The sequence below is a fragment of the Lolium rigidum genome, chromosome 3 (genome assembly GCF_022539505.1).
Source record: "Lolium rigidum isolate FL_2022 chromosome 3, APGP_CSIRO_Lrig_0.1, whole genome shotgun sequence".
Taxonomy (NCBI): Eukaryota; Viridiplantae; Streptophyta; class Magnoliopsida; order Poales; family Poaceae; genus Lolium; species Lolium rigidum.
In genome coordinates this window covers 406,264,339-406,335,841 of record NC_061510.1, presented here as the reverse complement: position 1 = coordinate 406,335,841, position 71,503 = coordinate 406,264,339, and the positions used below count along the sequence as shown (strand labels likewise).

Below are 71,503 nucleotides of genomic sequence, written 5' to 3'. Positions count from 1 at the left end.
ATGACGCTAGCAAGGTTACCCTTCCGGCATGGCCTGGGCAGGATTATCGATGCCACTGGTTATCTTCAGGACTGGCGTGTGTACTGGCGTGCGCTCAGAGTCCGCTTGACTGGTTGTGCTTCTCACCCGCCAATGGGCGGCTTGGAAAGACATCCAGTTTTAGATGATGAGCGTTGGTGTATTGTCATGGTAATGACCCTGTTCATGGTCAACCCCTTCATTGCTCTTGTAGGCATAGCGAGTTGTCGCTGGAAATGTGGCTTCGAGTTGATCTTTGTATCTCCCTGACTTTGCGAATAATTTAATAAATAAAAGATGTGTGCATCCAAGGCTAGGGCAATGCTCCTATTTCAAAAAAAAAAAGTAGAATTTAAGATTTTACGATTCTAAAAGTTAAGATCCTACGGTCCACGATCTTACTATACAGGTTTTGATCTGAACCAGAATCACGATTCTAACAACATCAGCGGACGTGCGTCCTCTACTTCGGCTTCCATGAGACCAACCCTGACATCATGTTGCTCTTGAGCTCTCGTCTCCACTCGATGGTAATGCGCCGCCCAAGGTCGAGTGGCGTGTGGCGAGGCTTCTGCCCGACGCACCGGAACGAGTGGTCGCTGATGGGAAGCAGCCTGCTGTACCTGGGGAACTACAGGTTCTGCATCGCCAGATGGTATGGCATCTACGACGGGTGTCACGGGTCTCCCTCTGAAGAGGATAGATAGCCTTCTTGACATGGTAGCTGTCCTCGTTGGTGTGGAGATTATGAACGGACAGGCAAATAAAAGCAAGATGCAGATGGTCAAGCACTCAAGCACAAGACGAGAACCTTATTCGTCGAAGGCTGTAACCTCCAGTCTGTGTTCTAAGTTCTAACCATCGTCTGTTGAGTTTCGACACTGACTCAAGTTCAGTTCAGAGCAACATTCTCCTCCGGCCACTATATGTATATCACTTCATTTGTTGCTCTGATAGATAAGAGGAAGTTCCAACTCTTTGACCTCCTATTTATTCATGAGTAGGAATAGCCTTTCTAACTTGATAAAATGTACTAATATGGCGCTTTCTCCTTTTCGTTATTTGCAAGTTTGTTCTGTGTAGATAGTCGTCAATCTAGTTTATGGTCGCTGGTCGGTAGTACTGAACTTTTCGTTGAACTGAGAAATTCTGCAAAGAGTCTACTGATATAATCATACATGTATCGGTTTGGTATGCAGAAATAAGCTGAGGTATATATAGCCAAGCGCTTCTCCATCACAAGGATTCAGTTTGCAAGCATCTCAATCTTATGTTGTAGTACAATTCACTCAGCGATACTTGTATCGGTTTTTTGTTCTTTATCATTCAATTCTTTATTAAGGCCCAGATTAAGAGTGAGGAAGCTGTTCTTTGTATGGTTTTAGCTGCTGTCCTTGGGTATGTGGTGTTTTTCTGCAGTAGGACTGTAGAAGAGCTTGGTTCCTTGTCCTGCGATTGCCGCTGCTGGTTTTTTTTCCAAAACCCCCTTTTTAAAGGCAACTACACCTACAAAAGTGACATTAGCAGTGACATCATCCATATGCTAACCAATCTTTACACAAAATTATAAAATAAATCTGAAATATAACTGAAACACGAATATTTTTGTGAAAGAAACCCCAGTGATGCAAGCAACGACGTCATCAGTTTCACTTTTTATCAGAATGTTTTACAATATTTTTTTATGTATCACTTTAGTTTCACAAAAATTTCACTTGTGTTTCAATTATTATTTTTATGTTATACAAATGTCAAAAACCGCACTAATCTCGAAGCAGAGAGTGGATGGTAGATATGACGTACCGCTGCTTTTAAATTTGTTGCGTTCGGTTTTTCGCAGTTGACTGTGTTGTATGAGTTTCGGAGGAATCATCAGGTCTCATCTGTTTGAGTCCCCAAAATAAGGAAAAACCTGACACGTCTAAAACAAGGATGGCTATGATGCCCTCTTGTAAGGGAATTTCCCACCTCCATTTCTTCCACGATAAAGAGTGAACAAAACGTAATTGCTTCTGAAACCTTCCATGGCTTCGAGCAGCTTCCGAGCATTTCTGCTATGTTCGCTTCATCATCTCTGAATCTGACCCTCTGTGAGATATTATGATTGTCTGCAGTTTGCACCCTTGTCAACATCGTGTTATTGCTTGCCTCGTGTCGAGGCAAGGCCATGCTGCTCCGGCGCCCCACCAGCCGTAGCTTTCACCGACCAATATCTCGAGCGAGATAACCTCGCTGGTCCTGAGTAGTACAAGTTGTCTGTTGATCGCGACCAGACATTTTTTGTGCGATGCAAATAGCCGACCTGTCCTTGAGAATAGATGGCGTCGATCGAGCAGACTCCAAATGGTTTCTTGTATGATTCCGAGATGATTAGTCGGCACTGCCATGTGCCCTTGGGAACGTATGCTTGCCATCGTGCATGACATGTGGGCATGTGAAGAGTGATCCATGGCTGATGGCTCCAACCCCGTGGGCGGCGGCGTCCATGTTCTGCCTGGCTGCATGCTGCAGATGGTATTTAGCAAATCAAACCTCCTAGATTGCCATTATTAGATCGTTGAGACATAAGAAAAGAACACAACCGCGACTCGGGACAAGAACTGTACAGAACTGCTGGCCCCATTCCATAAGGCTCCGTTTGGATGTTTGTATTGGCAGCCTTGGCATTGCATTCTGTGGAATATCAATATCCTGTGATATTTGCATTGAGATTCAATGTCAATATTTATGTTTGGATGTTTAGATATTTGGTACCTAGAATTGATATCCTAGTTGAATGCCAAATCCTGTTTGGATGGTCAACTTGATGTATTGCATTTGTATCCGAGTATGGTCATGATACATTGATACATGTTCAAAAACAATTTCTTCTGTATAATTTTCTATATAACAGGTGAATATTAAATATTTATGTACCACATAACAATAAAATGTACACTGAAATATTCAACTATAAAATTACCACAACAGCTTATAACTTTTGAAAATATGGTTAAATTAAATGATCACTGGGGTTAATGTTCAGCTCACATACAAACTTCCTTCGGTTCACATGCAAACTTCCTTTTTCCTAAAAGTTTGACTAGACCAGAACCTTGAATATGTATTGGGCGAGGCACGTCCTTAGACTGAACTGAACTGTTTCGGTTAGAGGCCAATCTTTTGGACTGGGCGGTCAAACTGTCACCGCGCCTGGGCTACCTGCAGCAATGAACCTGCTACGCCAGAGCTCGGGACACCGGTGAGACGGACGCCGGAGCTTGGTCGAGACGGCCCTGTTCAGAAGAGAGAGATGAGGGGTAAGAGAGAGGACCGTTGCGGGAGATTTTTGCAGGGAGGTAGAACGTCGGGGCGGGAGGCGGTCGGCGCAGTGCCCAGCCAGAGGATCAGGGGGCAAAGTACTCGCGCCGCCGCCGCAATTTAGGTCTGGCACAGGGGAGAAGAGAGTCTATCGAGTGGGAGAGACGACAAGCTGTTGGGTGGAACGAAGCGGTACGCACGCTGCCCCGAATACATCGCGATGTCTAGGCCTGGAGCTGGACTTTCGGGAGGGGGGTTGCAACACATGAATCGGGTCGGCTGAATATTCAGCCCGAATGCCTAGCTCGAATGTCTGGTACATCCAAACACCTCAAATTGAGGTATTCGGGCTGTGAATGCCCCAATATCCAATACCAAGCCTCAATACAAACATCCAAACACTGCCTAAGCAATAATGCCACTTCTAAGGAAAATTTCTTACGGGATAATGTGGAAAATGCAGATTTGCTCGGGGTGATTTTGTTGAAATTGTCACACCTTTTCTCTTTAATTGCACGAGCCCACGTCTCATCCGTGTAAGGTTAGTCCGTAGGATAATTTCGTAGGTGTAGCATTGTTGTTCCATAAGACAAGGCATATGAAGATGGGCGGAGCGTAGTGCAGGTGAACTGGGCCACAACCTCCTCAAAATGCACATTTCTGATTACTAGGTATACTCACCATCGATCGCCCAGCCCATGAGCAGATCCTAGTTTCCCAAATTGACCAGAGAAGCGATCAAACGAACGAAGCCGATCTCACCACATGCCTTCTCGACTCCTTGCCCAGTCTGCCTCTATGACAACATGATCGCTAATAGCTATTTTTGCGTGATTGTTTCGTCGTGTTTCATCGCTGGCCTCTCTACCCTCCCCTTCTTCTCGGTGTCACTATCCACAATCTTGCGTGATGTTTGCTCTGACCTTGCACCGCTACATGCTACTGGCCAACGCCCTAGTCCCCTAGGCTGCAGCCCTTGGCCCTACCCATGTTAGGTTCTGATTATTTTCATAAGGATTAGGATGTACAGTTGATGCCCCTGTCCAGGTAAGGTAATTTAGAATTTAGATGTATTGATGCTATTTTTAACGAAGAAGAGGGCAATAGCCAAATAAACCCGTTATATTTAACTGATTCCAAAATTAGGTATGAAGATATAATCGCTCGTTTCAAATCTAAGAAGGACCTAAGACCATTTCTCTATCTAGTTATTGGTCATATTCGGTTTTTTTTGGTCATTATAGGAATGTTCTTTTTTTTGTAGCACCAAAGATATACATCTCTTCTTTTTGTGTGAGCAGAAAATTTGTCTCATTGTGATACTAGCTGTGTTTTCATGCATATTTTGTGTTTCTATGGAATTGGCGTCCTCTTGTGTTGCTATTCACGCTCCGCCGCTGGCGGTGGGTATATATGTCGCCAATGCGAGGATTGGCAAATGATGTTCTTTGCTGGCTTGGCCACTATGGTAAGCGCACCCGAGATACCGGCATCACCGAGATACATTCATACATCCATTGTTTCTTTCTCTTCTTTGATTCTTTACATTACATGAACCTACATACATAAAACTATGTGATTTTTCTTTAACAACTACTAGAGGCGTAGCTATATACATGCTAGGGGCACTGCCCGCCCCCCCCCCCCCCACAACCACCACCATCACCACACACACACTAGGTAAATTGTGAAGATTTTTGTTACACCGTTTAAAGTAGGATTTTTTAGCCTTTTTCCCCCAAACCATGAATTTTTGTGGTTTCTCCCTGGATAACCTTGGCAAGTTCGTCACTGCATATAAATTCACTCAAAGGTCAATATTCTATTTTAAAAAACAGGTTGAGCCCCCATTCTTGATCCATCGAGCACTCAGGTGGCAAATATGAGGCATGACGAGCCATGTTTGGTCCACTCATTTATGAGACACAAAAATATGAATATCTATGTTACGAAATCTATATCAACAGATCCATCATACCATGTACTCGCAACGTTTTTATATATAACGCCACAAACTCACATTATAGATATCAAGAACACACAAACAAGTAATAGATGTTTGCAATTATTTATTTATGTGGAAATGCTCTTTTATATTGGGCTTATTAAGCACATTGCATGTGGTGCCTCTTTCTCTATGGCTGCATGCAACTTTTGCATTAATTAGCACCGCCTTACAAGGTAGAAATGTAATCAATTTTACTCGATTAGTGTTAGTGGTCTTACTATAAAAAATGTATCTTTGACCTTAGATAAAAAAATAGAGGGAATACTTTTTTAGTATATTTATCAACTAGGTGTATTAGAAACGCTATTTGACCTCCAAAGTATAAAAAAGTTATTTTGCATCCAACATTTTTTACGTTGTTACATTCATAAATTTAGGTACGGTTCATAATGACTCACAACAAAGTTGACATAAAAAAACATAGTGTATGAGTTATTACAGTGTAAAATATATAAAAAATACATATTTTGCGTCATATTTTGTACTTCACGTAAATAAAAAAATATAGCATGTCAATATTTTTATTATGTTCTACTCAACTACCGCAGTACTAAGACAAAATTAACATGACGTAACATTATGTACGGTTGCAAAAATAGAGGGTGAACATAGAATAACTATTTTGCACCTAGGGTCAAATAGCGCTTCACCTAGAAGTATTATATATTGTTGTTTTTATGTATATTTTTGTTCAAACTTAATATCCTCTGACTTTTGGCCAAACAAATACGCCAAAGTAGAGATCTTGATGTGTAATAAACCCAAAAGGTGAGGTCTTCCATGCTATAGCACCATCAGCACCGCGGAATCCGGCGGGGACACGTGGAATTTTCTTTGTTAAGTCAACATGGGTAGCCAGCCAGCAGTCCCAGCGCACACCGCACTCTTCCTCGCCCACTCTGCTCGACGCACCGGCACCACCCGGCGAGCCGGAGGAGCAGCTCCAACCCAGAGACTGACGAGACGAGACCATGTCGGCCTCCGCCGCTGCCGCTCCTTCATCCTCCTCCGCGCCGCGGTACGTCCCCGTCTCCCCCGCTCTTTCCCCTCCTCCCCGCAACGATCCTGTCGCACATTCCGATGATCCATCCGCTGCGGCGATCGATCTCGATGCGGCTAGGAACGGGGAAGCTTCCGCACCCTTCCTCACTAGCTCCTAGCGAGACTCCAAGGATCCGCCTAGCTGCTGTAGTTGGAGAGTAGCTCACTCCAGGGGAAAGCAGGGTCCATCGATGTTTCTATTATGAAGCTTTACTAGGATAGTGAGCATGCTTTATTTCTTGTTGGAGTAGGAAAAATCAAAGCTTTCAGTTTCGTGACGGATCCTTAGTTTACATTCAATTTTGTAGGGAGGGGGATGACTGCAGTGTTTACAATCATTGAGCACTAATGAACAATAATCTCGGGTTATCTGACAACCACACTGTTAAAATCGAGATGCACAACAAACGAAGAACGAAAAATAAAACACTGCAGGGGACACAAGATTTTAACGTGGAAAACCCTTGCAACACACAAGGGAAAAACCACGGGCGCCAGCCAGCAAAACTTCACTATTTCGGTGGTGTTTACAAACGCCGTGGGTGTACAATGATGCGACAAACCCTAGCGGCGGCTTACAGGGAAAATATATAGACGGTGGCAACGATACCGGCGACGGGCCTCGCTCCGCTCGTCAGAAGTTAGCCTCTTCTTGGAATTTGGATCACAATATAACACACACCCTGCCTAGATTCTTTTTCAATGCTAGCTTAGCCAGCTATTTTATGTAGCAACTCCCTTGTAACATGATGCACCTGAGCCTCTGGGAAGAGCGAAACAGTTGACTTTGCTTGTTGGATCGTTGGGCTCCAAGCCTCCAACGCAACTTGTCTAACATCGTGTACTTTGACGCGTTGGACATGATGGGACAAGTATCACTGTAGTTGGGTACCTGTATGACTGTATCAGCACAAGGGGCTCACAACCAGCTGCTCACGACAGAGTGCTTTTATTAGCTTCATCTTCACTTGATAACAGTTCCTTGGTTGATTTCTTATATTGCGCAACAGTAGCAATTTACTACCAGATCAAATGATGGTATGCTGAATGTGCTATGATTTTAACTGAATGTTGAGCTGAGCGCGTTTAGCTTCATGTTCGCTTGATGACAAGTACTTGGCTGGCTTCTTATTTTGAGCAACAATGACAATCTACAATGAAGTCAAATGTTGGTTTGCTGAATGTGCAATGAATCTGATCGTTTTCCTTTTCTGAATCAAAAGGTTGGAAGGCAAGGTAGCACTTGTCACCGGTGGCGCTTCCGGTATCGGCGAAGCCATCGTCCGGCTCTTCAGGCAGCATGGTGCGAAGGTTTGCATAGCAGATGTCAACGACGAAGCCGGCCAGCAGGTCTGCGACTCCCTCGGAGGCGACCCCAGCGTCCTGTTTGTCCACTGCGACGTCACGATTGAGGAGGACATAAGCCGGGCCGTGGATGCGGCGGCCGAGAAGTTTGGCACCCTCGACATCATGGTGAACAATGCCGGCATTACGGGCGACAAGGTCACGGACATTAGGAACCTCGACTTTGCCGAGGTGAAGAAGGTGTTCGACATCAACGTGCACGGCATGCTGCTCGGGATGAAGCACGCGGCGCGCGTCATGATCCCGAACAGCAAGGGGTCCATCGTGTCTCTGGCCAGCGTTGCCAGCGTCCTCGGAGGGTTGGGGCCGCACGCGTACACCGCTTCGAAGCACGCGGTGGTGGGTCTCACCAAGAGTGTTGCCCTGGAGCTGGGGAGGCACGGGATACGGGTGAACTGCGTGTCTCCCTACGCTGTTCCCACGGCGCTCTCCATGCCGCATTTGCCCCAGGGAGAGCAGAAGGGCGACGCAGTGAGAGATTTTCTTGCATTTGTTGGAAGTGAGGCGAACCTGAAAGGCGTCGATCTGCTACCCAAGGATGTTGCTGAGGCGGTGCTCTACTTGGCGAGCGACGAAGCAAGGTACATCAGCGCGCTCAACCTTGTGGTTGATGGTGGCTTTACTTCTGTAAACCGCAATCTGAAAGCATTTGAGGACTAGTTGAAGTTTTTAGCTGCATTTGTCACATGATATTTGCAGATGTGCTATATCATTCTGACTTGCCTGCATTATGTCAATAAGGAGGGTAGTCATGTGTAAAATTGGATATTCATCATATACTAGTGCAGAAGGACTGCTTTGATTATTATCAGTACTATTCTGTTAAACTTATGAGATGGCATAGGAGTGTGTATAACGTCCATTCGAGTTTTATCAGAACTTCTGTGCCAGTGTATCTGCAAAGTAGAAAATCAGGGACTCCAATCATTTGAGCTAAAATTCTTCTAGTGTTGGTAATATGTAATTGTTCAGAGAGCATTTTGTGTACGTATGATAAAGAAAACGTGTACAGTGATGGATATCCAGAGTGTTACAGGTTCAACAGAATCTTGACCTGGTAAAATCTAGGGTACAAACAAACACTAACTTCATTGCAGAAGTAGATGCCAAAAGAGGCATGTATCAGGTTTAACAGAATCTTGACCAGGTAGAATCTGGGGTATTACAAACAGACACTAATTTCATTGCAGATATTAGATTCCAGCAAATGCATGTATCATCAGTATCACTATATATTCCTCAAAAAAATAAAATCAGTATCAATATATGATATCACACAGCACAAATGCTGCCACTACCGGTGCTCTCTTAGTGGATGCACTACAATTTCCCTATACAGCATCGCTGCAATAAATCACTAGGAATTATTCAGAATCTATCCTCTTTGTTATCATCAACTGATGACTGGAGCGAAGTTACATAATCTGTATTAATTAGAAACCAATGGATTGTTTGAGTCAGCAACATCTTTGTTATCTTCAGAACTGTCACTGTCAGAAGCTGAGACAGCATCGCCAGATTCCAAATGCATTCTGTCCACATAAGCTTCGGGTAAGGAGCTTTCGGCCACATCAGCATCCCTGTTACGCTGAGCAAACATATCTTCTCTTCTGACAAAATTAAGTAAAATTCCGCTGGTAGTCCTCTCAGGTTGCAGCATATCTCCTTCAGGCACATCGATGCCTGTGTTGCATGACTCTGTTTCAGAAACTTCTGTGCGTCTATCTGGTGTAGTAACTCTAGAACTATTGGTTGGATGTGGATCTCTAGGAAATGTAGATCCTGATAAAATACCTGTAGTGTCATCCTCTACAGGAAGAACCCTATCAAACTCAGAATCGATTTCAAGGTTTTGGATAAAATTGATGAATTTGTCAGCTGATGCAGTCCTCATCAGAGGCCCACCGTTCCTGGTCCAGGAATTTAAGTCGATGGTTTCTGATTCGCTCTCACTTCCATCATATGAACTCTGGCGAACATGGTGAGACGTGTTTGGTGCACCATCAACTCGAATTGTACTTTGGTGATTGGATGAAAGAGCAGCCCCAAAGTGATCTTCTGAGAGAGATCCTGACGAATCTTCTCGACTGATGCAACTCCATGATGGTACCCTCCTTGGTGTCTTGAGACGAACATTGTCGCTATATCCCTGTGAAGAAGCTGCTGCCCTTTCAGTGCTTCTTCTTAGCCTTCGTTTGTGGTTGATAACTGCTATGGATTCATCCAATGCAAGTTCGATAGCACAATTTGCTCTGATCGCAGAGAGCTTCTCCCATGTGCACCTCCGACCCTGGTTGGCAGCCATTTGGAGTTCCGCATACGTTGGGTTCTGTATAATCTTCAAGTACTGCAAATTCCAATGGTGTAATAAGGCAAACATTTTGAACCCAAAGAACTAGCATTACGCTCTGAAGATTTTATCAAGCAAAGTACCTGAGCTACTGTTGCTGGCATAACCATGGTGACATCACCCTCCCAATCCTGAGCAAACAACTTTGCAAGTCCTCCCAGTGGGAGGCCAATTTCTAGAACTTGGTTACATCGATACTTCACCTCCATTTCAGCAAGACGAGCGAGCTATAGAAATTAGAACAGAATTAGACCTGGTAAAGCAACAGATAGGAATTGAAATATGGCAGGGATTGCAATGTCTAATGTTCAGTGAACACAAGGAATCAGCAATAACGAAGTTCTTATATAAAATAGGTGCAGATGTATTTTCATCAGATTCCTGTTTGATCAGCCCTACCATAAGCCCATTCACTGATATTGCCTATATCTAGTAGTAGACAATTTTCATTGTATAACAAAACCTGGGTAAATGGTCGTGTGGGAAAATCATGAACTACATTCAAGAGTTTCTAAATTACTTGCAAAAAGAGTTACAGGTCTGGATGCTAAGATATAGCACATCACACAAACTATGAACCTAACATAATTAAAGGTAAGAAACAAACCTTTCCTGCAAAGCGACCTCCATAGGCTCTGACAATCTCCTTCATTCGGAGGAGTGGAGAGATGTGAGGATTGGTTTGGCTCACAATGAAATGATTTACATTGAACAACTCCTTCAGTTGCATCATTGGTAAATCCATCTCCAAACTTCCATCCCTCCACCGGCGCTTTGATGCTCCAGGACCTTGTTCTGGATCTGTGGCAAAGGGCGCGTGGAAGGGAACTATGTGGCCAAATCTATCCTTTGCCATCAATTCCTGAGCTTCAAAGAGGCCAGGGAATGCACAGGAGGCAGTTACAGCACTCCAAATAACAACATGTGGTGATGTGAGGTAGTTGAGGCAGCGCGGTGGCTCGTTTTTTCTAGGAGAGCAAACAGTGACCCCAAGAACACGGCCAGTCATGTCATAAGCCTCTTGAAATGTTAAGTTACTCGTGAGATCCCTCAAAAGCCTTTGCATCTGGCTAATGTCATGAAGTGCACCATGAGTCATAACCCTTTTGGTCACAGCAAAAATACCACCTATCCGACCAAAGAAGTCTAAGAGCTGCAATGAGTCTATGAAGAAGCTCTCAATCTCAGGCCATGTTCGGGTAGCGACAATTGAGCATATAATGGAACCAACACTAGATCCTGCTACTATTCGAGGCAGAAGCTTATGCTCAACTAAAGTTTTCACCACACCTACATGGAAAGAACCCAGTGAAGCACCCCCACTTAAGAGTAGCGCAGTCCTTCCAAAGGCATGTCTGGTTTCCTGAACAAAGGCAAGCTTCTCTTCCAAAAGTAAATCGTCCGTATCCGATTCACACACCATTTTCAACTGAGTCGAAACCTCATCAATGAAATCCTTTATAAGCCTAGGGACCTGCATTACAATAGATCAACTCTGTAGCCAGAATGGAAGAGAGGGTAGTTAATTCAGTATCTGAAAAAACATTTGAGAATACATAACTCCCAGTTCAAAGCACCTTTTGCTGCATAGAAAAATTTAGCAAAATTTCTATATAGGAATGAGCTGTGGTTTCTTTTAAGAATAAATGAGCTATATCAATTCTAGCATCTGATCAAATAAGAGGGACAACCAACTTCTGGAAGATCATAACGGCTTACTGTCATGACCCAACATATGCATATTTACTAGATAATGGAGAATCAAATGGTTGGGATTACCGATTCATAGAATTTCTAATTTTAGCCATTGAACACGTCCTCAATGAAAAAAAAATCTAATTAAGAGGGACAAACAACTTCCGTATGGTAATGCGCTGGCTTAGTATGACCTAACATATGCATATAGTTAGAAAATGGACAGTCAAAAGGTTGAGATCATTGATTCATAGAATCGCTATATTTAGCCATTTACTATTACCTGATGTAAATATTCTTGAAACAGCACAAACAAACAAGAACGATATAGAAGTGGTATGGTGTCAAATACCTGGAGCCTGCCCTTATGCAACTCAGGATTGCACATGTTCCCCAGGTTCCTGACGAGATCGCCGCGCATGCAGAACACGACGTCCCGGAGCGAGCCCTCCTCCCTCCGCCTCCGGAGCTCCTGGAGCCTGCTCCTGATGAGCTCCTCGTCGTACAAGTCGGCCTCGTTGACCTGGCCGGACAATCTGTCGAGCACCTTGGCGGCGCGCACCCACTCCTCGTAGGTCCCGGCGTACCGCATCGCGCTCTTGCACAGGCCGCGCCGGCGCGCCAGCGCCAGCCGCGAGCGCGCGGCGGAGAGCTTCCTGAGGAGCAGCGCGAGGAGCACGGCCAGGAGGAGGGCGCCGTGGGTGTTCCTGAGGTGGAGCCAGGAGGACGCCACCGGCATGCGGGCGCGCGAGAGCGCGGCGCGCGCCCGCGCGCGCAGGCGCCGGAGGGAGCTGAGCAGGAGCACGCGCAGCGCGGCGCCGCGGCCCAGGAGCGTCGAGGGGCCGATCCTGAAGGGCCCGATGCTGGCCTCCCCGGAGTCCTCCATTGGCGATCGAATGGTCGTGGTCGGGAACTGAAAACCTTCAGCTGGATTTCAGCCCCGAATTTGAGCTCAAAAAAGAGAGAGCTTCGATTACGAGCCGCAAATAAAGAACCTTTAGTACGGTAAAAATCCCCAATTCGTGTTGACCAGCGCACTGCGCACGCAATCCCGGCAGGACAGGAAAGCCAAAACTGATCTTTACGCGAAGAAGAAGAAGACTAGCCAATGAACGGAGGCTGCCTCGCGGGCCGCGGCCACGCGAAACCGAACTAAAAGGATCGGGTTTCAACTTTCAAGCAGAGCCGGCTGCCGGATCGGCGAAGCTAAGTAAGCGCGAGCAGGGTCGCGCAATCAATTCCGATCATCAAGGAGAAGGAAACGTGGGGGAAAGAAGAAGAAGTATTTGGTGATAAAATCCAACTGAAAATCCAATTGAAAATGGAAAGAATATCCAGGGCCGTCGGCGGCGAGATCACGCGGGATACTATAAAAAATCGTATCGCGTGGGAGCGCAGTGAAGGGGACTGGGCGAGGAGTGGAGCACGCGTGGACGCAAGAACTAGGGAGGGGAAAGCAACTGGCTAGAGCTTACGGGAGGCGAGGGTGGGCAGGAGAGGAATTTTAATGGCGCGAGCAAGATGACGGACGGATCGCTTGCCCGGGAGGAATTCGCTGGTTCGTTCGTTGCTTCTGAGGGAAGCAGTGAAGTGGGGAAGACGTCGGTCGGGAGCCGCAACGAGAAGAAAATCTCCAAAGTGGCAAAATGCATATCCTTTGAGTGTCTTTTCTCATATTCTTTATCAATACACTAAACCATAAGGAATATTTTCAATTAACTTTGGGAGTTCAGATCAAGTGAAGGATCTATCCATTGTTAGTGATGCGGCGAGTTCACTTTACACGAAGTAACTTCTAGAAAAAAATAAAGCATCATCTCTATCATCTACAACAAAATTAAATATGACCGCCAATTATGTAGAATAATAACAATGAATGTTACACACCAAAACATCCACAGTTATCTGATCCAACAGTGCCCTTAGCAAATAATATAAATGAAGTGAAAAATCTCTTGGGGCAGCTCGGAAATAATAACTTCATTTTTTGTTCATAGCTACTGTGTGCTACAAACCGCTCCAAGTGCGTCCACTAGGAGCAGAAAATTAACCACAGTTACGACAACAACTGACATTGTCTTCATGTCTGGAAGTGACATCCAAAATATGAATGAAGGAAATTTTGGTTCTATAAACACACATGAGAGCTAAATAATTTTTTAAGAAAAGACAGGAAAGAAGAGAAATAAATTAAGGTAGATGCAACCTTTCAAATATTTCGATGATCTTTTGTAGCCACACAAGAAGTATTGTATGTGTTACATCAAAGAGGTCGTATATGTTTGTACAATATATGTACATATTCATTTTTTTCTTTCTTTTCATGCATATATTGCCATACTATTTCAACAAATATCATATGTAAGAGTTATACCGTTTGGTTATTAGTTACGTCTAATTGGAGAGACTGTTTTTGAGTTATTTTAGGATATTTACTTGCAAATAATGTTTAGTTGAACTTTGTGATACAGCTGGCATGTATGATATTTAGTTTTAAAATGTCTATTCACCATCCTTAGGAGTTAGGAGACATATTTGGTGCCACAATTACACAATCAAAATTATAATATTATGTATCGCAATATAACAACGGTTTAGAAAAACCGTCTTAGATACGATCTAAGAATATTCTGTTATATGTAGTTTTTGCGGCGTCTACCAGGATAGTTGATTTCCAGAACAATCTATATGAATGCATCAAACTTCATTTCAAGTGCCAGCAAGTGATCATTGTTTCATTGTTTGGGTGCACATTTATGTTGATCGCATATCAACCCTACCCAAATTGGATGGACAATACTTGATATGGCGCCCTATATATCTGAATTAACTGTCACGTTGGTAGTCCCATTTACAGATAAAATGAATGTTAAGGAGTTCGAGAAGATCACAACAAAATCAGATTTCATAGTTTGGTCTGAGCCGGTCAAAGAGAAATACAAGGATAAAAACAATTATGTTGAAGATGAAATATACTGCTACTTTGGACTGCCACGTCCGCCGGAGGAAATTGAGTCATTGGCCAGGAGGTTGAACACAGCGATTTTACCGGCAACGATACCTACCGGTACTACATCTACCGTTAACTCTCGGTTTTGATATTGATGAGCCTTTTAACATTTGTCTAATATAAAATTAATAATCGAAACATAAGTGAAACTTTTATGAAACTAAAGTGATACATAAAAAACATTGTGAAAAAAGTGAAACTGATGACGTCACTGCTGACATCATCGCTCCGATTTGTTTCACAAAAATATTCGTATTTCAGATATGTTTCAGATTTGTTTCATAATTTTGTGAAAAATTTAATCACCACATGGATGATATCATTGCTAATGTCACTTCTGTAGGTGAAGTTCTCTTTAAAAAGGGGTTTCCGCTAGGAGGTTCTCACCGATGGAGTGTTAATCCATGCACGCATGTGGCTGGGGCCCACCTATGGCATACACGTCAAGAATACACACCAAACAGAAATACCTAAGTCCTACACGTTGAATAGGAGTAGTAGACCCTTTTGTTTTCCTTTGATTAAAATAAGTCGGTTGTTTTATTTCCTTTTGAGAATAGATTGGTACAAGGTGCGACCATCGTTTTGGTCAAACCAGTTAGAAGTCGGCTATATGTAAAGCCATGAGGCGTCAATGTAAAATTAAGTTGAATTTTATATGAGTTTAAAACACATGTGTGTTTTGGCTGCCGTGCCGTGGGTGGAAATCACTATGTGTATCTGCCGAGACCGACCGAGGTTGTTTCAGTGCGTTGGATTGGAGGTTTGTGCTTCTAATTGCTACGTGGTTCGTCTAGAACCTGTTGGAGATATGCCCAAGAGGCAATAATAAAAGTGGTTATTATATATCTTTATGTTTGTGATAAATGTTTATATACCATGCTATAATTGTATTAACCGAAACATTGATACATGTGTGATATGTAAACAACAAAGAGTCCCTAGTAAGCCTCTTAACTAGCTTGTTGATTAATAGATGATTAGTTTCATAATCATGAACATTGGATGTTATTAATAACAAGGTTATATCATTATATGAATGATGTAATGGACACACCCAATTAAGCGTAGCATAAGATCACGTCATTAAGTTTTTTGCTATAAGCTTTCGATACATAGTTACCTAGTCCTTATGACCATGAGATCATGTAAATCACTTATACTCGGAAAGGTACTTTGATTACATCAAACGCCACCGCGTAAATAGGTGGTTATAAAGGTGGGATTAAGTATCCGGAAAGTATGAGTTGAGACATATGGATCAAAAGTGGGATTTGTCCATCCCGATGACGGATAGATATACTCTGGGCCCTCTCGGTGGAATGTCGTCTAAATGTCTTGCAAGCATATGAATAAGTTCATAAGAGACCACATACCACGGTACGAGTAAAGAGTACTTGTCGGAGACGAGGTTGAACAAGGTATAGAGTGATACCGATGATCAAACCTCGGACAAGTAAAATATCGCGTGACAAAGGGAATTGGTATCGTATGTGAATGGTTCATTCGATCACTAAGTCATCGTTGAATATGTGGGAGCCATTATGGATCTCCGGATCCCGCTATTGGTTATTGGTCGGAGAGAGGTCTCAACCATGTCTACATAGTTCACGAACCGTAGGGTGACACACTTAAGGTTTGATGTCGTTTAAGTAGATATGGAATAAGGAATGGAGTTCGAAGTTTTGTTCGGAGTCTCGGATGGGATCCAGGACATCACGAGGAGGTCCGGAATGGTCCGGAGAATAAGATTCATATATAGGAAGTCATATTCCAAATTTGGAAATGATCCGGTGCATTTATGGCAGGTTCTAGAAGGTTCTAGAAAAGTCCGGAAGAAATCACCATGGAAAGTGGAGTCCCGGAGGGACTCCACCTAGCATGGCCTCGCCAAACCCTAAGGGGAGGAGTCCCGAGTGGGCTCCTCATGGTTGGCCGGCCAACCCCCAAGGAAGGGGTGGGAATCCCACCTTGAATGGGATTCCCCCCTTGGGAAGGTTTCCCACCTTAGGCAAGTATTGGGTTGGGGTCTTATTCGAAGACTTGTAGCCTAACTCTTGGGGGTTCCACCTATAAAAAGAGGGACAAGGGGAGGGGGCCGGCCACTTCAAGCCACAACCTTGGCCGCCCCCTTTGTGGCCGGCCAAGCCCCCCTCTCCCCAAACCCTAGCACCTCTCCTCCACATACAACTCCCGCATACGCTTAGGCGAAGCCCTGCCGGAGTTCTCCACCACCACCGCCACCACGCCGTCGTGCTGTCGGGATTCCGAGGAGGATCTACTACTTCCGCTGCCCGCTGGAACGGGGAGGAGGACGTCGTCTTCATCAACACCGTACGTGTGACCGAGTACGGAGGTGCTGCCCGATTGTGGCACCGTGATCAAGATCTTCTACGCTCTTTTGCAAGCGGCAAGAGATCGTCTACCGCAGCAATAAGAGCCTACTCTTATAGGCTTTGGAAATCTTCAAGGGTGAGTCTCGATCATCCCCTCGTTGCTCCCGTCTTCTAGATTGCATCTTGGCTTGGATTGCGTTCTCGCGGTAGGAAAATTTTTGTTTTCTATGCTACGTTATCCTACAGTGGTATCAGAGCCGTGTCTATGCATAGATGGTTGCACGAGTAGAACACAATGGTTTTGTGGGCGTTGATGCTTATGTTGTCTTTAGTTTGAGTACTTTGCATCTTTGTGGCATAGTGGGATGAAGCGGCTCGGGCTAACTTTACATGACCGCGTTCATGAGATTTGCTCCACGCTCGACATGCAACTTGTATTGCATAAGTGGCTTTGCGGGTGTCTGTCTCTCCTACTATAGTGAAGATTCAATTTACTGTTCTATTGACAACACTAGTATCACCGTTGTGGTTCATGTTCGTAGGTAGATTAGATCTTACTCGAAAACCCTAAACCACGTAAAATATGCAAACCAAATTAGAGACGTCTAACTTGTTTTTGCAGGGTTTGGTGATGTGATATGGCCATAATGTGATGAGGAATATGTATGAGATAATCATTATTGTATTGTGGCAACCGGCAGGAGCCTTATGGTTGTCTTTAAATTTCATGTTGAGTAGTACTTCAAAGTAGTTGTAATAGTTGCTACATGAAGTGAACAACCATGAAGACGGCGCCATGGACCTTGACGCTACGCCGATGATGATGGAGATCATGCCCGTTGATGATGGAGATCATGTCCGTGCTTTGGAGATGAAGATCGAAGGCGCAAAGACAAAAGGGCCATATCATATCACATATGAACTGCATGTGATGTTAATCCTTTATGCATCTTATTTTGCTTAGATCGCGATGGTAGCATTATAAGATGATCCCTCACATTAATATCAAGATAATAAAGTGTTCTCCCCTCGTATGCACCGTTGTACAGTTCGTCGTTTCAAAGCATCTCGTGATGATCGGATGTGATAGATTCAACGTTCACATACAACGGGTGTAAGCCATGTTGCACACGCGGAATACTTGGGTTTGCTTGACGAGCCTAGCATGTACGGACATGGCCTCGGGACAACGGAAACCGAAAGGTTGAACACGAGTCATATGGATGATATGATCAACATGTTGATGTTCACCATTGAAGCTACATCATCTCACGTGATGATCGGTTTTGGTGTAGTGGATTTGGATCGTGTACCACTTAACAATTATGAGGGATGTTGTATTAAGTGGGAGTTCATTAGTAATTAGATTAAAACATGAACTAATTATCATAAACATAGTCTAAGTAGTATTTTGAATTAATTTTGTAGTATTGGCATCCGTTTTTCTACCAAACGCTAGTCTTGTTTATTGAGATAGATATACTGTTAAGTCTGACAAGAAACTTTGCGGACTGGTACCGTATTGTTAAAGAATCAAGAAATGATTAAGTCCTATTGAAATTTTTTAGTAAACCTCACATTGTTGATTCAAAGAGCTATGGTTTCAATTAGTACCCAAAGTCATCTTGTCTCCGTGAAACTTGAAGTTCAAATCTGTTTGAAAAGTAAGGAGCTGAAAATTTTAGTTTTCAGAAATAATCAAAGGTATGAGATATATGTGATATCTAAGACCTTATTGCAAGATGATTGAATATAATTTAGTGAGACTACATAAACTCATAAGTTTTATGGGAATGTACAAAGGTTGAAGACGCAAGGCGTCCCAATCTTCCAACTATTGGGGCACTAACGATATTCGCATATTCATGAAGTAATCATCCTTAGTATGCACCGTTGCTAAAGACTCGTCGTTTCGAATACTAAGGTATAGATTCTACGTGTGCATACAACGGGCGCAAACCAGATTTGCACATGCGAATACTGAGGTTAAACTTTACAAGCCTAGCATGTACAGACATGGTCTTGGAAAGTCATCATGAATTGATGGATAAAATTATGAGTGAAATTGTTCATCATATTACATAGTTACTAATAGTGAAATCTGCAACACTTGTCATATGATGATCAACTTCAGAACCTCAAGGTTATTGGTATTTGACCAACAAACCTAGAAGTTATTGATGTTGAAGTGTTTTTATGAATAATGAGGAAAGCTAAAAGAGAAACTACAAAGGATATTTTGGCAGAAAGAAAAGAAAAGATTAGAAAGTCTAGCTCAGGTGTATATAAATGATATACATGTTATGGTTGTATTCCTAGTTAAGTCACATAATGAAATTCTTGGGTATTAGTACCATATTGGTTGGTATGAAGTGTCATACAAAACAACGCAATACAAGAATACAATGGCCTAAGTGATCGACAAGGAATATGATAGGAATGCACGTCTGGAACAAAAATAAAGAGTTATTATGTTCATCGTTGGCATTCTATCTAGCCCTTAGAATTTATAATAAAGAACTTAATAATTGTTATTTTGCTCTGGTCAAATGAAAACAATGAGTTGTTCAAATTATGACATTACTCCATGTATGATGGATAAGTTATTATAAATCTTAATGGTGAAACACACATACATAACACTGACACTAAAATGCCATAAGGAAAATGATTTGAATTCCACTTATTTGTGGAACCGCCATTTAGGTCATGTTAGAAAGGAACGCATGAAGGAACTCCATGCAAATGGATTTTTGGAGTCACTTGATTTTTGAATCATTTGACGCTTGCAAATATTTTCTAAAGAGAATGATTAAAATACCGTTCATAGGCCAAAAGTTGAACGGGCAACTAACTTAGTGGAAAAATACATGATGATGTATGTGGTTCACTGGGCATAGTTGTGTGCGGGAGATTCTTCTACTTCATGAAAACTTTCAACAATGAATTGAGTATATATATGTGGATATATTCAATAAGGAAGAAGTTTGAAACATTTGAATGGATTCAAATAAATTTCAGCATGAAGTGGAAATCATCGTAATAGAAAAGTCAAATATCTATGATTGGATCATGGTAGAAATATTTGAATTACGAGTTTTAGCGAACATCTAAGAGAGTTATGAAATTGTTCTACAACTCACATTTCTTGGAGTATCATAATGATGATATAGTATCCGAGATATGTATCCAAATCTTGTTGGATTAATGATGAGATAAAATATTATGACGCCATTATATTTTTGTGGATTATGCTTTAGTGACTACCGCTTTTACACCGAATAGAGCATCATCATGATCCGTTGAAATGACACCATACGAGTTGTGGTATGGGTATAAACCCTAATAGTCTTTCTTTAAATTTTGGTCTAAGAGTTTACAACCAAAATCGGATGAATGTCTTTGTTGGTTATCCCAGAGATTTAATTGGGAATTCTTCCCACGAGACAAAGACAAAAATGTTTGTCAATGTTTCTTATTTCCGAGAAATTGTTTCTAGTGAAGTATTTAAGTGGGAGGACAATATAATTTGATAAGGTTTATGAACCTGAGCATAATGATCAGAGTAGCGCAACATCGGAATTTGTTTCGAAAGCGGCCACGACGATCATGGCTCCCATGACTACAAAGTGTTTTAAGCCATGAAGATCGAAGTACATATTGAACCTTGTAGGTATGGTTTACTTTGTGATCAAATAAATGATTTGTGAACAAAGAATTGATTTTGAACAATGATAAACCAACTACAAACAAAGAAGTTATGATGGGCCCTGACTCCGTTAAAATGGCTATGCGCCATAAAATCCAAGATAGGTGAATACTTTTTGAAAGTAAATGAATCTATGAATTTGATGGACTTGGATGAAATATCCTTAAATAAACATGACTTGTCGAAAAGTTGTTTACGACAAAGTTCAAAGAGTTGACTACGATAAGATTAGATCTTCCGTAGCAATGCTTATGGTCTATGTGGATTATTCTAGTAATCGCTACATATTTCTTTATGAGATATATTAGTAGGATGGCAAAATATATTACTTAATAGAAGTGTGTATTAAAGGTGTATACAAGATACAACCTATAGTTTTGCTAGTCCGTAGAATACTAGATAGGAATACGAACTTCAATTGGATGAAGTGAGTATTGCGGAGTTGGAATCTTCACCGGATGAAATAGTCAAAGAGTTTTGATTTCATCAGAAACGATGAAGGTGCTTGCATTTGCAAGAAATTAAGTGGGAGCGCTGAGACATATTTGTAATACTTTATGTAGCTGACATATCGTTGATTATAAATAGTGTAATTATATAATTGATTAAAAAGGTTTCATTGAGAATTAACTTCAATGAAATAATATGGACTGAAACATATTTAGTGTCAAGATCTATGAAGATATATTGAAACACATAATAAGTTTAAGTCAAAGTACATAGAAAGGATATTGAAGTAGTTCAATATTAAGAAAATGTTCTTGTCATGTGAAGTTTTAACAAGACTTGAGTGTATCTGACACTCAATGAGTAAAAACACATGAGTGATTTTAAATCACAATTAATATGTACACAATCAGATGTCCTGAGCTCTAAAAGTTAGGAGCATATACCAGAATGATTCATGTGATGATCATTGAAAAACAGTAAGAATATCCATGTGTGCTTTAGAAGGACCAAGGATATATATATAGTTTTATATGGGTAATGACAAACAAAATCGTTGTAAAGTGTTGCACCGATATTAGTTTGGTCATATATAAAAATAAAATTCAATCTCAATTAGGCTAAGTGTTATTTAAAAGGTAGCACAATGCTAGATTTAGAAGAGTTCTAAAATGTTGTGACAGATTCTACAAAAGAAGGCAGAATATGTCATTGTTTTGACAATGACTGAGGATATTAAGTCAAGAGGTTCTTTGAGAACTTGGTGTAGTTCCGGTAGTGTCAGAACTTTGAAGCTATATTGTGTATGACAATATTAGTGACATATTTCAGACCGCGGAATTAAGGTTTCACCAGAAGACCAAACATATTTAATGCCGACTCATTTGGAAAATGAGTGATGCGTAAAGACGCAAATGAATTGCAAAATACATACGTTTCTGAGTGTGTCAGAACCGTTGACTAAAACCTCTCCCGTGAACAAAACATGATAAAGCACCAGAAGGCCAAGGTGTTATATCTTTATAAATGTAAACTAGATTATTGACTCTAGTGCAAGTGGGAGACTGTTGGAGATATGCCCAAGAGGCAATAATAAAAGTGGTTATTATATATCTTTATGTTTGTGATAAATGTTTATATACCATGCTATAATTGTATTAACCGAAACATTGATACATGTGTGATATGTAAACAACAAAGAGTCCCTAGTAAGCCTCTTAACTAGCTTGTTGATTAATAGATGATTAGTTTCATAATCATGAACATTGGATGTTATTAATAACAAGGTTATATCATTATATGAATGATGTAATGGACACACCCAATTAAGCGTAGCATAAGATCACGTCATTAAGTTTTTTGCTATAAGCTTTCGATACATAGTTACCTAGTCCTTATGACCATGAGATCATGTAAATCACTTATACTGGAAAGGTACTTTGATTACATCAAACGCCACCGCGTAAATGGGTGGTTATAAAGGTGGGATTAAGTATCCGGAAAGTATGAGTTGAGGCATATGGATCAACAATGGGATTTGTCCATCCCGATGACTGGATAGATATACTCGGGCCCTCTCGGTGGAATGTCGTCTAAATGTCTTGCAAGCATATGAATAAGTTCATAAGAGACCACATACCACGGTACGAGTAAAGAGTACTTGTCGGAGACGAGGTTGAACAAGGTATAGAGTGATACCGATGATCAAACCTCGGACAAGTAAAATATCGCGTGACAAAGGGAATTGGTATCGTATGTGAATGGTTCATTCGATCACTAAGTCATCGTTGAATATGTGGGAGCCATTATGGATCTCCAGATCCCGCTATTGGTTATTGGTCGGAGAGAGGTCTCAACCATGTCTACATAGTTCACGAACCGTAGGGTGACACACTTAAGGTTTGATGTCGTTTAAGTAGATATGGAATAAGGAATGGAGTTCGAAGTTTTGTTCGGAGTCTCGGATGGGATCCAGGACATCACGAGGAGGTCCGGAATGGTCCGGAGAATAAGATTCATATATAGGAAGTCATATTCCAAATTTGGAAATGATCCGGTGCATTTATGGCAGGTTCTAGAAGGTTCTAGAAAAGTCCGGAAGAAATCACCATGGAAAGTGGAGTCCCGGAGGGACTCCACCTAGCATGGCCTGCCAAACCCTAAAGGGGAGGAGTCCCAGGTGGGCTCCTCATGGTTGGCCGGCCAACCCCCCAAGGAAGGGGTGGGAATCCCACCTTGAGTGGGATTCCCCCCTTGGGAAGGTTTCCCACCTTAGGCAAGTATTGGGTTGGGGTCTTATTCGAAGACTTGTAGCCTAACTCTTGGGGGTTCCACCTATAAAAAGAGGGACAAGGGGAGGGGCCGGCCACTTCAAGCCACAACCTTGGCCGCCCCCTTTGTGGCCGACCAAGCCCCCCTCTCCCCAAACCCTAGCACCTCTCCTCCACATACAACTCCCGCATACGCTTAGGCGAAGCCCTGCCGGAGTTCTCCACCACCACCGCCACCACGCCGTCGTGCTGTCGGGATTCCGAGGAGGATCTACTACTTCCGCTGCCCGCTGGAACGGGGAGGAGGACGTCGTCTTCATCAACACCGTACGTGTGACCGAGTACGGAGGTGCTGCCCGATTGTGGCACCGTGATCAAGATCTTCTACGCGCTTTTGCAAGCGTCAAGAGATCGTCCACCGCAGCAATAAGAGCCTACTCTTATAGGCTTTGGAAATCTTCAAGGGTGAGTCTCGATCATCCCCTCGTTGCTCCCGTTTTCTAGATTGCATCTTGGCTTGGATTGCGTTCTCGCGGTAGGAAATTTTTTGTTTTCTATGCTACGTTATCCTACAGAACCGTCCAAGTAATTCATCTTGTCGAGAAAGGTTTGCTTATTGTTCGTACGAGTTTGCATCGTCTAGATTGTAAATCGTGTTACTTATCGCTGTTACTAGTGATCGCCGTGAAAGATTGGACCTAAAATCCTTTGAATCATGTTGATCCTTATCAATACTCCTAGAATGTCTTCTAAATTATCTTCTATTTTTTGCAAAAAATTCAATTCAATGCAAAGTACATATCATTTGTTCGCTCCTAGCCAAAAGCTGCAAAAAGACGTGCCATTAAAGAAGATGTATATTAATTGTGGCAAAAACATGCATATTAACCAAGCACGGAAAAAACAAAAATACAACCAAATACGAATAATTTTGGTACAAACCATATGTAAGCAGCTTGCACACTTTGGATTTTTTCTTTGTATTTACACCTAAGGTATTTTCTTCTATCTTTAAATAGTAGTTCCACTACCGAAAAGTTCATTTGGATCATGGGCACCAGCGCTCTCATTGCATTAAATTTTTTGAAAATTCTATTTGTATTTTAAAAAAAATTATGTAACAAAATTCTAGAAGTAGCTAACGATGTATTCCACTAACGTATAAAATCTCAATTACAAATGTTTTGTTTTGTAAGCTACACAAAAATGACAAAGTCTGATTTTTTTTTGGAGATTTGAATCACTATACTCAGACCCACATATTTGTTATTTTTGTGCAGCCCAAAAAACGCTATTTCCAGTTGAAAATTTACACGTTCGTGGGATACAATACTGACTACATCATAATTTATTTCCAGATTTTTCTAAAACTTAGGAATATGATTTTTAATTACATTTCTGAAAAGGGACTTATATGCACCAAATCTCTGTCCCACTACCTGATTTTGTAGCCTTTCGTGCTTCCATGACACCTTTTATTTGCCCACTAGGTGGTTGTTCTTTGCTCTAGTCGTTCTTTTCTTCTTCCCGTAGCTCGGATGGCGTTACTTGGGCTGGATGCGAAGCTACTTGGACCGGACAAGCACTACGCGATCGAGAGCGGTGATTTTACAGGCGCCTGTAGGTGCCGAAGTCACGTTCATCGTCCACTTACTGCTTTAAGATTGGTGAGCCTTTTTTGATATTTTTCTAATATGAAATTAATAACTGAAACATAAGTGAAACCGAACTGGTACATGGATAACGTTGTGAACTGAACTGGTACATGGATAATACTTGATTCGGGCAAAAGGAGAAACTTCTTACGTCAGAGCGGTATGTTTCACAAAGTAATTGAGTTTCAATTATGTTTCAATTTTATTTCACAATTTTGCGAGAGAATCGAATCATCATATGGCTGATGTCACCGCTGATGTTGTAGGTACAGTTACTCGATCTTATTGCTTTGCTGGCTCGCTCATAGATAAATCCCCGTATATTATTTAGACCGGTTTACTGTCCACTCCATCCTTGCGTTTGTGATCGGACGTCTCCGATGGGCCGAGATGCGATTTGCCCGGAAAGCAGATAAGAATCATGAAGCGATAGCGCTGGCGCCGACGCAGAGAGAGACACGCTCCCCATGCCCATGGCGATGGCCACCGCCCTCTCCACCTCCCTCCCGCACCTCCAGCCTCGCCCCTGCCGCCTCCCCTCCTCTCCCGCCACCGCAGTCTCCCTCTACACCCGTGCCGTCCGGAGGCGGGAGCCTCCTACCCGCCTCGCGGCCGTCGCGTCGGCCTCCGAGCTCCTCGACTCCACCAACGGCGCCGTTACCGCGCCGTCGACCGGCACGGCGTCGGGGCAGCAGCAGTATGGGCGGGAGTACTTCCCATTGGCCGCCGTCGTCGGTCAGGTGAGGAGGAGATTTTCTTCCACCCCCTCCTGCTGCCATCTGCTAAGAGACACACACAGTTTACACTATTTACTACCATGACAGTATGATTTAATAATCACAGCAATGCTCTGTGAGGCTAAAGAAAACAAAGACAATCACTTGCAAGATAGAGTTTACTTTTTTCACCCATTGCATTGAGGTATCACCGTGACTTGGTTTCTAGTTCTAATAACTAGTGAATTTCCTGGCTTGGCTTGACAGGATTCAATTAAAACTGCTTTGCTTCTTGGGGCAATCGACCGTGAGGTTGGAGGCATTGCCATTTCCGGGAAGCGCGGCACGGCAAAGACGGTGATGGCTCGCGGCTTGCATGCCATGCTTCCGCCCATCGAAGTGGTTGTGGGCTCAATTTCAAATGCTGATCCCAACAATCCAGAAGAGTAATGTCCCTACAATGCAATATCTAGTAGTAATACTTTTGATATTCAGCTTATTCTTATTTCTTATATGTTTTGTTAGCTTACTTGCTTAAGTTCCTGCTATGGCAGATGGGAGGAACATTTAGCTGGCCAAGTGCAATATGATGCTGATGGCAATGTCAAATCTGAGATTATTAAAGCACCTTTTGTGCAGGTATAGCATGCTCACTTATTATTCTACTGTCCTCCCAAATCATTGTTTGTTTCATAATGCCGTAGGTTTCCCTTTGACAGATTCCACTTGGTGTCACAGAGGATAGGCTCATTGGATCTGTTGATGTCGAAGCATCTGTGAGATCAGGAACTACCGTGTTTCAGCCTGGTCTTCTCGCTGAAGCGCATAGAGGTGTTCTTTATGTTGATGAGATAAATCTTTTGGATGAGGGCATAAGCAATCTGCTTCTCAATGTCCTGACGGAGGGAGTTAATATTGTGGAAAGAGAGGGTATTAGCTTCCGTCATCCGTGCAAACCACTTTTGATTGCTACTTACAACCCGGAGGAAGGATCTGTACGTGAACACTTACTCGATCGTATTGCAATTAATTTAAGGTACTTTAGAATTCAAATCTTGCTTGCTTATTCTCTGTCTATTACCAAGTCCCTAGTTTGTTCACTGTCATACTGTTTATTGTTGCAGTGCGGACCTTCCATTAAATTTTGATGACCGCGTGGCAGCTGTCAATATTGCAACCCAATTTCAAGAGTCTAGCAAAGATGTTTTTAAGATGGTGGAAGAAGAAACCGAGGTTGCAAAAACTCAGGTACTACTGGAAAACTGAATTACTGACACCTATTGCTAACAAAGGTTACATCATACCTGCCTTATCAAACCAGAGTAGGGTGCAGAATCTATCATTTTTTTTCTGGTTTATTTCGTATTTCGTACAAATACATTTCAAGAGCACTGTATATTCAATCATTCAGACACGATGTTGCAAGTTGCAACTAAGTAAATGGAATTGTATGGAAAGAATGGGGAAAAAATTGTACTGAAAAAGTAGCATAATTTATACTGTGAATACATTGGAAGTCCTAGATGTCTTTAATTCTGAAATTGAAGGACAAATCTCTCAGTTAACTACACATTGCTGAGTAAACAAGCCAGACACATATTAAGCAGAAAGCACATAGGATGCATTTAATCTGGATTGTTCATCCAGCTGATTATACTTTCATAGTTAAAGCACATAGATCCACCTCATATTAGTACTTGCAGTATATCCAATATTTATCATCTGTCTTGCATTGAAAATTGAATGAATAGGTCAAGAACTAATTATATCTACTGGTCATATGACAATAGTAGTTTGAGCTGAAATTTGTGTCATATAGTGCCCATCTCACAATGGTAATCATGGTTACACAGATAATTTTGGCAAGAGAGTATTTGAGGGATGTTGCTATCAGCACAGAGCAGCTCAAGTATCTAGTCACGGAAGCTATACGCGGTGGGTGTCAGGTTAGTTGACTTGTTGAATCTTGATGTTCTTCCAGCCAGTGGGTTGCTGAGATCTGTTGGTATTAGCTATGTGTAGTGAGGATCTGGAATTTAAAGCCTGCATCATCTTAAAAAAAAAACTGCAGTATCCTTGTTAAGTTATGCGCTCTGTATACATGCATTCTAATTATGACATGTGGCTAAAAACTGCATTTTGCTGATGATTTTTCCTTGCAAGCATGTTCCTTTATAAGACCTGTATATGTAGACAGGTGAATTAGGATCTGTCTCTGTTAGTTTGGCATTGCTGTTTTCGTACTTCAAGCCTGGTGTTTGTAAAAGCAATTTTGTTTTTTTGTTTTGCATAGTACCGGTAGCTGCAGATAGCAGTGTACATTTTTAACCAGAATTTGCTAGCCTAGTACTTGTGATACCATTTTTAGTGATGCATTCCTTCTTTAGTTTGGCATCATTATTCAAAGTCTTGGCAGATGTTTTCTCCATATATGTGCATCAAATGTAACTGGATAGAACATTTTCAAGTGCTCCAAACAATAGTTTTTGGCAACAAAGCCAAGGTCACTGTTTTTTTTCCATGCCTTAGCTAAAGTTGCAACATGTCAATTTGTTTTTCCTCTTGTGGTCAACTTGTTATCTGTCGTAAGTCGTAACCACTTATGTCATTCTACTGGTGTTAATTGTAAACCCTGAAGTCAATGTGGCCTACTGGCCTTACCATACTATACCTGCCTGATGTCCATCAATCGTCTTGTTTTATTTTTTACAACGACATTGACTGTTGAGGCAGTTATGCCAAGTTATTGAGATTGGTAGTGAGTTGGAAAGTTGAAATGGATGTGTTCTTATATTTAGACACAAGTTCCTGAGTGTTACCACTTGTTGCAGGGGCACAGAGCTGAGCTGTATGCTGCTCGAGTGGCTAAATGTCTTGCTGCTATGGAAGGACGTGAAAAAGTTTACGTGGATGACCTCAAGAAAGCTGTTAAGTATTTTTATGCCTGTGAATTCTTCATTCTGCAATGAAGCAAGACACCCTGTGTAATTTCGATTGATTGTTTTCTTCATTTCTTTACTTGACTAATAAAATTTAGTATACCTGCTTGTTAAGAATAAATTGTACAGTAGCAAGGCTAATCTAGTGCTCACATAACTCTTATTTTTTCTTTTGATATGCAATTTCTGTTTGCATTTTATGCCAAAATTTTGAAGTTTGATTCAGTTCATATTTGACACACATAGCACCTTCTTGCAGGTAGAGCTAGTTATTCTACCACGTTCGATCATATCTGATAACCCACAGGAGGAGCAAAACCAGCCACCTCCACCCCCACCTCCACAACCTCCACAAAATCAAGATTCTGCAGAAGACCAAGATGAGAAGGAGGAAGATGAGGAGAAGGAGGAGGAAAAGGAGGTTGATTATTATGATTAAGAAACCCATACATGCCTTATTCATTTGTTTTCTCTTAGTTCATTATTGCCTTATTTTCTAACAGGACGATGACGAAGAAAACGAACAACAGGATGACCAGATACCTGAGGAGTTTATTTTTGATGCTGAAGGTGGACTAGTAGATGATAAGCTCCTTTTCTTTGCTCAGCAAGCACAGAGAAAAAAAGGAAAGGCTGGACGAGCAAAAAATGTCATATTCTCAGAAGACAGGGGCCGATACATAAAGCCTATGCTTCCGAAGGTCTCGACTTTACCTCGTCAACTTTGCAACTTGAACACTTGATTGTTTGAACAGTCCTGGGATCCATGCCCGTTTTTGTTTCCCTGTTCAAACTGAACAGTGCCTAAGCACTTCTTATGTTGGTCGATGTTTTAGCACTTGTTCTTTGCTTTAGCACTCGTTACATTTTGCATTCCTCTGATGCTTTTCGCTGTGTTACTTAACCTCTTAGGATTATACCAGACACCTATACTGCATTGTTCCTTTGCATATTACTCCTACCTTATTGCTTGATGCCCTTTGTCATCAAATAGGCTCCTCATCTAATCAGTTGATTTTGTAGTAGGGTCAAGTAAGGAGATTAGCTGTAGATGCGACACTTCGAGCAGCCGCACCATACCAAAAACTGCGGAGAGAGAAAAATATTGACAAGACAAGAAAAGTTTTTGTTGAAAAGACTGACATGAGAGCCAAAAGAATGGCTCGAAAAGCAGGTGCTCTGGTATGTCTCTCTCGCTGCATATTTGCTTGTGCAGTTTCTTGGAAATCTGTAGGTTATGTTGTTCATATTTTACGCAACTCTGAGAACCAACCTGAGGTTGGGTGGTTAGGAGGATGGTTGTACCCCAGCCCACCAGAGTTCAAACCCCAGGTTTGACCTCTGTGTGTCTCATAAAGGCGGAATATTCATTCAGTGGGAGGCGACGTTCCCGTCGACAGCGAGGCGCCTGTGGTGACTTCGTTAATTTCAAGATCCAATCTGCCGCTCACTATTTCGGAGGTGCTCATAGGGTAGGGTGTGCGTGTGTGCGTTCATAGGGGTGAGTGTATGCGCGTGTATGTGAGCGCCTACATTTGTACTATGTTTCTCAAATTTTTTTTTTTTACGCAACTCGCCTAGTAGTATCATATTATCTACATATCTGCCCAGTGAAATGAACTTTCCAGTCACACGACTCCACAGATGTCATTGAACTTACTTTTTGACAGGTCATATTTGTTGTGGACGCTAGTGGCAGCATGGCGCTGAATCGCATGCAGAATGCCAAAGGTGCGGCATTGAAGTTGCTTGCAGAAAGCTACACAAGCAGAGATCAGGTACCACTGAAACGTAAAAATTATTGTCGTTCTTCCCTTTGAAATAATTTTGTTTTATGGTTATGTAGATAGACCTTATCTTTCATTTTGGCATCCATCCATCTCAGGTTTCAATCATACCCTTCCGTGGAGATTATGCTGAGGTTCTACTTCCACCATCGAGATCCATAGCAATGGCCCGAAAACGTCTTGAAAAACTTCCATGTGGTGGCGGTTCTCCTTTAGCTCATGGCCTCAGTACAGTAAGAAGGGAAAATTAAGCACCGTGTTGAATTGTGGTATAGTGCCAGGGTATCTGTAATCTGGATAACATTGTGGTTTCTCCTTGAAGGCTGTCAGAGTGGGGTTGAATGCTGAAAAGAGTGGTGATGTTGGACGCATCATGATTGTTGCAATCACTGATGGAAGAGCTAACGTATCACTGAAGAAATCCAATGACCCAGAAGCTGCTGCTGCTTCAGATGCACCAAGACCTTCTAATCAGGAATTAAAGGTACAACCCGTATCATGACATCAAACAATGTAGTGTGATATGAAAAGTACCCATTTTCGATGATAGAAGCCTTTGGCCATCATTTTGAATTTTCTTGCTGTGCTCAAACGATGTTTCTGGATTTGCTTTCTCTTGCAAGGATGAGATTCTCGAGGTGTCTGCCAAAATATACAAGGCAGGAATGTCACTTCTGGTCATTGATACCGAGAACAAGTTTGTATCCACGGGATTTGCCAAGGAGATCGCAAGGGTTGCCCAAGGTATTACCGGCATGACATCAATCATCATAAATAACTGCACTGATCTTGTGATGATTTTTCTACAAGTTTTCATGGCAATATATGAGTCGAATCTGAGAGGAAATAACCTTTTTGTCACTTAAAGAGATGTATCTGACATTTGCATCCCTAAGCACCATACTCCATTTTTTTTTCTGCATACTTCCGATGAAGACAATATACTTTCCATGCTTTGCCAGGGAAATATTACTACCTGCCAAATGCTTCGGATGCGGTAATCTCTGCCGCCACCAAGACAGCTCTCGCCGACCTGAAGGGTTAGTGAGTTGGGAGCATTGGCGCCCACCTGTTGTTTCTACCATCCAATATCTGTGGTGAAGCTTCTTCGTTTGTGAAGTAATTTGTGCAGCAGTGTTCATTCTCTCTGTAACCCTGGGACATTTCGGCTCTTATATAACCCAATTTTGCTGTAGTTTTTTCTTTTCTTCTTTTTTTTTGAGCATAACATCGTGTAAAGATCGGGAATTCTCCTGCTGATTCTCAAATAATTGGCCCTGTAAATCGGTTGATGTTATATTGAAGGCAGAAATGTGCTGCCATTGAGTAGTGGAAGTCTAAGAAATAATTATCCTAAAATCATGCCAAGAAAATTACACATTTTTTTTTGAGAAAGAGAAAATTACACATGACAGAACGTGGTTGAGTTGTCACGTTTTTCCTTGCGATGGGTGGTCGAATGGGTACAATAGATGACGACAGCCCAGGCCCAGGCCCAGGCCCAGGCCCATGCCTTTGCGGCGCCACTATGGCCCCACCTGTCAGCCTCCAGTGCTGCTATCATTATGGCGCGAACCGCTGCGGTGGCGGGAGACGAAAGAGAGAGATTTTTATCAGGTCCGATTAAAGAAAGAAGAAACTGACAAGACCCGCCCCCTCTCGCGCCGGCGGCGCCCCTCCTGTCCTCTCGCGCCGGCGCCCAGCCGCCGACTACCCGCCACCATGTCGACCTGCGCCTACCACTCGCCGCGCTTCTCCGAGGTAAGCGCCCTCCTCTCTCTCTCTCTCTCTCTCTCTCTCTCTCTCTCTCTCTCTCTCTCTCTCTCTCTCTCTCTCTCTCGGGAGGGGAGGGATGGGGATGCCATCGGCGTGAGATGTGGACTGTGGGGATGCGCCCTTCTCTAACACCCATCCGTGTTTCTTCGACTTCTTCAGGATAATGCTTGGCTTCCGCAGTGGCTTCAGCCGCATCGGCAGCAGACGGCCGGTGAGCACCCAAGAGACAGCGCCGGCGTTTCGTCGCCGCCTTGTGAGGTGCTATTTCTTGTCTTACTTGTGCGCCGATTGGTTGGAACCTCCTACTAGTCTCTGATTTATCCTGTTTTGATTCCCAATTCCCGTAAGAACCTTGTACTTCCGTTTAGCATGTAATGGAAAGGAGGAAAAACAGGTCAGCATTTTTTTTTATTTTTGCCCAGCCATCCCACCTCATAAACAATAGCCCAAGCCTATGATAGGTAAATGGTGAGAACCGTCATATGATTGAATTGGATATGAACACAACTGGTTTGTGCATTATATATCTATGTTTGTTCTCAGAGCGCTGCCTGTTCTGCTCTGATGCCTGTGTTTTCTTCATCGAACTGCAGAACTGTGTGTTTATTTGGGACCCTGCACAAGACCAACTGGACTGTCAGAATGCCACGGTAAATGCTGGTGCTTACAGCGGGTTTCGTCTGCATCTGTCGGGGAGTGAGGCTACACCTGCTGCGAGTGCTCCAACCAGCAGAGAGGTAGGCTTATGAGATGCTGTTCCTTTCTTGGGCCACTTAGATTTTTTTTATGCTAAGCGCAGAAGTTATGTCAGGACATAGGTTATTGTTGTTCTGCTAGATAATAAATCAGGAGATGGTACTACGCCTGGATGCTGCATTGCTGATTCAATCCAACATAACACTTATTATTTTGTGGGTCTCTCCTTTGCCCTGAGATTCATTTTTCGTTCAAGGGATGCACACTTGTACAGTCTACTTATTTTTGTTCTGCCTGTAATCTTCCGTTTACTAGGAAAATAAGAAAATCGTAGGTTAAGTATGTCATTTTCATCTTTCCTACTGTGTATGTTTCATGTAAAATGTGCTTCTGATTTTAATTGGGTTATAAAATTTGCGCATATGTTGTTTGATTATCAATCACCCTGGTGGATTGCGCTATTAGTGAATATGTTATTGTAGAACCAAACACCTGCTTGTAACAGTCAGAATATTTGCCTCTTCGTCTGCAGCACAGAAAAATTCTTTTTCTTTTCTTGTGCTGTTGTAACCCAAATTGTATATTTTCCCTCCAGGCGCTGCCTTTCTCTTTGCACCTTTCTTCAGAAAGTGCAGCACAGCTGTCCTCAGTTCAAGCCGATGTTAGCCCTCGGATTTTAAATTCTGGTACATCGAAAGGACCATTAAAGGGCTCTTATGTTGCCGGCCAAGCACAAGAGGTCAAAGCTGTGGATGAGGCTAAATGCCCCAAGGATGATAAGCTACCAGAAGTCTGTAGAGTGGCTAGGAAGGATATCACTAAACCGGTTGGTGCGAGAAGGCATCAACCATCTGGCGGGAAGGTTGATGTTCAGAAGCTCCGGAATGCAGATGCTAATGATGCAGTTGAGCTATCTATTGCTGCCTCTGAGGCTATGGTTATTGCAGAGATGTTACTTAATGATTGCCAGCCTGATAAGCTGACTGCAGCTGCCCTCGAAGCTGCTTTGCGTGTAAAGGAAGCTCGGAAACAGTGTTTTCTTGAGGAGACAGAACATGACTGTGGATCCTTTGAAAATGGTCTGGATGAGAGTGACTGGCTTGCAGAATTGGATGAGGTCGAAATGCTTGATGCATTTGAAGATGTAGGCCTGTCAACTGTTCAAGCAGCCTGTTCATCTCAAGACCGCGACACAACTGATCTGAAACAGCTCATGTCTCCTAGTTGTGCCCCACGTGATCTAGAAGCACACAACTTAGACATTTGTTCCTCCGGAGAGCAAAATAGAAAATGGCATAGCCAAGATGCTAGTACCAATGATCATGTAGCTGATTCTCTGGCAAATAATAACTCAGCTGGTACACTACTGAAAGAATCAACTTCAGGATGTGATTCTGCGAAGCAAATAGCTCTAGATGAAGCAATCTCATGCTCAAGAAATAAGGAAACTGCTTTCCAGATGTTGACGCAAAACAACCATGTCACTCCAGTAAGAGGTCAACATATCATTAAGGTAACTTTGTTGCCAATACATTTTGGTATAATTGACTTAACTAATCCTATGTCTACCCCATTCAGCACTCTTCATCTACCTAATTTCGATGTAAAACTTTATTCCAGGAAGGTGGAAGAACTGAAGAAGCGGCAAAGGTTATTGGTGGTACAAGGAAACATATAAGAACTAGCTTCATCTCTGAGTCAATGGATAGCATTTATGAGTGCTCTCCTGCACCTAGAGCGATATCCACAGAAATGGTCGCGTCTTCAAGAGCATCTTTCCCCCAAGACACTCAAGGTTTCTATGGAGAGAATCAAAGTGCAGATTCAGGCTATGAAGTAGTATGTTCAAGCTTACCACTTGAGGATCCTCTCTGTTCATTTGTTCCATGCAGCATATCTTGCAATGAAGTTTCCGCTAGTCAAGCTCCTGAATGCAAACAGAGGAACGGGGAGGAGAGAGAACCAATACGTTCAAAGGAATCTCTGGAGAAAGACCTAGATGTAGAAGCCACTCCGTCTTCTGTGCCATTAGATAAGGTACCAGAATCTAATGCACGGAGGCGCAGAATATACAGTTCACTCAGGCCTTTTAGCATGATAGGACCTATATCGAACATATCGGGAGGTAGTGCGACTCGTAATGATGTTAATGTAGCAGTTTGTCAGAAGGAGAGATGCGCGCCAGTAATCTTAAATAAGAAGATACAGCGTGTGCAAGCTTCTAATCAATTCACAGAAAACAATGCTGAAGCTGGAAGCTCGAAAGATTTTTCTTTGGCTCAGAAGAAGTCATCTTGTGCTCAGGATGATAATGGACATCAATCCCCAACGTATTTGAAAGCTGTCAAACAAGGCCTTAAAAGAAAAGGTCCCGAATTGCTTAATGCTAAACTTAGTACTAGACAAACCAAGAGCAGAAGGGTTAAATCTCGATTCAGTTGTAAGTTCTGGTTTATGATCTTTTATGTTAGAGATGTGCTTTATATCTTGAGTAATACATGCACAATACTTGCATACTTTCGGTGAGCCTCACTTTTGCATCTTTGCAGGGTCTGAGAGCAGAATTGCTGACATGCGGGAGCCCAGGGAAAACATTTTCAAAAAAGAAACCATATTTCATGGGCTAGAGTTTTTGTTGACTGGATTTCAAAGTCATAAGGAAAAAGAGGTTGAGTCTGTAATACGAAAGTTTGGAGGCTGTGTTATTTCTAAAGTGCCACCCTGTCCATTTGATAAAAAAACCAAGCTTGCAGAGCTTGTGAGGTGGAAGCCTCCCATAGTTCTTTCCCCTAAAAAGGTTATTTATCCCATTTCATTTTTGTTCTTTAGGTACCATCTATCGTTCATTATGTATCCCCTTAGTTTTAGTATATGTCGTAGGAACAACGAGCGTAGGCTCACATTTAAAATTGCACATTCATTTTGACCAAATCGAACTTGTTTCTGATGGATGTTTGTTGCAACAGGTATCGACAGCTAAGTTCTTATATGGTTGTGCTACCGATTGCTGGATTTTGAATCCTAATTGGCTTTTTGATTCTCTTCAAGCAGATGTCCTGTTGCCAGCAGGAAAGTAAGGCACTGACACCTATCCTGTGAAAATGGAATTATAAATTTTATCATATGTTTGCTCACGAAAGCTTGAGTTTTGCATATCTTTCTTGAAGTAATGAAGAGGAAATTACCAAATACTCACAAAGTATTTATGCATTTTGATATCTGTGAAAAGCTCAGATGAAGCTTTCTCAATTTGATGCCAAGCTATTCTATTCTATGAAAGATATTTCACATTTGATGGGCTAAATTATATGAACTTAATGCCAAACATCATAGGCTACCTAAGAATTTTCTCTTGAAAGGTTATCTAACACTGACACAATTACTTAGCTTAATATTCATACTGTAATTCCGAAGACTTCACATACAAAACATGTAAAGTCGATGTAGGTGCCTTTAGGCCAGTATATTGTCCATGTATATGAGGTTTCTTTGTAAGAAATCCTAGCCGATCAGTTCTGGTCTCAAACATAGTCAAGGCACTTTTGCTTTGAAGATTGTTTGTCCTAGATTTGTTTTCAGCAACTAAAAGTTGAGCAAGCAATTTTTTCTTTGTTGTCCATATTAAATAGGTTTAGATACTTTGTTCCTTAATGCTCAACTTTTGATATGCCTTTTTGCTAGGTATTTCATTCGACAAAGGCATACAATGAAGGAAAGTTCAACATTTGGCCAGCCACTTCACCTAAGAAGTAATAAGTTGGTATTTCGTGGTGTAGGATTCTTGATCCATGGAAAAATCAGCTTCTGTTCGAAATTTTCCAACATTATCAAGGTATGTTGCAAGACTGGTCAGAAAACATGATGCATGACCTAATCAAGCAGTAATAGCGAGTTTCCTTATTTCTACGACATGTCCCTTATATTATATTTTGTGCTTCACAGCATGGAGGTGGCCAAGTTTTTGTATCTCTTCAAGGATTAATACAAAGCTTGAAGGATAAAAGTTCTACACATGGAATCATTCTTGTTTCAAATGAGGCGAGTGCATCACGCCATCTAAGCCATTGTGGGCTGGAACATGATATAAAAACAGCGGTTAGTTGATTTTTAAATACTATAAAACTTCCATTCCAGATATAAGAGGTGTATGAATATAAAACAACTGCACATATGTATTTCAATGATTGAATTCCTATTTTATGTAAAGAGAGAGAAGTAACTTGTCACGACATATCATTTCTAGTGCGTCTAATTCTTCTTTATGTCTCTTGAAGCCAGCAAGCTGGATCATAGGCAGTCTATTTTCTGGGAAACTGATTCCCCTGAAGAAAGACCGCTGCGCTTCATTCCGCCGGATTAAGATGCCATCATTCCAACAGAACCATGCGTTTGACATGAGTCAAGAAATATAAGAATCCAGATCTGTTGCACAGCACTGTGGTCTCTTCCTATGAGAACCTTGAATAGTTCCTCTGAAGAAATGCCTGGCCTTAAGCACATTCCTTACCATGATCCTCTATTTGCCAACAGAGTTCCAATTGCATGTTCCTATCACAGATTTGGATTTGTCCATAGCGCACGCGCTAAGGCTGACACCTGATGCCTTTGCAATTACAGATAGGTGTCTGACGCTGCAGCACCTGTAATGTTGATATGGTGTACAGCTGTCTATTTTTCAAGTAGACCAAGGGCACGCTAAGCATCCATCTTTTATCCACATTGCTCATTTTATTGAGGGCGAGTGTTTTCATTTCTTGAAGATGATGATATTCACTGGAGACTGCATAGTGCATACAGCTTACAAATCGGCATCTGGGCAGAATTATAGTCCAGAACAAGCGAGGACATGCGTCTGCAGATGGGAGTCCCAGACTCAAGTGTATATCAACAGGGGAAAGAGATTGCTCATATCAAGATGCGTCTGTATTTTTAACAATCCTTTTTTTAGTGAATGAGAATGCTTGTTGTATTTTTAAGAATGCTTGTTGTTGTTGTTGTTGTTGTTGTTGCTGCTGCTGTAAGCTGTAAATACAAATATTAGAAAATATATACAAAAGCGTCGCTGATTTAGTTCTTTTACTTTACCAGGTTACTGTTCTGTTACATATATTATTGACCTTGTCAGTTTATTTGATGGAAGAACATACGCTAGGACGGTTCACCAGATAGCCTCAAACAATATTTGCATTGAAGACAGTCTACATGCCTGCATTTCTAAGAATGTCTGCTGATGGGATATGGTGTTTTGACTCATAGGTCTAGATGCACCTATTATGAAAAAAATATTTTAAAATGTTCAAAAAATTTGAAATAAAATCCTGAGTGTGCATTCTCACATTCTATGTTAACTCACAAAGGTTTGGCATGATTTTTTTTATGTGCACTATGTAAAAAAGATGTCTCGTTAAAAGCTATTTTGGAGTGTCGAAAATTGTTTTTTTACACTGGCCACAAAAAATAATATTTTTCTGTGAAACTTGGTGCGCGAACATAAAATGTCTGGATGTACACCCTGATATTTTTTCCAGAATTTTTAAACATTTTAAAATAAGATTTTGAATAGTGGGTGCATATACCTATGAGCCAAAGTAGATTTCCCTCTTTGATGTAATCTTTTTTTACTGTGTTCCTGGCACATGCAGAATTTATGACACGTCTGGAATCAGAAAATCAGGAATATGTAGAGTCATGGAGCACATAATAACGCAATCCGTCGTAGTCTAGGTGGTTAGGATACTCGGCTCTCACCCGAGAGACCCGGGTTCAAGTCCCGGCGACGGAATTTTTTGCACGGCAGATTTTTTTACGTGTTCATTATTTCGGGAGAAAAACGTGCGAGAATTGAACACATCATTTTCTCCACACACAGGAGATTGAGAGAAAACAAAAAACAAACGCTCGCAGCCGGCAGGACGCAAATGCTGTTAGCTTTTGGACGTTGATGCAATGGTTGGTTTCGATGATCGATGTGGATCCATGATGACGCTGTGGAATAAGACGCGCGCGCGGTGTGTTTGCACTTTGCAGGCAGGGCTCTTTTGGTGGGAGAAGCCGCAAAGGGTGAGGCGGCAAGCATAATTGCGTTCGCACGGGCTACCAGGTAGTAGAGCATATACACTCATTACTAATCGACCTCACCTCCATGCCATCATGTGTGTTAGCCATGGGTACTACAAACAGATAGAAAACACACTCTCCATTTCATCTCTATTGGTTTTGTCCATGCGTGGACTCACGCCGTCCCAACTAATTTCTATCAATTAATGCTTGAGTTCTAGCGCACCGTGTCTCTTTTTACTAAACTACGTACATAAGACAGGAAGTTTCAATCTCTCTCAAGATTTGCAAGATCTATAATTATCTACCGATGAGAGCACATATATCCGTCGATCTATTTATTGTTTTTGATCCGAGTCCGCCCATTTGCGATTTGAATCCACAGTCCGGTGTATCTCCATTCGAATTCAAAACCAATCAATATCTGCTCCTATCCAAATCCAAAAGAAATATATGGTAAATGATATGGCATGAGAAAAATCCGATTCAACCCGATCCATTTGCATGCCTTATCTCTCTCCCCCCATAGTCCCTCCTCTCTTAGGCACGTTTCGTAGCACCCGAACTCTTACTTCATCGTAGCACGATTCATGTCTTCCGCCACCGAATCAAGATCGCTGGCGAACGAATCGACATACGTTATGGAGTCAAACTTGTCCCATTCACTCTCGCCACCACGAACATTGAGCTGTAGCTCGCCGCTGCCGCCAGGACATCTCTCTTTGCCTGAAATAGCTCTCGGACGAACAAATCGATCCTGCCTCGGCAACTAGAGCTTGCAAATGTAGGAATCGACCCCGATGCCGCCCCTTCTCGGTCTCGCAACCGAAGCCACAAGCTCGCCGCGGCCGCTCCTACCGTCCGTCAGCCACGTGGTCCCCGCTGCCGCGCACGACCTCCACAATGAGAATGAGGCTCCCGTTCATGGTGTCTGGATACGACCCATCCTCCGTTCGCTTTGTCTGGCAGAAAAAAAGGATAGAAAAGACAAACCGAACCAGGCCTTTTTCAGCCTAGCAAAGGCCACATTTCCCTGCCTCGTACGTCCTATTGGACTCAATCCGGCCTAAATGGGCTCACAACCCACCTTTCTACCGCACGGAGCTGACCGAATGAGTTTCTACTCCTTGCTTTAGTCGATGGAGCCTAGCTAGAGCGAAATTGATGGATATTGAGAAAATCACTATAGAGCTAGTGTCAATCTGCTCAACTTACCTACACTACTTTGTGAGAGGTTGAAATGTTTCACTTGCGATTTTAGTGACATGTACAAATCTACGAGTCCAGTTCCACGAAAAACACTCCATTCGGCCCAAAATGTAAGAAGTACTTGATTTGTTCCTAGTCTTGGGTGCACAAAGTTGACTATGGTTTAAATTATAAATGTCTTAAAATTAGTATGAAGACATATGAAACAAGAATATTCCACAAAGTAAATAAAACGATATATTATTGATATACTCAAAGAAAGAAGCTAAGAGCATCTCCAGTCGCGTCCCCCAAACCGCGCCGGATCGAGCGTTTGGGGGACGTGTTCTGTTCGTGCCGCGTTTGGGGGACGTCGCTCCCCAGCCGCGTCCCCCAAACGCCGCCCCAATCAGAAATTTAAATAGATGCATTCAAAAGAGATCGTTCCCGCCGATTCGTCGCGATCAGAGTAGCGGCGATCGATCAAAGTACTGGGCGCGATCATATTACAGACCGGTGGTGCATGCAAATTAGAAGAAGGGGTTGGGCGACAGCGTCGTATCCTGAGTCGACGCAGGCCCGTCGAGCACGATGACCTCGTCGCGATCTGCCTGTTGCTCATGGTGCGTCTGCTCCGTCGCGGACGCGGAGGCCGACGCAGGTGTAGCAGTAGAAGACGCGTCAGCCTGCTGTTGCTGCGCGGCCGCTGCCGCCGATGCCGCTGCCAGGGCCGCCGCGTCCGCCGCCGCCATTTTGGCTTCGATGTCGTCGAGGATCTGGCCTTTGAAGAAGTTGTGCGCCGCTCGCGTCCGGGGAGACATTCCCTCTGTCGACGTTCTCAGCAGGGACATGTCGTCCCTGCGTTTCTTGAGCTCCAGCTTCTCCTCTTGCCTCTTGAGCAGCTCGGCACACCTTTGGTCGGCCTTCTTGTCGCGGGAGATAAAGGTCGAGGAGACGTCGGCGAGGCATTTCGTGATAGACGCCTGCGTCTTCTCAAACGACGTAGCGTCGGCCAAGGCGGCCTTGGCAGCCTTGTTGCCAGTAGGACGCCCTGTCGAAGTTGCCAGCGGCGCGTCCAGATCAATGGCGTCCTTCCCCTTGGACAGCGACAAGCGCGTCAACCGCCATTTCTCATTCATTTTGAGCTTGGCATAGCAATGCATGAGCACAAAAGACTTGTGACCTTCCGAGTTCTTCGAGTACAAATCCATGGCCTTATCAAACTAACCAAAGGAAGCACAATCATTTCATCGAACACAATGTGGGCGCTACGGATTATGGAAGAAAGAGTCGTACCAGTTGGGCGACGTCGGCGCCGCTGTCGCCTCTGGTCTCCATGTCATGATGGAACCCATGGAAGGAGTTCACCGACGCCTGGATGATGGCCCATCGCGTCGACATTGCCTTTTGGCTCCTCTTCATTGTCACTTTGTTGTAGTCGCTGTTGATGAGCTTGCGCTCATCGAACTCGGCCTTGATCCTTGCCCAATACTTCCCGCTTTTTTGGTTGGCGTCGATGATGGGGTCCTGGCTCACCGTCGCCCACGACTCGCACAGACAAAGATCTTCCAGAACCGTCCACTTCGGGCCTCGTGTGCCCGACGCCGCCTTCTTCTTCTTCTTCTTCTTCTTCTTCTTCTTCTTCTTCTTCTTCTTCTTCTTCTTCTTCTTCTTCTTCTTCTTCTTCTTCTTCTTCGTCCTGACGCCGTCCGCGTCTACCTCCACGAGATCATCATCACCGGCACCCTCGTCGTCCTCTTCCTCGCCGCCCTCTTCGTCCTCATCGTCGTCCTCCTCGTCGTCCTCGACCCCGTCCTCTTCCTCGTCGTCCTCCACCTCAACCCCGTCGTCCTCCTCAGCACCGGCGCCGTCGTATTCGAGCGGACCCCTGCGGCCGGCGAAAGGGTCGCCGTCCGCACCGGGTCCTGGCTCGCGCTGCTCGTACGCCGGGGAGTAGAGGTTGTTGGGGTTGAAGCCGCCGTGCGGCAGCGCATCCTGGTAGTGCAGCGACAAGTTAGGCGTCACGCACCCGGGAGTGGCGGAGGGGCCGTCGTTGTAGAAGGCGGCTTGCGACGGAGAGATCGCTCCCGGAACGTACACCGGCATGGACGTACTCCATGGGCTCGCGTTGGTGGCGGTGATACACCCGGCCATTATGTGCTGGTGCTGGCGCGCCGCCTGAGCCTTCTTCTCCAGCTCCGCCGCCCTCCGTCCTTTCCGCTCCGCCGTCGATAGCTTCCGGCGCAGGCAATCTTGCTGCCATTGATCGTCGGTCCATCCTTCAGGCTTCTTCTTCAAAGCCGGCGCCTTCCGCGGCTTCGCGAACGGCGCTGTCGCCCCTTTCGTCCCATTGCCCGGCGGCTTCTTGGCCGCTTTCTTCGCCATCTTTTTGGGGGCTGTCGGCGGCGCCATGTAGAGAGGGTAGCGGCGGCGGGTGGACGGCGGGTGGGAGAAAGAAATCGGCGGGATAGGAGAAATGAATCGGCGGCGGGATATGTTTTGGGAGGCCTGTGCGCGGCGGTATAGGCGCGATTTGGCGGGAGCGGCGGGATTTGGCGGGAATTTTCCCTGTGCCGCTGACGGGTCGGCCCCGCGTCGGTTCGCCTCGCTTTTCGTTGTGTCCGGCGTCCCCGGAGCGTCCCCTGTGGGACGGGGACGGGCTCGGGGCGCCGGACACCGGACACCGTATCGGGCCGCGCCGGACAAAAATGGGCTTTGGGGGACGCGGCTGGAATGCATTTTTGGTCCGGCGCGCCCCAAATCCCTTTGGGGGACGCTTTGGGGGACGCGACTGGAGATGCTCTAATACCACACACACACACTTTTCTCTTTGCCATGGATTGATGAATGGACAGACAGAGACTTACTTGGGTGCATCCAACTAGGTAGCTAGGACTAGCTAAGCTATGTTAGGAGAAGTGGTGCTGCCACGGCATGACATGTACACGAGGCATGAACAAACATTCCTCGCAGGGAAGGAGCTAGGTGTTGTTGTTGTTGCTGCACGCAAGAGAGAGTCAAATGGCGATCCCGGATCCCCGTCACCGCCACAACCGTATCTCCTCCGACCACGACCGCCGGCGGGAGCTAGGTCGGCACCATCGCAGCCGTCCAACCGCCCCCGCCGGGACATCTCTACGACCCTAGCTCGCAGGGCTCGTCCAGGTCCAGCCCTCTATCTCTGACGAGTCAACACGCGGGCCCACCACCAGCCACTCACTCACTCAGTCTCTCTCTAACATTCTCTATCCATCCGTAATTCCACACGCTCTCTCTCTCTCTTTCTCCTCGGAGCTCCGTTTATTTATTCTCTCTCCCGGGGTCATCCCCCATCCCATCCGTCTCTCTCTCTCTCTCTTAGCATCATCGCGTCCATGTCGCTGGAACAGTAGTATACTTCGCAAGCTTACAAGTTACAACACCGCCGCGCGCGGCAATTAACCGCTAGCTAGCTACCTCGGAGGCAGCTAGCTCACCCTCTCTCCTCGACGAGGTGTACGTGAAGAAGCTACCTAGCTAGCCCGATCGAGCGCGCATGTTTCCGGCGGAGGCGTCGTTCGCCGGCGCATCGCGGCAGGGGGAGCTGGCGATGATGCTGCCGCCCTTCTTCATGGGCGGCTCCATGTGGCAGTCGCCGGGTGACGACGCGGCCGCCCTGTTGACCGAGGAGGACGAGGCCGCGGCGACGGCAGCCGCAGAGGCGGCGCACGACCGAGCGGTGGCGGCGACGCGGAACCACCGCGAGGCCGAGAAGCGCCGCCGCGAGCGGATCAAGTCCCACCTCGACCGCCTCCGCGCCGTCCTCGCATGCGACCCCAAGGCAATTCGATTTGTGCTCCCTTCTTTTCTTTAATTTCCCCTAAATTTCTCCACGCTCCATGTTCCATGCGAGTGAATGAAATCAATCTCTAAAGAATTGAATTTTCATCTAGGCAGAATTCTAGATTGCAGTAGCTATATATAGATGCTATCCATATGTGTAGCTAGCTGGTACGGAATGCTCAGCTAATCCTTGTGATTAAAGCTGGTTTCTTTTTGTTTTATTTTAGGGGAAGTAGTAGAATGGAGCCGGCCTCTCCTCTCCTAGTTAGCTATCATCCTATGACAGTGTACTAGCTAGGTTAGCTTAGGGCTGCCTCTTCTTGGCTCGTTCCTCTTCATGATTTGCTTCTTTTGTGCCCTGTACCATGTCTCCTACTCGATCCTCAAAAAAATCCACCTTCGATCTTCTTTCTAATTGTTTGCACACCTGGATCATAAGCTCTAGGGTTCATCCTCCGAGAGATTAAACTGTGCAAACGAGGTTTCTAGATGGATCGTAGTTAGTTAACTCGTGGAGTACATGTGTTTGCAGATCGACAAGGCGTCGCTGCTAGCCAAGGCCGTGGAGAGGGTGCGGGAGCTGAAGCAGCGCATGGCCGGCGTCGTCGGCGAGGCCGCTGGGGCGCCGGTAAGCCACTTGTTCCCGACGGAGCACGATGAGATAGTGGTGCTCGCATCTGGGGGCGTCGGCGGCAACGCGGCGGTGTTCGAGGCCTCGGTCTGCTGCGACGACCGCTCCGACCTCCTTCCTGAGCTCATCGACACGTTGCGCGCGCTCCGCCTCCGGACGCTCCGCGCCGAGATGGCCACCCTCGGCGGCCGCGTCCGCAACGTGCTCGTCCTCGCGCGCGACGCCGGGCAAGATGACGACTACTCCATCTCCTCCGAAGACGGCGGCGCCGGCTTCCTCAAGGAAGCCCTCAGGGCTCTCGTGGAGAGGCACGGGTCGTCCTCCGCCGGCGGCGACCGGCCCAAGAGGAGACGTGTCTCCGACATGAACATGCAAGCGGCAGCCTAGCTAGCTCGATCATACTAGCTAGCTGAGGATTGCATATGGTTATCTCATGCCATGGTACTAGTCCTATATACGTGTTTGTCTCCAAAGTCAATTAGTTTTGTGTGCTAATTAGTTGCTCCATACATTTATGGCTAACTCTCTTGGTGATGCCATTATGCCATGTATAATTAGGAATACATATATTATTACCATTAGGGTTTGCTTGAGCTTTAGCCATGCAAATGTACGTTGCTCCAAAGCCATTGCAAACCCAGCCCCTAAATAACAAAGAGAATTAATGCCACCATATGTGCACAATGCAAAGTTTCACACTTGATTGCCTCTGCTATATACTACTCCCTCCGTCTATAAATAGATGTCTTAATTTTGTCAAAATTTGAATGTATCTAGACCCATATTAGTATCTAGATACATTCAAATTTGTCCTAAGTTGAGACATCCTTTTATAGACGGAGGTTAGTATATACATTGGATAACTAGAAGAAGCCTAGTTCAATTTATGTTCACAAGCAAACAAGCTCGAACAGCAACATCTGCACAAGTCCATTTTTGATCATGCGAGGGCTGCTACCTCTCCATGCATATGCATATGCAATGCAAGACAAGATCAGGTCAGAACAAACAAAGGTATGGTTGCATGCATTCATGTACCAACACATATATGCATGCATACAAAGTCCTGAGATCAAACAAAGATGTTTGTTCCAATGCCTTTGCATTGCAATGTAGCAGCATATGCTTCCTGTCTGTCTGGTCTTGTGAATGAACGTTTGGGACTTGGATTGGATGATCTGGCTAGGCATGTGTATATCTGTTTGAATGGAAGAGAGGAAAGGGAACCAATCAATGATTGCTAGCTCGTGTTGGTGCATGCAGTGCACAGTAGTGGCACTGGCCAGTGTGGCATGGAGTGAGCAAGCTCTCATGACACATGAGTGCATGCATGGACTAGCACTGGTACTACATTGCTGATGCTGCCGCTGCATGCCCTGTCTGGTCTGGGAAAGGCAGGAAGGTGGATGAGCTTTTGTTTCTTGCTGGTTTCCTTTTGTAATCTTGCTCCTCTTTAGCTTTCTCTGGAGAGAGGAGGGAGGGGCAGAGATCTCCCATGTCAGCCTAGCTACTGTGTGCGTGCAGTACGCTGTGCTCTTTGTGGGGACAAAAGGAGGCCATGGTCGTGGATGTGTGTGTAAAAATGTAACTTGCAATGAAGTCATGGCTGTGCTGTGCTTTCTGCCCACACTAGTTAGTTGTTGTGGCTGGCAATGGCATAGCTACTTTGCTAGCTAGCTTGGCCGGTATGCATGTAGATGTAGGCCACATGAATATACACTTTGCACTAGATACCTACACGTACCTAATTATTTGAATCTAGGCCGTGGAGATAATTAAATGTGCTTACTTTTTATATTAGGACAGTATGTAGCTGTGTGTGCAACATTAATAATATTTGGATATGCCAATTCAAATGATAAAAGGGTATTTCATGTGTTATTTATGTGAAAACATGAGAAAATACAGCGTAATTATGTATATAATTACTTCCTATGTGTTGCCTGCCAAAACTCACCGGCGAGCAGTGGTTAAGCAACACGAAGAGCCGGGAGGCTGCCAAGACTGCTGGGTGGGCCCTGGTCCCTCGACGTCGTCCCGCAATGTTCCGGCACACGTCCTGGCGGTTGCAAGGGCGTGCCACCTGACCTATACCTGGTCAGGAAGGTGTTGGATTGCTTCGATTAGTCTCCTGCATCGTAGACACGCAAACATTAAATACGAGCCCGATCGGCTCCCAGGTTGCCCTGTGGATCGGCTCAAAGAGCCGATCGCCCCATGGTTCACGTCGGAATTACGATGACATGGGGCTCCTGCTTGATCAATATAAAGTTAAACCAATCCACGACAGTTTAGGGTTTTCACCGCATAATCGGAACATCCTACGCGTAGTTGAGCCTAATAGACACGAAAGATGATGGAAAACTAACCCTAAAAGAGGCCTAAAAACCAACATTAAGTTAATTCCCGGAACAATCCCTCTTAGAGCTAACAAACCACACCTCTCGTACTACCGGATCGTTCAACCCGTTTGCAAGGCCTAACCATACGGATATTAAACTAATCCTTGAGAAACAAGGAGCAACTATAACAGATTGGATCTACTAAACAACGAACAAGCAAGGTGCTGCCCTTACACCTAGATAGGTATAAGAGCAGCTAGATATCGAGGGCAGCATAGCTAAGCAGATATGTATAAGAAAAACATCAATGCAAGCCCCAAAACATCTACGATAAGTAGTGTTACTCGCCATCAACAACGCTTCAGTACGAGTAATACAAGATAGACGAATAAACGTACGCTGCCTAGATCGCAAGATGCGATCTAGGCAGCATGATGCTTACCCGGAAGAAACCCTCGAAACAAGGGGTGGCGATGCGCCTGGTTTGTGTTTGTTGTGAACGTGATTGTCCTCCTTTCTCGATAACCCTAGATACATATTTATAGTCCAAGGGACTTTCTAATTCGGGCGTGCACCTAACCATGCACGAGTTAAACTCTATCTTTTAATTCTAAACTAAGATGCAATCTACTACAAAATAAAGATACACAGGCATCTAGGGTTAGGTGCACGCCCGAATTAGAAAGTCCCTTGGACTATAAATAACTCTTCGTGCAAGGCCGCTTTGGAGACGCTCCACATGTATATTCTTCAAGCCCATCTCAATTACGGCCCATCTCCTGATTTGGCCAAAATCTGGTGATAACACATGCCCCCTGGTTTTGGTAATGATAATTTCAAAACCACTCTGTTTTTCCTTCGAAGGGTCATGTCGTGGCAGAGCAGAACCGTCGCAGTATCCTTCATCATGACACCTTGCCTTCTCAACTTCTCTGCACGATTTGACAGTTTTGGCACCACATCCTCGAAAACTGCTCAAGCATTAAACCGTTTTTTTTCCATTATATCCCTTTATTTAAACTCGTCCAAACGGTTGGCTTCTTCATCCCCCTGTTCCACAGTAGCCATCGGCAAACAAAAAACCCTCAGCCACCATGGACTCCTCTTCCTCCTCAGGGTACTGATACGTCTCCAACGTATCTATAATTTCTTATGTTCCATGCTACTTTATTGATGATATCTACATGTTTTATGCATACTTTATGTCATATTTATGCGTTTTCCGGAACTAACCTATTGACGAGATGCCGAAGTGCCGCTTCATATTTTCCGCTGTTTTTGGTTTCGAAATTCTAGTAAGGAAATATTCTCGGAATTGGACGAAATCAACGCCCAGCATCTTAGAATCCCCGGGAGCTTCCAGAACACCCGAGAGCCGCCAGAGAGGGGCCACAGGGGGCCCACACATGGTGGCGGCGCGGCCAAGGAGCCAGGCGCGCCGCCCTAGTGTCTGGTGGCCCCAGACCCCCTCCGAGGCTCCCCTTTCGCCTATATAAAGGTCCCTGACCTAAAACGCGAGAGGAACACTAGTAGGAAAAGCCTCATCAGTGGCGCACGAAAAAGTGATTCTGTGGCGCACGGGTGGTGCGCCACAGAAACGTCGCCACAAAAATAAGGTTTCTGTGGCGCAGGTGCCCGTGCGCCACAGAATTAAGGTTTCTGTGGCGCACATGGTTACCCATGCGCCACAGAAGCAGGTGCGCCACTGAATTACATTTTGGTGCGCCACAGAACATTGTACAGGTATACTCGATTTTATACTGCCTGGTGTATTATACAGGTTTTATACACGATATACGAGGTTATATACAGATATAATATAGACAGATATAATGTGAACACATATAACATAGCAACATTATACATCATCATCACATTATACAACAATATATACAAATGTTTTGCATACAACTCTTAATTCATACAAATTTCACAATTTCGAGATACAAAGTAGTCTTCATCCGGTTCCTCCTTTGCTCCCCTCCTCTCTACCCACCGAGGCTCGCTTGCATCGGGTCTTCATATCCAGTTCCTACTATGATGAAAATGGAAGAAAGTGAGACCAACACAAGTCCGATGCACAAGAGAAATGGAATAAATGCCTCATACATTTTAATCATCGGCATTTTGGAAATACCAAAGCAAATTGAAAGACAAAATGGAATAAGTGCCTCATACATTGTTGGTCAACACAAATATTAGCATTCCGGGATGGCGTAAGCGAGACCAAGTCCGATGCACAAGAGATTGATATTTGTGCTATCTTACCATGCTCACTTACGCCACCCCGAGTGTACGGGGACCAAACATTTTAATCATCGGCATTTTGAAAATATCAAAGCAAATGGAATGACAAAATGGAATAAGTGCCTCATACATTGTTGGTCAACACAAAATACTATGGTCAGAAACCATAGTTGCAGTATACGCCGCAATATACTTTGCAGAAGGGCCCCCTTACCCCGGCCGCCGTTCCATGAACAGGTCCTTGACGAGACAACAACGCCGATTTGCCTCTCCGGCGCAGAACCACGGCAGTCCCAGCCGCCTCCCTTGTGGCCGTGTGTCTTGCGTCCTGCACTGTTCGCCTTCTTGCCCGATGAACCAATAGACTGATCGTTGGAATAAGGAAACCGATGACGGCCGGTCGCAAGATTAGATTGCGATCGACCGTCGTCGGCTTCCTTATTCCAACGATAAGTCTATTGTTCACCGGGCAAGAAGGCGAAGAGCGCAGGGCGCAGGAGACGCGGCCACAAGAGAGGCGGCTGGGACTGGCGTGGTTCTCGTGCCGAGAGGCAGGTCGGCGTTGTTGTCTCGTCAAAGACTCGTTCACTCGAACGGCGGCCGGGAAAGGGGGCCCGTCTACAAAGTATATTGCGGCGTATATGTGACCAAACATTCTAATCATCGGCACTAAAATGGAAGAAAGAGCCAAGTGGTATCTCAACTAGATATCATATGCCTCATACTTTTTTGGTCGAAAGAAATATTAACATTCAGGGATGGGGTCAGCGAGGCCGGGTAGGATGCACAAGAGATTGATATTTGTGCCATCGCACCAGGCTCGATGGCCCCACCCCGTAGTGTACAAGTGACCAAACAATTTAATCATCGGCACTAAAATGGAAGAAAGGCCAATGCAATTAAGAATTAGCTAGTATGAACTAAATGGTGACATAAGTCAAGATGCTCAAACACACATAGCATGCATATGGAGCAGATGCTCCAAAGGGATTATTCATCACTTGGTATATAGACCAAGTGATGCTGGCAAAAGAGAGGCCAATCAGAAACTGTCCATTTGAGAGAAATAACATTGGGGTAATGTTAAAATGTTTGTCTCCATATTTGGGAGACATTTTTAATATTGGAGTCTAGCTAATGGAAATCAAGAACTAGTCTTGATCTCCAAATGGTGATTAGAGGGAATTTTATTCATCTTAAGCAACATTAGGGACAAATGGGATCATGCAAGGGACTTTGGTCATTTGGATCATAAGGCATCAATTAAGGAGGCAACCAGGGACAAAGGGAAACATTTGATGATCCATTATCATAGGCAACAAAGCAGCAACTTTTTCCCCTCTAATCTAGCTAGAGTCCTTAAAAGAAATCCATCATAAGCATGGTCAAATACACATATATAGCATGCATGGAACATATGCTCCAAAGGGATTATTCATCACTTGGTATATAGACCAAGTGATGCCGGCAAAAGAGAGGCCAATCAAGAACCAAGTAAATCCAAGTAAGTGATAGATATGCCTAAACAAGCAACAACACATAGCATATCCCAGCCTAACCGGATGAGACAAGTCTTGGTAGCCAACTTAATCACCTAGCACCACCTAGCCTTTTAAAACCATCAGAAACAGTCCTTTTTCTTCAAAGGATACCACAGTGGCATTCATTTACATGATCCCCTACTGTGAATATCTCTATTTTCATCTAAGCCAACAAGAAAAAGAAATTTATCATTACTCAATTGAGTTCAAAACAAAGTCGGGGTCCATAAGGGATTACTCATCACTTGGTAGTAACAAAGTGATGTCTGGCAAGAGAGAGGCCAAGCCTCGAGCTAGTCAATCCGAGTAGAGATGGATATGCATAAGTAAGCAAGAGCACATAGCCTATCCAAGTTAACCGAGATAAAACCAACCTTGACAGCCAACTTAATAACCTAGCATCACCTAGTCTTTTAAACCATCAGAAACCAAGTGAAGCCTGGTACAAATGGCAAGGACCAGGAATTTGACCAACTCAAGTCACCATGGTTATGCCAACCAATTGAATAGTAGCATCTTCCAAATGGAACTAGGAAGGAAACCATCCCGGATGATTTACCAAGCCGCGAGTTCATGACTCGCAAAGGCCAATTCAACCACCAAACCATCCAAACCACCAAGCCTACACACTTATCATTACCCAACAGGGATTCAAAATGAAGCTAGGGTCCCCAACAATAGTTGGCATCCATCTAGCTTAAGTAAATACAAGTAATAGAATCATTACCGCAAAGTAGTTCATCTCAATTATCTACATTAACAAGATAAAGTTTCACAGATAAATGAATTAGTCAACTCGCTAGGCAACAGGGATGCTTGGCAAGCATCATGCATCCATTTATATGCTTTTCAAAGCATAAGCAACCACCGAGTACATGGTGAGAAGCTATACAAATCAAGCAACAACACAAGTATATCAAGCAACATGCATAGATAGAGAAAGTAGTAAGTAATTATCAACCAATTGGTGATCAAATGATCACCGGAGCTTGCAACAAGCCATAGGGGCAGCGGAGGAGGAATTAAGAGGGAGAGGAGGGATCGAGGGAGAGAGAGCACCGATGACAGGGGTGGAGGACGAGCTTGAAGATGACGTCAGGGGTGGAGGAGGAGGAGGAGGCGGCGGATCCTCCACCTTGCCGCGACGACGGCCCCTCCTCGCGGCGGCCCCTCTTCGCCGTAGGGGCAGCTTGTGCCGCAGTGGCGGGGATGGGAGGACCGCGGCGGCATGCGCCCTCGCGGAGGAAGGCGGCGGCGACGGCGGCGGCGACGACCATGGAGGATCCGAGCGACCACGGAGGAAGGCGGCGGCGGCGGATCCGAGGCGACCACGGAGGAGAGGGGAGAGGGGAGAGGGGAGGAATCCTCCAGGCGACCACGGAGGAAGGCGGCGGCGGCGGATCCAGGCGACCACGGAGGAGAGGGGAGAGGGGAGAGGTGAACAGGCGGGGGAGGGCACGGGCGAGAGATGTATAAGTCCCTTAATTCTGTGGCGCACCAAAGCCAGTGCGCCACAGAAAGAGTTATTTCTGTGGCGCAGCATGACATGTGCGCCACAGAAATACCTACAGTAATAAATGGTGGTGGCAGGATGTGGGCCCCACATAGTTTCTGTGGCGCAGTGCCCAAGCGTGCGCCACAAAATTAAGCTATTTCTGTGGCGCACCGTTCCTGGTGCGCCACAAAATAAGTTTCTGTGGCGCATTCAAAACGGTGCGCCACAGAACTAAGCTTCGCCTATAAGGGTTTTCCTACTAGTGGAATAAGCCACGGTACGCGAAACCTTCCAGAGCCGCCGCCATCGCGAAGCCAAGATCTGGGGGACAGGAGTCTCTGTTCTGGCACGCCGCCGGGACGGGGAAGTGCCCCCGGAAGGCTTCTCCAACGACACCGCTGCCATCTCCACCGCCATCTTCATCACCGCTGCTGCTCCCATGAGGAGGGAGTAGTTCTCCATCGAGGCTCGGGGCTGTACCGGTAGCTATGTGGTTCATCTCTCTCCTATGTACTTCAATACAATAATCTCATGAGCTGCCTTACATGATTGAGATTCATATGATGATGCTGGTAATCTAGATGCCATTATGCTAGTCAAGTGGGTTTTACTTATGTGATCTCCGGAGACTCCTTGTCCCACGTGTGTAAAGGTGACAGTGTGTGCACCGTGTGGGTCTCTTAGGCTATATTTCACAGAATACTTATTCACTGTTATGAATGGCGTAGTGAAGTGCCTATTTATATCCCTTTTATGATTGCAATGTGTTTTGTATCACTATTTATCTATGTGCTACTCATGTGATGTTATTAAAGTAGTCTATTCCTCCTGCATGGTGTAATGGTGACAGTGTGTGCATCGTGTAGTTCTTGTCGTAGATTATGATCATAATCTCTTGTAGGTTATGGAGTTGATTATCGCTATGATAGTATTGATGTGATCTATGCCTCCTTCGTAGTGTGATGGTGACAGTGTGCATGCTATGTTAGTACTTGGTTTATTTTGCAAAGATCTATTGTACTCTAAGGTTACTTAAACATGAATATCGAATGTTGTGGAGCTTGTTAACTCCGGCATTGAGGGTTCGTGTAATCCTACACAATTAGTGGTGTTCATCATCCAACAAGAGTATATGTAGCACAAAGGAAAGAGAACTTATTTATTATGTGATCAATGTTGAGAGTGTCCACTAGTGAAAGTATGATCCCTAGGCCTTGTTTCCACCACAAAGAATTGCTTCCTACGCCAGACAAGCTATTTTCTCAGCGCCGCTTGTTTCATCTGTTTTACTGCATCTTTACTTTCCGCAATATTACCACCATCTATACCACCTGTGTTTTACTATCTCTTCGCCGAACTAGTGCACCTATACATCCGACAAGTGTATTTGGTGTGTTGGGGACACAAGAGACTTCTTGTTTCGTGATTGCGAGGTTGCTTGAGAGGGATATCTTTGACCTCTTCCTCCCTGAGTTCGATAAACCTTGGGTGATCCACTTAAGGGAAAACTTGCTACTGTTCTACAAACCTCTGCTCTTGGAGGCCCAACACTGTCTACAAGAATAGAAGCACCCGTAGACATCAAGCTATTTTCTGGCGCCGTTGTCGGGGAGGAAAGGTAAAAGGTACTCACACTCCGGATCTCGGCTACTAAGCTATTTTCCGGCGCCGTTGTAAGTACTCGAAGCTATTTCCTTTAGATCCTGCAATTGCATCTTTTGGTTTCTTGTTTACACTAGTTAGGCATAATGGACAACAATGAGCTTCTTATTCTATTTCTCGAGTTAAGACATGGATTGTTTGCTGCGAAAATTAAAAAACCTATGGAATCTTATTTGCATGCTGGTAACAATGATATTAGTATGAACGCTTTGAACACCATTGTTGTTAATGATATGGAAAATTCTAAGCTTGGGGAAGCTGGTTTTGATGAGCTTGATATTTTTAGTCCCCCAAGCATTGAGGAGAAAATTTTCTTTGATGATACTTTGCCTCCTATTTATGATGATTATAATGATAGTGGTCTTTGGGTGCCGCCTACTATGGAGAGTAAATTTTATGATGATTATACTATGCCTCCTACACTTGATGAGAATAATAATGATAGCTACTTTGTTGAATTTGCTCCCACTACAACTAATAAAATTGATTATGCTTATGTGGAGAGTAATAATTTTATGCATGAGACTCATGATAAGAATGCTTTATGTGATAGTTATATTGTTGAGTTTGCTCATGATGCTACTGAAAGTTATTATGAGAGAGGAAAATATGGTTGTAGAAATTTTCATGTTACTAAAACACCTCTCTATGTGCTGAAATTTTTGAAGCTACACTTGTTTTGTCTTCCTATGCTTGCCACTATACTCTTCATGAACTTGTTTATTTACAAGATTCCTATGCATAGGAAGCATTTTAGACTTAAATGTGTTTTGAATTTGCCTCTTGATGCTCTCTTTTGCTTCAAATATTATTTCTTGCGAGAGTATCTTTGAAATTACTGAGCCCATCTTAATGGCTATAAAGAAAGAACTTCTTGGGAGATAACCCATGTGTTTATTTTACTACAGCAATTTTTGTTTTGTTGAGTCTTGGAAGTTGTTTACTACTGTAGCAACCTCTTCTTATCATGTTTTTGTGCCAAGTGAAGTCTCTATGGTAAAGTTGATACTAGATTTGGATTACTGCGCAGAAACAGATTTGCTGTCTGTCACGAATTTGAGCAGAAGTCTCTGTAAAAAAATCAAAAAAATCTGCAAATTTACGTGTGTGATCCTCTGATATGTACGCAACTTTTATTAGTTTTGAGTTTTTCCATTTGAGCAAGTTAAGTGCCCCTTTCAGGTTCGTCTTTACGTACTGTTCTGTTTTTGACAGATTCTGCCTTTTATTTCGCATTGCCGCTTTTGTTAAGTTGAATGAGTTTCTTTGTTTCATTAATTTTCAGAAGTTTTGTGCAATGTCCAGAAGTGTTAAGAATGATTGTGTCACCTATGAACATGTGAATTTTGATTATGCACTAACCCTCTAATGAGTTTGCTTGAAGTTTGGTGTGGCAGAAGTTTTCAAGGGTCAAGAGAGGAGGATGATATATGATCAAGAAGAGTGAAAAGCCTAAGCTTGGGGATGCCCCCGTGGTTCATCCCTGCATATTTCAAGAAGACTCAAGCGTCTAAGCTTGGGGATGCCCAAGGCATCCCCTTCTTCATCAACTTATCAGGTTTTTTCTATTGAAACTATATTTTTATTCCGTCACATTCTTATGTACTTTACTTGGAGCGTCTGTATGTTTTTGTTTTTGTTTTGGTTTGAATAAATGATTGTTTGGGAGAGAGACACGCTCCGCTGGTTCATATGAACACATGTGTTCTTAGCTTTTAATTTTCATGGCGAAGGTTGAAACTGCTTCGTTAATTGTTATATGGTTGGAAACGGGAAATGCTACATGTAGTAATTGGTAAAATGTCTTGGATAATGTGATACTTGGCAATTGTTGTGCTCATTTTTAAGCTCTTGCATCATATACTTTGCACCTATTAATGAAGAAATACATAGAGCTTGCTAAAATTTGGTTTGCATAATTGGTCTCTCTAAGGTCTAGATAATTTCTAGTATTGGGTTGAACAACAAGAAAGATGGTGTAAAGTCTTATAATGTTTATAATATGTCTTTTATGTGAGTTTTGCTGCACCGGTTCATCCTTGTGTTTGTTTCGAATAACCTTGCTAGCCTAAGCCTTGTATCGAGAGGGAATACTTCTCATGCATCCAAATCCTTGAGCCAACCACTATGCCATTTGTGTCCACCGTACCTACCTACTACATGGTATTTCTCCGCCATTCCAAAGTAAATTGCTTGAGTGCTACCTTTAAACAATTCAAAAGTTATTACCTCTTATTTGTGTCAATGTTTTATAGCTCATGAGGAAGTATGTGGTGTTTTTCTTTCAATCTTGTTGGGCAACTTTCACCAATGGACTAGTGGCTTCATCCGCTTATCCAATAATTTTGCAAAAAGAGCTGGCAATGGGATTCCCGAGTCCCAAATTAATTAACAAAAATAGACACTCCTCCATGGTATGTGATTGTTGGACGGCACCCGAAGGATTCGGTTAGCCATGGCTTGAGAAAGCAAAGGTGGGGAGGAGTGTCATCTAAATAAAACTAAAATAAAAAGGCACTCCTTCATGGTATGAGATTGTTGGCGGGCACCCGAGGATTCGGTTAGCCATGGTTTGTGAAAGAAAGGTTGGAAGGAGTGCCACCCAAAAATAAAATAAAATGGGAGCCGCTCTTTGAAGGTTTGTCTGGCAGGGGGTTAGAGTACCCGCTACCATTCGTTGACAACAACAAACACCTCTCAAAACTTTACTTTTATGCTCTCTTCATGTTTTCAAAATAAAAGCTCTAGCACAAATATAGCAATCGATGCTTTCCTCTTTGAAGGACCTCTCTTTTACTTTTATGTTGAGTCAGTTCACCTATCTCTTTCCCCCTTAAGAAGCAAACACTTGTGTGAACTGTGCATTGATTCCTACATACTTGCATATTGCACTCGTTATATTACTTTACATTGACAATATCCATGAGATATGGATGTTATAAGTTGAAAGCAACCGCTGAAACTTAATCTTCCTTTGTGTTGATTCAATACCTCTACTTTGAATTATTGCTTTACGAGCTAACTCTTATGCAAGACTTATTGATGCTTGTCTTGAAAGTACTATTCATGAAAAGTCTTTGCTTTATGATTCATTTGTTTACTCATGTCATTACCATTGTTTTTGATCGCTGCATTCATCTCATATGCTTACAATAGTATGATCAAGGTTATGATGGCATGTCACTTAAGAAATTATCATTGTTATCGTTTACCTACTCGAGGACGAGTAGGAACTAAGCTTGGGGATGCTGATACGTCTCCAACGTATCTATAATTTCTTATGTTCCATGCTACTTTATTGATGATATCTACATGTTTTATGCATACTTTATGTCATATTTATGCGTTTTCCGGAACTAACCTATTGACGAGATGCCGAAGTGCCGTTCTCGTTTTCTGCTGTTTTTGGTTTCGAAATCCTAGTAAGGAAATATTCTCGGAATTGGACGAAATCAACGCCCAGCATCTTAGAATCCCCGGGAGCTTCCAGAACACCCGAGAGCCGCCAGAGAGGGGCCACAGGGGCCCACACATGGTGGCGGCGCGGCTAAGGAGCCAGGCGCGCCGCCCTAGTGTCTGGTGGCCCCAGACCCCCTCCGAGGCTCCCCTTTCGCCTATATAAAGGTCCCTGACCTAAAACGCGAGAGGAATAAGCCACGGTACGCGAAACCTTCCAGAGCCGCCGCCATCGCGAAGCCAAGATCTGGGGGACAGGAGTCTCTGTTCCGGCACGCCGCCGGGACGGGGAAGTGCCCCCGGAAGGCTTCTCCATCGACACCGCTGCCATCTCCACCACCATCTTCATCACCGCTGCTGCTCCCATGAGGAGGGAGTAGTTCTCCATCGAGGCTCGGGGTTGTACCGGTAGCTATGTGGTTCATCTCTCTCCTATGTACTTCAATACAATAATCTCATGAGCTGCTTTACATGATTGAGATTCATATGATGATGCTGGTAATCTAGATGTCATTATGCTAGTCAAGTGGGTTTTACTTATGTGATCTCCGGAGACTCCTTGTCCCACGTGTGTAAAGGTGACAGTGTGTGCACCGTGTGGGTCTCTTTGGCTGTATTTCATGAATACTTATTCACTGTTATGAATGGCGTAGTGAAGTGCTTATTTATATCCCTTTATGATTGCAATGTGTTTTGTATCACTATTTATCTATGTGCTACTCATGTGATGTTATTAAAGTAGTCTATTCCTCCTGCATGGTGTAATGGTGACAATGTGTGTATCGTGTAGTTCTTGTCGTAGATTATGATCATAATCTCTTGTAGGTTATGGAGTTGATTATCGCTATGATAGTATTGATGTGATCTATGCCTCCTTCGTAGTGTGATGGTGACAGTGTGCATGCTATGTTAGTACTTGGTTTATTTTGCAAAGATCTATTATACTCTAAGGTTACTTAAACATGAATATCGAATGTTGTGGAGCTTGTTAACTCCGGCATTGAGGGTTCGTGTAATCCTACACAATTAGTGGTGTTCATCATCCAACAAGAGTATATGTAGCACAAAGGAAAGATAACTTATTTATTATGTGATCAATGTTGAGAGTGTCCACTAGTGAAAGTATGATCCCTAGGCCTTGTTTCCACCACAAAGAATTGCTTCCTACGCCAGCAAGCTATTTTCTAGCGCCGCTTGTTTACTGTTTTACTGCATCTTTACTTTCTGCAATATTACCACCATCTATACCACCTGTGTTTTACTATCTCTTCGCCGAACTAGTGCACCTATACATCTGACAAGTGTATTTGGTGTGTTGGGGACACAAGAGACTTCTTGTTTCGTGATTGCAGGGTTGGTTGAGAGGGATATCTTTGACCTCTTCCTCCCTGAGTTCGATAAACCTTGGGTGATTGATGCGCGTAGATGTACACGTCCGTTGGGAACCCCAAGAGGAAGGTATGATGCGCACAGTGGCAAGTTTTCCCTCAGAAAGAAACCAAGGTTTAATCGAACCAGGAGGAGCCAAGAAGCACGTCGAAGGTTGATGGCGGCGGGATGTAGTGCGGCGCAACACCAGGGATTCCGGCGCCAACGTGGAACCTGCACAACAAAACCAAAGTACTTTGCCCCAACGAAACAATGAGGTTGTCAATCTCACCGGCTTGCTGTAACAAAGGATTAACCGTATTGTGTGGAAGATGATTGTTTGCAAGAAAACAGTAAAACAAGTATTGCGATAGATTGTATGCGATGTAAAGAATAGGACCGGGGTCCACAGTTCACTAGAGGTGTCTCTCCCATAAGATAAAAGCATGTTGGGTGAACAAATTACAATCGGGCAATTGACAAATAGAGAAGGGCATAACAATGCATATACATGATATGATAAATATAGTGAGATTTAATCCGGGCATTACAACAAAGTACATAGACCGCCATCCAACCGCATCTATGCCTAAAAAGTCCACCTTCGAGGTTATCATCCGAACCCCATTCAGTATTAAGTTGCAAAGCAACGTACAATTGCATTAAGTATGGTGCGTAATGTAATCGACAACTACATCCTTAGACATAGAATCAATGTTTTATCCCTAGTGGCAACAACACATCACAACCTTAGAACTTTCATCACACGTCCCGGTGTCAATGAAGGCATGAACCCACTATCGAGCATAAATACTCCCTCTTGGAGTTAAGAGCAAAAACTTGGCCGCAGCCTCTACTAATAACGGAGAGCATGCAAGATCATAAACAACACATAAACAATAGATTGATAATCACCATAACATAGTATTCTCTATCCATCGGATCCCGACAAACACAACATATAGTATTACAGTATAGATGATCTTGATCATGTTAGGCAGCTCACAAGATCCAACAATGAAGCACAATTAGGAGAAGACGACCATCTAGCTACTGCTATGGACCCATAGTCCAGGGGTGAACTACTCACTCATCACTCCGGAGGCGACCATGGCGGTGTAGAGTCCTCCGGGAGATGAATCCCCTCTCCGGCAGGGTGCCGGAGGCGATCTCCTGAATCCCCAGAGATGGGATTCGCGGCGGCGGCGTCTCTGTAAGGTTTTCCGTATCGTGGCTCTCGGTACTGGGGGTTTCGCAACGGAGGCTTTAAGTAGGCGGAAGGGCAAGTCAGGGGGCCACACGAGGTGGCGACACAACAGGCCGGCGCGGCCCAGGCCCAGGCCGCGCCGCCCTAGCGTGTCGTCGCCTCGTGGCCCCACTTCGTTTCCTCTTCGGACTTCTGGAAGCTTCGTGCAAAAATAGGACCCCGGGCGTTGATTTCGTCCAATTCCGAGAATATTTCGTTACTAGGATTTCGAAACCAAAAACAGCAGAAAACAAGAATCGGCTCTTCGGCATCTTGTTAATAGGTTAGTTCCGTAAAATGCGTAAATACGACATATAATGTGCATAAAACATGTAGATATCATCAATAATGTAGCATGGAACATAATAAATTATCGATACGTTGGAGACGTATCAGCATCCCTAAGCTTAGTTCTCGCTCGTCCCGAGCAGGTAAAACGATAACAAAGATAATTTCGAAGTGACATGCCATCATAATCTTGATCATACTATTTGTAAACATATGTAATGAATGCAGCGATCAAAACAATGGTAATGACATGAGTAAACAAGTGAATCATAAAGCAAAGACTTTTCATGAATAGTACTTCAAGACAAGCATCAATAAGTCTTGCATAAAAGTTAACTCATAAAGCAATAAATCAAAGTAAAGGTGTTGAAGCAACACAAAGGAAGATTAAGTTTCAGCGGTTGCTTTCAACTTATAACATGTATATCTCATGGATATTGTCAACATAAAGTAATATAACAAGTGCAATATGCAAGTATGTAGGAATCAATGCACAGCTCACACAAGTGTTTGCTTCTTAAGGTGGAGGGAGATAGGTAAACCGACTCAACAATAAAAGTAAAAGAATGGTCCTTCAAAGAGGAAAGCATCGATTGCTGTATTTGTGCTAGAGCTTTTATTTTGAAAACATGAAACAATTTTGTCAACGGTAGTAATAAAGCATATGAGTTATGTAAATTATATCTTACAAGTTGCAAGCCTCATGCATAGTGTACTAATAGTGCCCGCACCTTGTCCTACTTAGCTTGGACTACCGGATCTTCGCAATGCCATGTTTCAACCAAGTGTCACAAAGGGGTACCTCCATGCCGCCGGTACAAAGGTCTAAGGAGAAAGCTCACATTTTGGATTTCTCGCTTTTGATTATTCTCAACTTAGACATCCATACCGGGACAACATGGACAACAGATAATGGACTCCTCTTTAATGCATAAGCATGTGGCAATAATTATTATTCTCATATGAGATTGAGGATATATGTCCAAACTGAAACTTCCACCATGATTCATGGCTTTAGTTAGCGGCCCAATGTTCTTCTCTAACAATATGCATGCTCCAATCATTAAGGTGGTAGATCCTTCAGACAAGACGGACATGCATAGCAACTCACATGATATTCAATAAAGAGTAATTGATGGCGTTCCCCAGAAGCATGGTTATCGCACAACAAGCAACTTAATAAGAGATAAAGTGCATAAGTACATATTCAATACTACGATAGTTTTTAAGGCTATTTTGTCCCATGAGCTATATATTGCAAAGGTGAATGATGGAATTTTAAAGGTAGCACTCAAGCAATTTACTTTGGAATGGCGGAGAAATACCATGTAGTAGGTATGTATGGTGGACACAAATGGCATAGTGGTTGGCTCAAGGATTTTGGATGCATGAGAAGTATTCCCTCTCGATACAAGGTTTAGGCTAGCAAGGTTATTTGAAGCAAACTCAAGGATGAACCGGTGCAGCAAAACTCACATAAAAGACATATTGTAAACATTATAAGACTCTACACCGTCTTCCTTGTTGTTCAAAACTCAATACTAGATATTATCTAGACCTTAGAGAGACCAAATATGCAAATCAAATTTTAGCAAGCTCTTTGTATTTCTTCATTAATAGGTGCAAGGTATATGATGCAAGAGCTTAAACATGAGCACAACAATTGTAAAGTATCACATTATCCAAAACATTTTAGAATTACTACATGTAGCATTTTCCAATTCCAACCATATAACAATTTAACGAAGAAGAAACTTCGCCTTGAATATTATGAGTAAAGCCTAAGGACATATTTGTCCATATGCAATAGCGGAGCGTGTCTCTCTCCCACAAAGTGAATGCTAGGATCCATTTTATTCAAACAAAAACAAAAACAAAAACAAACCGACGCTCCAAGTAAAGAACACAAGATGTGACTGAATAAAAATATAGTTTCAGGGGAGGAACCTGATGATGTTGTCGATGAAGAAGGGGATGCCTTCGGTATCCCCAAGCTTAGACGCTTGAGTCTTCTTAAAATATGCAGGGGTGAACCACGGGGGCATCCCCAAGCTTAGAGCTTTCACTCCTCTTGATCATAGTATATCATACTCCTCTCTTGACCCTTGAAAACTTCCTTCACACCAAACTTCAAGCAAACTCATTAGAGGGTTAGTGCACAATTAATAATTCACATATTCAGAGGTGACACAAACATTCTTTTCACTTCTGGACATTGCATAAAGCTACTGGACATTAATGGATCAAAGAAATTCATCCAACATAGCAAAAGAGACAATGCGAAATAAAAGGCAGAATCTGTCAAAAACAGAACAGTTCGTAAAGACGAATTTTAAAGTGGCACCAGACTTGCTCAAATGGAAAAACTCAAAACTAATGAAAGTTGCGTACATATCTGAGGACCACGCTCGTAAATTGGCAGATTTTTTCGAATTTTCTACAGAGACTTGTGCCCAGATTCGTGACAGACAGCAATGCTGTTTCTGCGCAGCGATCCCAAATATAACATCAACCTTAACATAGAAACTTTACTTGGCACAAAAACATGATAAGGAGAGGTTGCTACAGTAGTAAACAACTTCCAAGACTCAAATATAAAACAAAGTACTGTAGTAAAAACATGGGTTGTCTCCCATAAGCGCTTTTCTTTAACGTCTTTCAGCTAGGCGCAGAAAGTGCAAATCAAGTAACATCAAGAGTAGAAGCATCAACATCATAACTTGTTCTAATAATAGAATCAAAAGGCAACTTCATTCTCTTTCTAGGGAAGTGTTCCATACCTTTCTTGAGAGGAAATTGATATTTAATATTATCTTCCCTCATATCAATAACAAGCACCAACGGTTCGAAGAAAAGGTCTTCCCAACACAATAGGACAAGATGCATTGCATTCGATATCCAAGACAACAAAATCAACGGGGACAAGGTTATTGTTAACCATAATGCGCACATTATCAATCCTCCCCAAAGGTTTCTTTTTAACATTATCGGCAAGATTAACATCCAAATAACAATTCTTCAATGGTGGCAAGTCAAGCATATCATAAATCTTTTTAGGCATAACAGAAATACTTGCACCAAGATCACATAGAGCATTACATTCAAAGTCATTGAATTTCATTTTAATGATGGGCTCCCAACCATCTTCTAACTTTCTAGGAATAGAAGTTTCAAGTTTTAGTTTCTCTTCTCTAGCTTTTATGAGAGCATTTGTAATATGTTTTGTAAAGGCTAAATTTATAGCACTAGCATTAGGACTTTTAGCAAGCTTTTGTAAGAACTTTATAACTTCAGAGATGTGGCAATCATCAAAATCTAAATCATTATGAGCTACAGCAATGGGATCATTGTTCCCAAGGTTGAAAAAATTTTCAGCAGTTTTATCACAAGCAGTTTCAGATAGCTTTAGCAATTTCAGTGCGTTTTGTACGCTTTGCACTAGGAGTAGAAACATTGCCAACACCAATTATTTTACCATTGATAGTAGAAGGTGCAGCAACATGTGAATCATTATCATTACTAATGGTGGTAATAATCCAAACTTTAGCTACATTATTCTCTTTAGCTAGTTTTTCATTTTCTTCTCTATCCCACCTAGCACGCAATTCAGCCATTAATCTTATATTCTCATTAATTCTAACTTGGATGGCATTTGCTGTAGTAGTAATCTTATTATCAATATCATTATTAGGCATAACTTTCAATTTTAAAAGATTAACGTCGAGGCAAGTCTATCAACTCTAGAAGCAATAATATCAATTTTATCAAGCTTTTCCTCAACAGATTTGTTAAAAGCAGCTTTGTGTACTAATAAATTCTTTAAGCATAGCTTCAAGACCAGAGGGTACACTCCTATTATTGTTGTAAGAATTCCCATAAGAATTACCATAACCATTACCTTAGCAGTAGGATATGGCCTATAGTTATTACCGTAGTTGTTCCTATAAGCATTGTTGTTGAAATTATTATTTTTAATGAAATTCACATCAACATTTTCTTCTTGAGCAACCAATGAAGCTAAAGGAACATTATTTGGATCAACATTAGATCTACCATTCACAAGCATAGACATAATCACATCAATCTTATCACTCAAGGAAGAGGTTTCTTCAACATAATTTACCTTCTTACCTTGTGGAGCTCTTTCCGTGTGCCATTCAGAGTAATTTATCATCATATCATCAAGAAGCTTTGTAGCCGCCCCCAAAGTGATGGACATAAAGGTACCTCCAGCAGCTGAATCCAATAAATTCCGCGAAGAAAAATTTAGTCCTGCATAGAAGGTTTGGATGATCATCCAAATAGTCAGTCCAAGGGTTGGGCAATTCTTTACCAAAGTTTTCATTCTCTCCCATGCTTGAGCAACATGTTCAGTATCTAATTGCTTAAAATTCATTATGCTACTTCTCACAGATATAATTTTAGCGGGAGGATAATATCTACCAATAAAAGCATCCTTACATTTAGTCCATGAATCAATACTATTCTTAGGCAAAGATAGCAACCAATCTTTAGCTCTTCCTCTTAATGAGAAAGGAAACACTTTCAATTTAATAATATCACCATCTACATCCTTATACTTTTGCATTTCACAAAGTTCAACAAAATTATTAAGATGGGCAGCAAGATCATCGGAACTAGCACCGTAAAATTGATCTCTCATAACCAGGTTCCAGTAAAGCAGGTTTAATTTCAAAGAATTCTGCTGTAGTAGCAGGTGGGGCAATAGGTGCGCATAGGAAATCATTATTATTTGCGTTTGTGAAGTCACACAACTTAGTATTTTCAGGGGTATTCATTTTAGCAACAGTAAATAAAACAAACTAGATAAAGTAAATGCAAGTAACTAATTTTTTTTGTGTTTTTGATATAGAGAGCAAGACAGTAAATAAAGTAAAACTAGCAACTAATTTTTTTGTGTTTTGTTTAGGTGCAGCAAACAAAGTAGTAAATAAAATAAAGCAAGACAAAAACAAAGTAAAGAGATTGAGAAGTGGAGACTCCCCTTGCAGCGTGTCTTGATCTCCCCGGCAACGGCGCCGAAAAAGTGCTTGATGCGCGTAGATGTACACGTCCGTTGGGAACCCCAAGAGGAAGGTATGATGCGCACAGTGGCAAGTTTTCCCTCAGAAAGAAACCAAGGTTTAATCGAACCAGGAGGAGCCAAGAAGCACGTTGAAGGTTGATGGCGGCGGGATGTAGTGCGGCGCAACACCAGGGATTCCGGCGCCAACGTGGAACCTGCACAACAAAACCAAAGTACTTTGCCCCAACGAAACAGTGAGGTTGTCAATCTCGCCGGCTTGCTGTAAAAAAGGATTAACCGTATTGTGTGGAAGATGATTGTTTGCAAGAAAACAGTAAAACAAGTATTGCAGTAGATTGTATGCGATGTAAAGAATAGGATCGGGGTCCACAGTTCACCAGAGGTGTCTCTCCCATAAGATAAAAGCATGTTGGGTGGACAAATTACAGTCGGGCAATTGACAAATAGAGAAGGGCATAACAATGCATATACATGATATGATAAATATAGTGAGATTTAATCCGGGCATTACGACAAAGTACATAGACCGCCATCCAACCGCATCTATGCCTAAAAAGTCCACCTTCAGAGTTATCATCCGAACCCCATTCGGTATTAAGTTGCAAAGCAACAGACAATTGCATTAAGTATGGTGCGTAATGTAATCGACAACTACATCCTTAGACATAGAATCAATGTTTTATCCCTAGTGGCAACATCACATCACAACCTTAGAACTTTCCGTCACCGTCCCGTGTGTCAATGAAGGCATGAACCCACTATCGAGCATAAATACTCCCTCTTGGAGTTAAGAGCAAAAACTTGGCCGAGCCTCTACTAATAACGGAGAGCATGCAAGATCATAAACAACACATAAATAATAGATTGATAATCACCATAACATAGTATTCTCTATCCATCGGATCCCGACAAACACAACATATAGTATTTGTTGATTTCGTCCAATTCCGAGAATATTTCGTTACTAGTATTTCTGAAACCAAAAACAGCAGAAAACAGCAACTGGCTCTTCGGCATCTTGTTAATAGGTTAGTTCCAGAAAATGCGTAAATACGACATATAATGTGCATAAAACATGCAGATATCATCAATAATGTAGCATGGAACATAAGAAATTATCGATACGTTGGAGACGTATCAGTGATCCACTTAAGGGAAAACTTGCTGCTGTTCTACAAACCTCTGCTCTTGGAGGCCCAACACTGTCTACAAGAATAGAAGCACCCGTAGACATCAGGTACCCACCGGCCAAGCGCTTCCGCGCTGGGTTCGATGATGATGACGACGACGACGACGAGGAGGATGAAGCTCCCGCCGGCGGTTTCATCAGCAGCGATGAGGACTTCGCCGGAAGCAGCGCCGACGGTAGTTATGACAGCGACGACGGGGGCAGCGATGGTCCGTAGATTAGGGGCTAGAATAGGGCTAGCAGTAGCGCATTAGGCCCTAGATCATCCCTTTTGAGAGCAATTAGCTCTTCGTTGTAAAATCCCCCTTCGAATCAATGAAAATGTTCTTCCAGTTTAATTTCCAATCATCCGATTTCACATCTTCTCATTTTCCGATTGTCAAAGGTGGTCAACGCCCCAAGAGCCGATAGCATCGTATCGGCTTTTTACCATCAATCGCCGATAAGGTTCAAGCAAACAATTCTTAGATTCAGACAGTAACTTGATACCTGACCATGATACTTTGTACCTCTAAAGTCGATGACTGCACATCGGCTGTTTTTATTCTAAAGTCGATGTCTGTGCATCGGCTATTTCCCAAAAAAAAATTTACTGGCCGATTTCGTGTATCGGCCTCCATATCTTACTGCTCATCATCCCACATGCTTGGGAAGTACTTCTTGAGGTTCTGGCCATTGACGACCACTGGGAATTTCACACCATCCAACTGCTCGAGCATATATGCATTACCTTTTAAAACTTGGTCGACTTTGTACGGGGCATGCCAATTTGGAGACCATTTACCATATACTTTGTCCTTAGTCCCCAACGACAATACAGCTTCCCATACCAGATCACCAACCTGGAACTCCTTTGGCTTTACCTTCTTATTATATGCGCGAGCCACCTTGGCTTTATTCTCCTTGATTTTCTCAAGCGACCAAAGTCTGAGTTCCGTTGCATCCTCAATGCTGTCACTCATCAGGGCTGCATACTCTTCAGTAGTTAAATCATTCTGAAATGTAACCCGTCTCGACCCAGCCTTGATTTCCCAGGGTAACACAGCTTCTTGCCCATAGACCAGATGGTATGGCGAGGTTTTTATTGCTCCATGGCACGACATACGATAAGCCCACAACGCTTCTGACAATACCTCGTGCCAACGTCTAGGATGCTCGTCGATCTTCCTCTTAATCAGCTTGATCAAGCTTTTGTTGGACGCTTCAGCCTGTCCATTTGCTTGAGCATAGTATGGAGACGATCGGATCAGCTTGATTCCCATATCCTCGCAGAACTTTCTAAACTCCTTAGAAACGAAGACCGAACCTCCATCGGTCGTGATAGTCTGGGGAATCCCGAATCTGTGAATGACATGCTCCCTCACGAAATCGACAACATCTGATGATGCCACTGCCATCATAGGGACAGCCTCCACCCATTTAGTAAAATAATCTGTAATGGCCAGAACCCACACATGGCCTTTGCTCGAAGGAGGATGTATCTTGCCGATCATATCCATGCCCCATCCTCGGAACGGCCACGGCTTGATGATGGGATTCATCGCCGATGCAGGTATCATCTGAATGCTCCCAAACTTCTGACATGCTTGACACCCTTTATAGTACTTAAAACAATCTTCAAGCATGGTGGGCCAATAAAATCCAAATCGTCTGATCAGCCACTTCATCTTATGAGCCGATTGGTGAGTTCCACAGGCACCCTCATGCACCTCATGCAAGAGCCGATTGGACTCGGCTGGTCCCAAACATTTGAGAAGTAACCCTTCCAAAGTCCTGTAGAACATGTCATCGCCAATCAGGACGTACTTCATGGCCCTGTACCTTATCCGTTTAGGTGCCCCCGAGCCGGATCCTTCAAGTAATTGAAGATATCGGCTCTCCAGTCATCGGGTTCCATGAACTGCACCTGAAAATCGGCTCCATCTGCTACGTCCTTGTATCCTGACGCCGTTTGTGCGAGGTCATTTGCCTCGGTATTTTGCGATCTTGGGATCCAATTGAAGTTTATATACCTGAACTGTGCCATCATCTCACGGCATTGTATCCAGAATGGGAAGAGCAGCTCGCTCTCACACTTGTACTCCTCCGTGAGTTGAGAAATCACCAATTTGGAATCCCCAAAGATCTCAACTGCCTCTGCTCTAGCGTCCAATAGCAACTTCATTCCCTTGCACATCGCCTCATACTCGGCAACGTTGTTGGTGCAAGGGGTAGATAGCCTGATGGAGAAGGAATACGTTGCCCCCCGAGGCGACACGAGTAGCACGCCGATGCCACAACCATCCTCACAAACCGATCCATCGAAGAACATGGTCCATGCACGCACAGATAATGCTGCTACGTCCGTGTTGATTCGTTCGGCAATAAGATCGGCCAACGCTTAGCCTTTGACTGCTTTCGCAGGCTGATACCGGATATCAAATACCGATAAAGCAAACATCCATTTGCCGAGTCGGCCTTTCAACACAGGAGCCGACAGCATATGCTTGATGACATCCGATTTGCATATGACGATGATTTCGCTTTCAGCAAGATGTGCTCGAATCTTGGTGCAGGTGAAAAACAGACAGAGGCACAACTTCTCGATCTCAAGGTACCTCGTTTCTGCATCCAACATCCTTCTGCTGAGGTAGAAAACCACTTTTTCCAGACCATCATAAACCTGCACTACTACTGACGCGATAGAGGCGTCAGCTACTGACAAGTAAACTAGAATGGCCTGTCTTGCTGCGGTGGAACCAATACAGGTGGCTTCGTTAAGTACTCCTTGATATCGTCAAATGCTCGCTGCTGCTCTGCCCCCCAGTAAAACTCCTCATCAGACTTGATTTTGACCAATCCAATGAACGGCTCGATTCGTCCTGACAGGTTGGAGATAAACCTTCTGACGAAATTGATTTTGCCGATGAGACACTGGAGCTCCTTCTTCGTGGTGGGTGGCTTCATCGTTCGCACTGCCTCTTGACTTTTCAGGCCGATCTCAATTCCGCGTTCATGAACCAAGAAACCCAAGAACTGACCGGCCGTCACACCAAAGGCACACTTCTTTGGATTCATTCTTAGTCCGAACTTCCTAGTTCGGTCCAGGACGTGTCGCAAATCTTCCAAGTGTCCGTCCACCGAAACAGACTTGACCACCACGTCATCGATGTAAATCTCTACCAATTTGCCGAGTAAATCATGGAAGATGTAATTCATGGCTCTTTGGTATGTTGCGTCGGCATTCTTCAGTCCAAATGTCATGACCACATATTCAAACAAGCCCACTGAGCCTGGAACTCTGAATGCAGTCTTGTGTATATCTTCTGGGGCCATAAAGATTTGGTTGTAGCCGGCGTTGCCATCCATGAAACTTAAAACTTTATGACCAGCAGCTGCATAGATCAACGTCTCGCTGCATCGGCATCGGATATTCATCTTTTGGAGTGGCACTATTGAGATTCCGAAAATCTATGGCGACGCGCCATCGGCCATCCTTTTTCTCCACAGGTACGACATTAGAAATCCATTCAGCGTACCTGCATGGCCTGATAAACCCAGCGTCCAACATCTTATGGATCTCCTTCTTGACTTCCACCAAGATTTCGGCCTTCATCTGCCGTGCTCGCTGCTGGAACGGCCGAAATCCTTTCTTCAGAGGGAGCCGATGCTCGATGATGCTCCTGTCTAACCCAGGCATCTCTGTATAATCCCATGCAAAACAATCTGGGTACTCTTTCAACAAGGCTATCAACCGGTCCCTTAGATGCGGCTCTAACTTTTTGCTGATAAATGTTGGTCGTGGCTTATCCCCAGGACCAATGTCAATCTCTTCCAGCTCATCAGCTGATGTGAACCCATACCCCAGCTTTCCATCGCTTGTTAGATCAATGTTGAACACAGGCATAAGGCATGTTGAGGATAATTTTGGCCGATTGCTAGAATCGGCCCCCTTTTTCATTGCAATGTTCAATGAGGGTTTACAACTTATTGGTTCTCCATTATGGCTACGTGACATACTTATTGGTTCTCTGCTTTTTATTTTTTGGGGCCGATCGCAGGGATCGGCCTTGTCACATACGTCCATAGACTTGGACCTTGCTACTCTCTCAGGCCAGTGGATAAGACCAGCCTCACCCCGTTTTTTGAAGCTTCAATGCGCTCACAGCCGTCCAAACTGATTCCTGAGAGCGGCTCTTGGTCGTTTGCATCCCAAATATTCATGGCAGCTAGCGAGATCTCGATCGAGTCATCTGCATGAACGACCTCCACTTCATCTCCATCCCATTGTATGATGCACAGATGCATTGTGGATGGAATGCAGCAGTTAGCGTGGATCCAATCCCTCCCTAGCAGGACAGCGTAAGTGCTTTTGCTGTCGACAATGAAGAATGACGTAGGGATGGTCTTTTGGCCCACGGTTAGATCTACGTTCAGAACACCCTTTGCTTCTGACGCTTGGCCGTTGAAATCGCTTAATGTGACGTTGGTTTTGATCAGATCTTCATTGGAACGTCCCAAACGTCGTAGCATAGAATACAGCATTATATTGACTGCCGCTCCCGTGTCAACCAACATCTTGCCGATAGGCTGCCCATTGATGTAACCTCTCAGGTATAGGGCCTTCAACTGCCTGTAGCTTCTGTCTTGCGGCTTCTCAAAGATGACTGGCCGTGGACCGCAGTCAAACTATGCCATTGACACTTCCTCGTCTTTTGGAGCATAAAATTCTGACGGGAGTATGAACACCATGTTTGTATCAGCCGATTCCTCTGCATCGGCTTTTGTCTGTTTGGGGCGCCACACTTTCTTCTGTGGCCGTGCCTC

At 43.6% G+C, this 71,503-nt stretch overlaps 4 protein-coding genes, 1 non-coding gene and 1 pseudogene across 7 annotated transcripts; 5 read left to right on the top strand and 1 right to left on the bottom strand.

The window, feature by feature from the left end:
• Nucleotides 1–6,251: 6,251 nt before the first annotated feature.
• Nucleotides 6,252–8,563, top strand: LOC124701005 (zerumbone synthase). The gene is made up of 2 exons (XM_047233068.1): nt 6,252–6,344; nt 7,591–8,563. Exons 1-2 carry the CDS (start codon nt 6,298–6,300, stop codon nt 8,390–8,392), a joined length of 849 nt encoding a protein of 282 aa, XP_047089024.1. The 5' UTR covers nt 6,252–6,297; the 3' UTR covers nt 8,393–8,563.
• Nucleotides 8,564–8,898: 335 nt separating this feature from the next.
• On the bottom strand, nt 8,899–12,663 carry LOC124704672 (annotated as a pseudogene).
• A 12,999-nt stretch (nt 12,664–25,662) lies between these two features.
• Nucleotides 25,663–31,975, top strand: LOC124704671 (magnesium-chelatase subunit ChlD, chloroplastic). Its single transcript, XM_047236944.1, has 15 exons — nt 25,663–25,944; nt 26,188–26,366; nt 26,475–26,559; nt 26,640–26,956; nt 27,045–27,168; nt 27,774–27,866; nt 28,752–28,847; nt 29,119–29,280; nt 29,363–29,560; nt 29,886–30,041; nt 30,530–30,637; nt 30,745–30,879; nt 30,969–31,130; nt 31,270–31,390; nt 31,609–31,975. The coding sequence occupies exons 1-15, from the start codon at nt 25,672–25,674 to the stop codon at nt 31,689–31,691; spliced, it is 2,292 nt and encodes a 763-aa protein (XP_047092900.1). The 5' UTR covers nt 25,663–25,671; the 3' UTR covers nt 31,692–31,975.
• Nucleotides 31,976–32,320: 345 nt separating this feature from the next.
• On the top strand, nt 32,321–38,197 carry LOC124704670. 3 transcript variants are annotated; one of them, XM_047236942.1, is made up of 11 exons: nt 32,321–32,407; nt 32,582–32,680; nt 33,016–33,159; nt 33,714–34,631; nt 34,739–35,558; nt 35,668–35,915; nt 36,085–36,191; nt 36,800–36,950; nt 37,061–37,213; nt 37,393–37,538; nt 37,736–38,197. In XM_047236942.1, the coding sequence occupies exons 1-10, from the start codon at nt 32,369–32,371 to the stop codon at nt 37,528–37,530; spliced, it is 2,817 nt and encodes a 938-aa protein (XP_047092898.1). In that variant the 5' UTR covers nt 32,321–32,368; the 3' UTR covers nt 37,531–37,538; nt 37,736–38,197. The 3 variants fall into 3 exon arrangements, with proteins under 3 accessions (XP_047092898.1, XP_047092897.1, XP_047092899.1); XM_047236941.1 differs by having other exon boundaries at nt 37,393–38,197; XM_047236943.1 differs by lacking the exon at nt 37,736–38,197 and having other exon boundaries at nt 37,397–37,530.
• Nucleotides 38,198–38,827: 630 nt separating this feature from the next.
• Nucleotides 38,828–38,900, top strand: TRNAE-CUC. Its single transcript has one exon. It is a non-coding gene; the product is annotated as a tRNA-Glu (tRNA).
• Nucleotides 38,901–43,710: 4,810 nt separating this feature from the next.
• LOC124701004 (transcription factor bHLH106-like) lies at nt 43,711–45,506 on the top strand. Its single transcript, XM_047233067.1, has 2 exons — nt 43,711–44,183; nt 44,718–45,506. Exons 1-2 carry the CDS (start codon nt 43,899–43,901, stop codon nt 45,201–45,203), a joined length of 771 nt encoding a protein of 256 aa, XP_047089023.1. The 5' UTR covers nt 43,711–43,898; the 3' UTR covers nt 45,204–45,506.
• The last annotated feature ends 25,997 nt before the right edge of the window (nt 45,507–71,503 follow it).

Excerpts from the sequence above, each read along its gene's own strand:
- LOC124701005 (XM_047233068.1), top strand. The coding sequence starts at position 6,298 with ATGTCGGCCTCCGCCGCTGCCGCTCCTTCATCCTCCTCCGCGCCGCG. Across the intron at positions 6,345-7,590 it reads TCATCCTCCTCCGCGCCGCG|GTTGGAAGGCAAGGTAGCAC; the intron begins GTACGTCCCCGT and ends CTGAATCAAAAG.
- LOC124704671 (XM_047236944.1), top strand. The coding sequence starts at position 25,672 with ATGCCCATGGCGATGGCCACCGCCCTCTCCACCTCCCTCCCGCACCTC. Across the intron at positions 25,945-26,187 it reads TGGCCGCCGTCGTCGGTCAG|GATTCAATTAAAACTGCTTT; the intron begins GTGAGGAGGAGA and ends TTGGCTTGACAG. Across the intron at positions 29,561-29,885 it reads TAAAGCCTATGCTTCCGAAG|GGTCAAGTAAGGAGATTAGC; the intron begins GTCTCGACTTTA and ends ATTTTGTAGTAG.
- LOC124704670 (XM_047236942.1), top strand. The coding sequence starts at position 32,369 with ATGTCGACCTGCGCCTACCACTCGCCGCGCTTCTCCGAG. Across the intron at positions 32,681-33,015 it reads TTTCGTCGCCGCCTTGTGAG|AACTGTGTGTTTATTTGGGA; the intron begins GTGCTATTTCTT and ends ATCGAACTGCAG. Across the intron at positions 37,214-37,392 it reads AACATGATATAAAAACAGCG|CCAGCAAGCTGGATCATAGG; the intron begins GTTAGTTGATTT and ends TGTCTCTTGAAG.
- LOC124701004 (XM_047233067.1), top strand. The coding sequence starts at position 43,899 with ATGTTTCCGGCGGAGGCGTCGTTCGCCGGCGCATCGCGGCAGGGGGAG. Across the intron at positions 44,184-44,717 it reads TCCTCGCATGCGACCCCAAG|ATCGACAAGGCGTCGCTGCT; the intron begins GCAATTCGATTT and ends ATGTGTTTGCAG.